The sequence below is a fragment of the Lygodium microphyllum genome, chromosome 3, assembly GCF_053477565.2.
Source record: "Lygodium microphyllum isolate KBCC chromosome 3, Lygodium_microphyllum_v1.1.10, whole genome shotgun sequence".
Lineage (NCBI taxonomy): Eukaryota > Viridiplantae > Streptophyta > Polypodiopsida > Schizaeales > Lygodiaceae > Lygodium > Lygodium microphyllum.
The window spans coordinates 183,435,302-183,507,390 of record NC_141137.1 but is presented as its reverse complement, the minus strand read 5'-3'; the positions used below and the strand labels follow the sequence as shown (position 1 = coordinate 183,507,390).

General features: G+C 42.3%; 1 protein-coding gene across 3 annotated transcripts; it reads right to left on the bottom strand.

Annotated features, from left to right (window-relative positions):
- Positions 1-34,057: 34,057 nt before the first annotated feature.
- Positions 34,058-47,275, bottom strand: LOC148039282 (uncharacterized). 3 transcript variants are annotated; one of them, XM_087675172.1, is made up of 7 exons: positions 46,629-47,274; positions 35,569-35,789; positions 35,321-35,479; positions 35,099-35,129; positions 34,854-34,989; positions 34,694-34,777; positions 34,058-34,544 (listed from the first exon to the last, which is right to left on the bottom strand). In XM_087675172.1, exons 1-7 carry the CDS (start codon positions 46,957-46,959, stop codon positions 34,478-34,480), a joined length of 1,029 nt encoding a protein of 342 aa, XP_087531298.1. In that variant the 5' UTR covers positions 46,960-47,274; the 3' UTR covers positions 34,058-34,477. The 3 variants fall into 3 exon arrangements, 2 of the variants coding, with proteins under 2 accessions (XP_087531298.1, XP_087531299.1); XR_015690401.1 differs by having other exon boundaries at positions 34,493-34,544; positions 34,854-35,021; positions 46,629-47,275; XM_087675173.1 differs by lacking the exons at positions 34,058-34,544; positions 34,694-34,777 and having other exon boundaries at positions 34,785-35,021; positions 46,629-47,275.
- Positions 47,276-72,089: the final 24,814 nt, after the last annotated feature.

Below are 72,089 nucleotides of genomic sequence, written 5' to 3'. Positions count from 1 at the left end.
TCAAATTCACATTGTGCTCTAATCATAAAGCCCACACAACTTTACTATAATCTAATTGATTGCAAACTTGAGCAAGAATACACAATTGTGTTGCATGCTTCTTAGTAGCCTTTGTAGTGCCTTATGACGTCCTCAAGCCAACCCATCATGTGCAAGAGCCTTCTTAAGTACCAATTGTAAAACCCTTGGAATCAAGAAAGTTTCAAAGACTTCTACTCTCTTCTCCTTAAAGACATGGATAGACAAACCTGCACATTGGATGTTGTAGTATTTTTGTGATAATATTGAAATGAATTACATATACTTGGTCCCATTTGAAATTAACAATGGATTGATTTCCTATGACCCAATTTTCTTGACAATATTCATAGCCTCAAGTAACTTGCCCAATTACCATATGCCACTAATCTAGCCAAGATGTCTCGATAGGGTAAATGAAAAATTAATTGCCAATTGTATTGGGGCTAGCACTTGCCATACTACTAGATTGAAGTTTTTAGCATTGAGCTTCGAACCATAACCACTATAGCCACCTCTGATACTTTGGAGACTAGAGATTGTTGTGAGTCAAGAACATCATCTTCCTATCAATCTTGGGTTGCTTCAATATCTTGGTGGGTTGCTTTGATTTTCTCTTCCATCTCATCCAATATCTTCTTCGATACTTTGACCCATGAAGTTGGATCTAAGAAATTGAGAGGGGACAAACAATCTTGCCTATAACATGCCTAAAAAAGGGGTTATACCAATCCTTTCTTGGTACGAAGCATTGTAGGAAAATTCTACCAAAGGTAAATATTCAATCCATCTCTTGGGCTCCCTATTGCAATAGGCTCTTCTTGAGGTAGCTGCAATGGAGCTTCTGTGTAGAGATGCAGGTTGAGAGAGAGAGAAGAGGTAGAGACACACGATTTTGTGGTACTGAAGAGTCTACCTCAATAATGATTTTAGATAGGTATATGTACTATGTACAACCTGGCCCTTACGAGTAGACACGAGCACTGCCCTTTATCCCAACAACCTCCCCCCTAAAGGTAATGTGCCCAAAGGTAGAGGAAAAGAATCAACTAAGTCTAAGTATGTACGAAGCTAAAGAGACTATACCTATCCAATACCCATCACCTATCGATAGCAATGGGCAAACCTCTCTATTGGAAGACCCTTCGTGAGAAGGTCTGCAGGGTTATCATCAGTGTGCACCTTGACCAGCTCAATGCTCTTGCTATCAAGTACCTCTCTGATGAAATGATACTTCACATGTATGTGTTTTGTCTTTGCATGAAAGACAGGGTTCCATGCTAACATGATAGCACTCTGACTATCACAGTGGAGGACAGGAACCTCAGTAATCCCAATCTCAGTAACCAAATGTGACAGCCATAAGGCCTCTTTGCATGCCTTCGTGGCAGCCACATACTCTGCCTCCATAGTAGACAGTGCAACACACTTCTACAGCCTGGATATCCCAAGAGACAGATCCCCATGTGAAGTTAAACACATACCCTGTACTAGACTTCCTGCAGTCCACAGGTCTAGCATAGTCTGCATTCATAAAGCCAACGACAAATGCCTTCTTCTTACCAAAGCAGATGCACAAATCCTTTGTGCCCTTAAGGTATCTCATTATACATTTTACTACTTCCCAATGCTTCTTGCCAAGGTTTGCCATGTACCTGCTAAACCACTCCCACTATAAAGGCAATATCAAGACATGTAGCAACCATAGCATACATCAAACTGCCAACAACGGCTGAAGCATATGGAATCTTGGCCATTTCATCCTTCTCATCATCAGATGTAGGGCTGTCCTCTTTTACACTGAGTTTCACATATGGAGGCAATGGAACTTTGATTGCTTTCCCCCCTCCATATTGAAATGCTGCAAAATCTTGGATACATACTCTAGCTGAGATAGATTGAGTAACCCCTTCGATCTATCTCTGAGTATTCACATCCCAAGAATGTGATTCGCATCACCAAGATCCTTTATGTCAAAGCTACCATGAAGACTTTGCTTCAATGAATCCAAGGCATGAGTATCCCTACCAGCAATCAACATGTCATCAACATACAGAACCAAGATAATCAAGCTGCCATCTGTTGCCTTCTTGGTATACAAGAGTGATCAACTTGACTTCTCTGAAAGCCCTAAGACTGCATGAAGATATCAAACTTATGACACCATTCTGTGGTACCTATTTCAGCCATACAAACTCTGTTTCACCTTAGAAACCATCATCGCTTTGCCTTTAGCAACAAAACCCTCAGGCTACTGTATATATATGTCCTCATGCAGATCACCATGTAAAAATGTAGTATGTACATCCATCTATATGAGCTCCATATCCTTAGCTGCAACAAAGCCCAAAATGGTTCTCAAGGTAGTCATCTTGACTACAGGAGAGAAAATCTCATCAAAGTCAATTCCATGTTCCTACTTGTATCTCTTTGCAACCAACCATGCTTTGTACTTTGGTGAAGAACCAGAAGTGACCTTCCTCTTGTAAACCCACTTGCATGGAAGAGTTTTCTATCCTTTAGGCAGCTGCACCAAGTCCCAAGTACCATTCTTATCAAGTGATTCCGTTTTTTATAGCATGGCCTTGAACCACTTCTTGATGTCCGGTCTAGTCATTGCTTCCTTGAAGCATGACGGCTCACCACAATCTATCAACATGACATAGTCTACAGCATATTGCGCACCAGGAACAAACCTATCAGGTGGTCTCAATAGTCGAGTCGACCTACAAAGTGAAGGCTCAGCATTTGCTAGCTGCTGGGCCTGCAAATTTGTATTTATAGGTTGTTGTCCTAAAATATGGGCCTGTAATTCTACATATACATGTTGCTGTCTTGAAATTCCAGTATGTTGTCCTGATAGTTCAGGCTATCCTAACTGCATGTTTTTAGGCTAAAATTGTGGTGTATCATGGGCAATTGCTGGTCATTTCCAGCACCATTTTCTGCATTTTAAGGAGTATTTACAGCAAGTATACGATGTTGTCCACTGGGCACAAACGACTGTCTAAATGGTACATCCTCCCTGAAAACAACCCTTCTAACTTCCTCAATCTTCTCAGGCTACTTATGCATGCAATCTTCATGGAAGATAATGTCATTGCTATATACTATCTTTCTTTTCTCGGAATCCCAAAGTCTATACCCCATCTCACCCTCGTCACTGTATCCTAAGAATATGCATTTACATGACTTTGGTTCCAATTTGCTCCATTCTTCTTTCTCTATGTGCACAAAAGCCTCACAGCCAAACACTCGCAAATGAGCATAAGAAGGTGGCTTGCCTAACCACTCTTCCTGAGGGACTCTCCCCCCCAAAGACCTATTCGGTGACCTATTAATTAAATGAATAGATGTCATAATAGCCTCTGCATCCCAAAAGCCATGGGGTAATGCAGCATGAGACAGCATTGTACGGACCTTATCCTGTATGGTTTGATTCATGCGCTCTGCAACTCCATTTTGGGTGGATTATGAGGGGTAGTGAGCTCCCTCTTTATCCCCTTGCTGTCACAAAATGTGTGAAAGGCTTTGGACACATACTCCCCACCATTGTTAGAGCGAAGACACTTAAGTGTCTTATCAGTTTGATTCTCAATGGAGCTTCTGTGTAGAGATGTAGGTTCAGAGAGAGAGAAGAGATAGAGACACATGATTTTGTGGTACTGAAGAGTGTACCTTAATAATGATTTTAGATAGGTATATGTACTATGTATAGCCTAGCCCTTACAGGTAGACACGAGCACTGCCCTTTATCCCAACAGCTCTTAGAATGTCTTCAAGCACTTGATTGACCCTTTCAGTTTTCCCATCAATTGTTTGAGGATAATAAGTAGAACTGAAACAAAGTTGTGTACCAATGGCTTGAAAGAGACAAGTCTAGACTATAGAGGTGAATAATGAATCTTTGTCTTGCTAACAATTCTTTTTTGGCAAGGAGCATTATTCTCAACCCAAAAGACATTACAATGAATTTGTACTTGGTGTTGAATATTATCTAAATTTGATCATATTCAAACCTAAAATAGATCTTAGAAAATATCATAGCCCCTTTTGCAATTGATCTAACAACTCATCCATCCATGGAATAGGATATTTATTTTTAATTTGTGACTTGATTTAATCTCCTATAATTGATGCATAGTTTGAGGTTCCCATCTTTCTTCTTTTAGAATAGAACAAGAGCACACTTGTTTCAAGAATAGACATTTTATAAGCACTTCTTATCACTTCCCCAGGGACCTATTTGTCTCATGATCTACATCCCTTTCAAGTGGTAACTCTATTAGCTCCTCATGAAAAACATCAAAGAACTTGCTTAACCATGAAGGCTCATCTCCATCCTTGTTGGTATCTTCAACCTTGTTGATTTTGAGTAGGTAAACAAGAATTCATTTCCCTAATCCCATCTAGACTTTACTAGACTTGGCTAATTGAATCTTAGGTTAACCTAACTTCCCTATTATTGGAACATTTTTTTAATAGAATTTTAATGTGACACAAGCTTCTCCATAGTGTATGTTTATTTGATTGGGTGCCAATGAGTCCATTTCTAACTGGAAATCATAAATACGTAAAGGCATGACTCAAAAATGTACTAGTCATATCTTCCCCTAGCTTAAACTAGGCATTATTAACATTCCCTAGGTTCCTACTTAAGGCCATAAAGGCTCTTTCTCAACTTGCACACTAGGTATTCCCTATTATCTTCCTCAAATCCCTCAGGTTGCTACATATAAATATCATCGTGCAAGTCCCCATGTAAGAAAGTTGTCTTGATATCCATCTAATAAAGGTCTAGATCTAGTTGCGCAATCAAAGCCAAAACCAAGCATAGGGTAGTCATCTTGACTATAAGAGAGAATACTTTATCAAAGTCGACACCATGCTCCTAATTAAAATCCTTAGTAAAACTAATCTGGCCTTGTAGGCTAGCTTGTGGTATCCAAGGGTACTCTTCAACTTGTACACCCACTTGCATGGCAAAGCATGCTTTTCATTAGGCAAAGGAACAAAATTCCACTGATGATTTTTGTGCAATGAGTCATACTCTGACTACATGGCCCTCTCCCGAGATCAACTATCACCTCTATATATGGCCTCATCATAGGTAAAAGGCTTATCAATATCTATCACCATAGCATAATCCATGGAGGGTGCAAATCGATGAGGCTAATGTTTATCTCTGGTAGACTACCTCAAAACACGCTATGGGGCCTATACATCCTATCTAAAATCATGGTCCTAGGCCACTAGAGTATCAATTGGTGTAGGCTTATACAGTAATTAGAGGCTTCTTCCAAAATATCACCTTGCATACCTCAACGACCTGCTCATGCTACTTATGTATTTTATCCTCATAAAAAACAACACGATGGCTCTACGAATGACGTTTCAAGCCTACAGATCTTAAAGGTGATAGCCTATCTCACTTGTATCCCCATAACCAAGAAGATGCATTTCACGAACTTAGGGTCCAGCTCATTGTGCTTGTCCTTGGGAACATGTCAAAAAGCCTAACAAAACCAAAGATACGTAAATGAGCATATGATGGAGATTTTTCAAACTATATCTTCTCATCAACTTGATAGTCAAGAGTAGTACACGGGTATCAATTAATCAAATATACAACAATAGTAAGTGCCTTAGTCTAAAAGTACTGCGATAAGCCTGCCTAGCTAAGAATACTACAAACTTTCCTCTAAATCATCCTATTCATGCACTCAGACATACCATTTTGGGATGGGATATACGAGGTAACCAATTGATACTTAATGCCCCTCTCATCACAAAACTACTCAATGACTTTAGATACATACTCACTCCCATGGTCAGATTGTAAGCATTTCAATCTATATCCAAACTAGTTCTCAACAGACGTAAGCCAAGGATAAAACATAGCCAAGACTTTCCCAACTATCCAAGCAAAAAGTAGGCTTTTAGTAAAGCTAAAACATGGTGTACATGCAAAGTAAATATACTGGTTAAAGCAAACTACACTTGGACATCTCCAATATTAACAATCTCCAATGCCAATTCATTACCCAATTTGACAGATCTTGTCACGCTACAATAGGAGTGTAACCACTCTCAATGAGAGGTAATATGAAATGAATCCCATGACTCAATCAACCAACATTGAATATATGTAGGTGAGGCATCAATCAACAATATACACATTAAGAGAAGAATATGTAAGTATATAATCATTATCAAAATCAATCTACATGACATTAATCTCTTCAATCTTGACACTAAACTTGCTAGGGACAATGTTGCAATCATTATTCTTTTCTTGCACTTTTCCCTTTCTCTTTTCCATGTGCTTATCATCAGATATTTTATGGCACTATGGCCAAATACGACCCTTCTTCCCATAATAATGACAAGTCAATGTAAACTTACATCCACGAAACTTGCTATAAGACTGTCCATGTGACTGAGCCTCTAACTGTCAAAGCATGAGAAGTACGGGAAGCATCAACATTCTCTCTATTGACCTCTTCAGTCAATAGTATACCCTCTACATCCGTGTTGCGCCATCTTCGAATTGCCCGTTCCTTTGTAAATCTTTCTCAATCTAAAACATCTTCTCACTTTCGTTCTCAAAACTCTCTCACTCTCTTTTCTTGCAATCGTGTTGTGTCGTGCTGTGACGTGTCGTGCCGTGCCGTGTCATGCTGTGACGTGACGTGTTATGTTGTGCCAAAGTCAACTTGGGGATATTTACCTTACGCACTCCTAGTGTTACCAAGTAGAATTCCAACCTATCAGAAAGTATATTTGCACACATAGCAATACAAAATGTATCCCATGATTCAGGGAAGTAACCAACAAGAACAAGGGAGGAAGATTGTCCTTAAAGTCAATCCCCTACAAAGGCAAGTGGCTGAAAAAACAATGAAACTCATTTAAGTAGGTGAACAAGGAAGTCCCCTCCATATAAATAAAATGAATCTCATTTAATCCAATACATTTGAGAAGCGGGCTTTGCTTGTCATAGATATTACAAATCTTGCACCATAACTCTTAATAGACAGTTTTCCCTTCAAAGACAGCATTATAGAAAACTTGCTTAGAGAGTGAAAAAATGACTGTAGATTTACATAGCTCATCCAATTCAGCCCAATCTTCTACAACAAAGCATTTATGCTTTACACCCTCATGTCTTAATGCCTGAATCTGTAATTTTTGTACCAAGACTTGCCATATCTATGCCTTCCAATAGCTGTAATTAGTACCATCCATTTTTTCAATGTTAAAGATAGCATTATTATTTGATCCACCAGTCACTATGCAATAAATGAAAGCATAGTCCAAGACAAACAAGTTATTGTAAACAATAGCAAAATCATAGCCAATACAGTGTCTGACAAAGGGAAAAAAAACTGCAAAGAGTAGGGTTGTCCACTAACTATCAAAGAGAGACAGCCAATTCAAAGCATCTAGCCTCATAAATGGTGCATAAACATGCAATTACAATGTACTAAAAATTATTATAGCAATAAAACTAAAGCCATGTGTAAGCAATCAACTTAGAATCCAATTTTCATACTACCTCCTCTAAGGAGCAAGATATGTAGTATGAACAACTAGTAGTCATTGAGTATGCAACCAATATCAAGAACTTTCAAACTCAATGTGTCAAATTGGGATATATACAATGGGTATAACTATCGTGCATATAGTAGGTCTCAAAGATAATGGAAGAGAATTGCCATATACACAAGTGATTGAGCAAGTGTAAAGAATGTCAATACATAGTCAACCAAGATGAATAAATCACTAACAACACAATAACACGGATAGGTGCTAGCTCAAAGCATGAATCAAATCAGCCCACTAAGCAATAATGTGTCACTCAAAAATCTCAAGCTGCTCTCAAAGTAAGCACGAGCGAAAGACAGCGGAAAGAGAAAGGGGGCAACCACACAGAATACAGAATACTATACGAAAACTCAAAGCACTTGGGAAAACTCAAGAGAGGAGATTGTATTGCAAGCTTGAGTTGAACCTCAAATGTACTTCTTATGGGACTAGAGTAAGAGTAGTCACATCTGCATTCATCACATCCAAAGTCAGCTTCAAATTTAGAGGCCTTCTTGTAGATAGACTGCGGAAATTTATGATTGAGCTGTGTCATTTTTTGCTGATGACATACCTCTTTAATAGTGTGTTCAAGAGTTTGGATAATCTGTCCAACACTATTAGTGAAATCCCTGTTTTCATTCTTCATTTTTTGTTTACAATAGAAAGGGATTGGTTCAAGAAAATAACATACCAAATTCTCTTTCATGGAGTTATCATGTGCTCCAAGACCTTCATACATAAAGTCTCTCATATATACAAGATATTCTTTATACAACCTAGAGTCACAAAGCTTGGATTTGAAAAAAGCTTCCCTGGCATCTAGTACATCATCTAGTTTATTTCCAACTAGTTCTCCAAGTAATAGTTCAAAGAAAATTTGGATAGGGTCTGGATGTTGTACAATGGCTAATTTGACTTGAGAATGAATGGAGATCCACCACTATTTAAGTCCTCCTACAAATCCATGGGTCATAGAGTTGAGGATATCTATTATATTTGTCTGAGGTTTATCTATCATTTTTTGACCTACATATACATGCATCATGTAGATAAGAAGTTTTATTTCTTCAGACGTTTTTCCATCAATAGACCAGATTGGAAAAGATCCAACATTTTCTGGAACACGTATTTTTTTGTAGAAACTATTGTAGGATGGTGTTGTTTTTTATGATGATCCAGAAGTAGCATTGACAGGATTTACAATAGGAGAATAGTTACTTACAAAAGAGTGAACATTCATCTGAGCATGTAGAACCAAAGTAGGAGATGTTTGCCAGTGTGGATTGATAGGGACAAAAGTCTCTTCAATTATACTGTCTCCATCTTCATCTGAAGAAGATGCAATGAATGCTACTTGGTTTCGAAGTGTGCTTGGTCATGGAAATACCATGCAGGTAGTTCTAAAGAAGATTGATTTGGAGGGTTTTGTTCTATGCTTTCTCCCATAATACGTAAGTCAAGCCTTTTGTGTATATGGCGAGTAAGCTCATCGTTATCTTTTTCAGAGGGATCAATGCACAAGGGCATCTGATCTAGAACATGATTTGCTCCCTTATGCCTGTGAATCCTTTCAATATCCAAATCATCGATGTCATCAATTTTTGTTATGTAATCATTGTCAGCCCATTCTAAAAACATGAAATCTAGATAGTCTGTTAGGTATGTAGCGTCTTTCCCTGATTTGAGAGGTTTCTGAAAGTAAGAAGGGACACTTTCACGAGGTTGAGATCTTTGATCATAGGGCAATAGATGCATTGCACTTCTTTAAGAAGAGTGCTTTCCAAATCATTTTCCAAATTACCTTCATCATCTAATCCATTTTCATAACAATACATATCCTTGTCTTCTATAACATAAAAATTTTCATGAGAAGATCCTTCACCAGTAGGAATTATCTCTTTTTCTTTATCTTTTGCAGAGAGAACATGATGAACTTTTAGAGTTCCTGTAGAGGGTGAGGAAAAATGAGATGTCCATCCTTTATGTAACCTTTTGTTAGAGAAAGTAGACCAATCAGCCTCACTGTTTGAGAGGAGGGTGCAAGTGTAGTGGTTGCAGTAGACCTTAGAGTAGTAGCTTTTGGGACAGTAGCCTTCTGTAGTTGTTGGCAAATATTGAGGAGTTGATTTGCAATTTGTTACAAAGCTTCCATTTTTTCAATTAATCCTGTAAGGGCCAAGTGAGTCCAATTTACTACCTAGATTTCTACTATCCATGATGAATTGTCTTGTGGTCGCAAATAAGGTGCGGCTTTGTATTGATTGCTTTCATACTCAAATTCTTGGATGTTGTTGAGGACACCTGAAGATGAACTAGCTTTTTCTATTAACTTATGACAATGTTGGCACACCTCTTGGATGATTTGATCATGGTTACATGACTAAGTATGGAACTTGAGAGTATTAGCTCTCTAGGATGGTGAGATTCTGAGTGGAGGTTGTTGTATGACTACTTTCTATGGAGATGGCTCTAGTGGAGGTAGAGAACCATTCTGTAATTGTTTTTGTGGAAGTGGCAGAGTTTTTCCTTTGATATTTTGTACCTTAATCACTTTTGGTGGCATGAGTTCCTTCTTTTTTATAGGTGAGATGTCTAGTTGCCATTCATGAGGTAATTCCAGTTCAGAGCAATTCATATAGTCTAGCAAGAATCTCTATGTAGTCTCATCTGACTTCATGATAATTTTTTGTCATTTATCCTGAGGGGAGTTGACTCCTTCTACTACCCTGGGTATGGCTAAGGACATGCACCTAAGTACCATACGGTATTGGATGGCTAGATGAGCTGATGAAGCTTTCATCTCTAACCCTAGAGTTCTAATGTGCAACATTAGGAGTTCAAGTAAGTAAGGATCATCCATAGATATAACATAATTAGGTCGAAGTTCAAAAAAGACAAGTCCGTTTGAAAGAGAGAGAGACTGTAGCTCCTACTATCATATCATGTAAATTGAGATGATGGGTGTGAAGGACAACCACCATACAAGAAGCATTTAGGCCTCACCTAAATGATGGAATTATGCCTATTGCTATATATCCTAAATGGATGTATGGATATTAATTCTTGTTTTATTGTTTTTGGATTTTAGGATAGACAAGAGAAAGAAAATTAATATGTTGATCCTGGAATAAAGAGTCTCCTACAGTAAGAATACCCTAATCTTCAATGTACATAGTAGATGCTATAAACTTAAAGATACCATTTTCACCATGGATATGAGAAGCACCAATTTCTAGCCTCAATGCCTTATATGAGTGATACCTCACAGTGTCACTTACTACCTTTCTTCTCTCAAATCACAAGTGAGAAACGGATCCTCTATGTAACATCTAAATGTCATGAAAGCTCCCATTGGAACAAAGAGTGAATTCCAAATGAGCAAAAGAAGGTCAATATAGCATGTCTATAGCATCCAAATATCCAAGATACATATGATATACATCTAGGAGCATAAGACCCAATATATTCTTCAAGCCTGTAAGTCAAATCACTGAAGCACCCAAAACAAAAGGCCAGTGCTCAAATACATGTAACCAATCTCAAACTCAATTTCCAAGGCAAACCATAAGCATATCTGGATATATCTCAATGTGAAACATCAATGTCATACATCAATGCATCCAATGGTATACTGCCCAATTGGCACCACAATATCAATAGGCATAAAGCACTTCTATAGAGGCGAGTTGTCCAATATTGTGTCCAACAATAAAAGGTTTGCTAAAATGGAGTCAATGCATCCCAAATCAGCCCAACAAGCACCTCATTACATGTGTCAAGCATATAATAATGATCCAACACTAGTTTAGCATCACATTAGCACGTAGCATAGCCAAATGACATCAATACATGACAGACATAAAGTTTTCCTTGTCAAAGCTTACTGTCCAAAAGCATGTACATCCATGAAAATGATTTCTAAATGGAGCTAATGCAAGCTCAAAATCCATCCAATAGCAACACAACACATTATCCAAGCATGTACCAAAGATTCAACATAAGTGAGCATCAATATGAGCAATATAGGAGCCACATATTTGAGAATACATTGTTCCAAGTTTGTAATAGTAGGTCTACTATTTATGAAAGCAAATGATAGAGGTGTAGGGGCTCAAATCAATGTCCAAATCCAAGGATCCAATTTTGGAAGTGTCCAGTATGAGTGCCAAGTTTTTTATCAAGTGTTAGAGACCACCAATGATGATGAGTTGTTGTCCTCTCAAACTAGGAAATAGACACAAACACACTAAGTTGAACTAATGGCCTAGTCTTCAAGCTGAAGTGAATGGAGCTGAAGAACCACTCTAAGGTGCTTAAACAAACCTTCTCAATGCCAAGAAGGAGCTTATGTAAGCCAGGGAGTGAGTGAAAAACAATGGTTACCTCTTCAAGCTAAAGCCATGGCTACCACATTGGTGAAGAGCTAAAGATTCCAAATCTAGGCTGAGACAATGTTGACTAAAGCTCCTTGATCTCAACTCTAATACCAATTGAAGGGAGAAACCCAAGTGAGAGCACAAGCAAGTGAAATCACTAGAGGTGTGAGCAATGGTAGATGGAGTAAGAGAGAGAGAGAGAGAGAGAGAGAGAGAGAGAGAGAGAGAGAGAGAGAGAGAGAGAGAGAGAGAGAGAGAGAGAGAGAGAGAGAGAGAGAGAGAGAGAGAGAGAGAGAGACTCAAGATCTGAAAACTCCAAAAGTCACAATGTGTGACCAACCTCCCTTATTCTATTAGTCACTGAAAGAATAAAGAATGAAGTGACAGAGATGGGCACCCACCATATGTAGTGTATAGGTGTGTAGGTACTTTTAGTGTAGTGAATACACGAGCTATATAAAGTAATTACCTCCATGTAGAAGGCTTTCTTACAAAGTTCATGTCCCAACTCTAAATACATGTAGCACCCAAAGAAAATGACAATTATTATCCATGTAAGAAAGCCATATACAATCATTATCTCCATGTAGAAGGCTTTCTTACAAAGTTCATGTCCCAACTCTAAATACATGGCACCCAAAGGTAATGACAAGTATTCTCCCCTACTTGATATTACTCTTTAGCAGTAGCTTGAATTTCTCAAACGCACAATTTAGCCAAACTCACACATCTTGCAGGAGCATAAGCAACAATACTCCTAATCCTCACAAGATAAAGATGACTACATTGTAGGCATCCTTCATGGTGTCTTCAATGCATAGTAAGCACAAAAGGAGAAAATAATTTATCATCTCATAATTCAATTTGTAAAGCTTGATGCAAGAAAAGATAAGAATATTACTTTATCATCACTAAGCCAATTTGCTAATTATTTTTCTAAAGAATCCTTCACACTAATGAGAAGGATAAGATTAAGTGTGCCACTAACTACCTCCCCAATAAAGCTTCTTTATAGTGGAGTGTTCTCTGCCATAGTGCCAATTGGCCTTGGAACTACTTTCAATTAAAGGTAAAAGAATCGTTCCTACCATATAATTCCATTTACAGGATAGGTGCAATTGGGCCAACTTCTCATGGCAAGATCGAGATACTATGTCTACATACATTGAAAGATTTTGGCAGCACCTACTTCTTTTGTACCACAAAGAAAATATGAAGATGGTTTGCAATGAGGAATTCAAGCAAAATTTAATATTATTTAGCCTTCTTCACTCTATGAATATTTTCTTTATGCTCATTACGCAAAGAAAGAATTCTAGACCATAGCCCAACTTTATGTAACAAACCAAGGGAAATTTTATCAGTTTGTTAAATCCACAACATCTAATGTACCACTTAAAAATGGAGTTGAAAGCAAACCACCTAAAGTCAAGGATAAGCAACAAAGCATAAATCTCAATGTGCAATGCAAGCGATGCCAAGTTATTTGGTACCTAATGCAAAAATCCAAGTCATGTGTGTGCTATCTCTTCTTTTAAGATGCCTACCAAGAAGACTACCACCACAAAGCTTCACAACACAAAGGAGGCACCAGCCTATACTCCCAACTTGATGGCAAATTCTCTACAACAAGAAATAGTGAATGAACATAAACCATCATCAAGTACATCCAGCTCCTCACATGCTTTACTTCACATGAAAGGTTTAATCAATGATGCCAATACTAACTTTCTACACAACGATGGTAGCTCACATATTTTCATATCTGAAAAGTTGATTAAAAGACTCCATTTAGAAACCACTCCTTTTTCTTTTCAAAGAATCAAACATAGTGGTAGATGCAAGATCAAACGCTTGGAAATAATTATGGATTTGTATAAATATTGCTCATACAAAGTCTAAATGTGCACGTAGAAAACAAAATAAAGCTTGATAATGATTTATGTGACTGAAGTTGAGGAACCCAAGTCTTTCACTCTTAGTCCTTTACAAAAGTGTTTCTTGGATACATATAGACACTACTTTGCTGAGGATTATCTACTACAATTACCACATTCTAGAGGAGACTTAAACCATAAAATCCTTAGTCAACAAGCATATTTCATACCATGTAAAAAGAAATTGACTGCAATCAAGCTACTAAGTTATTCGTAAACACCATGTTTCCTCATCACAGTTTTTCTAAGGTTATCTTTTAAAATTGAGATAGTCATTTTTGCTATCACTTTTGGGATTCTCTTTTTAAGAATCTAGATACCTAAATGGACATACACTTTCCACCCCCAAAAGCAATGGACAAACCAAGAATAGTACCATTTTCAATCTACTTAGGTCTCATACTATTGATCACTCTACAAATTGGGATTAGTATCTACCTATCCTAAATTTTTCTTACAATAATACACTTCATTCTACTATTGGTTGTATACCTTTTGAGGTCATATGGTAAGAAATTACCTTCTCTTATATCAACCATATTCACTATTGTAACAATTGTTGATTAAATATTATTTGGATATTAGAAAAAGAGAAGTTATTCATGAAAAGAGCAAAAAGTGTGGATGTATCATCCTATTGTTGGGCACAATATCAATAAAATCAATAAACACATGCATTGAGAAGAGCCTTCTCAATGTATGGGGGAAGATTGCACCCAATTAGTGATATGTGCTCTCTCTTCTTGCATTTATCTCTTTATTCCTTTCAGTACTCAATTTCAATTTGTGCATTTCTACAATAGAATGTGTGTAAAGTGAATCTTTAATCACAAACTATATAAACAAGGCAAATAAAAAAGACAATAATGCCCATAACATAGTGAATCAATAGCTTCTGTAGAGGATCAAGCTAGATATTGAGTGTATCTCCCTCTATACGAGAGTCATACTCAAGATGAAAAGATAAACACTCTTAAAAACAAGTTGGGAGAGGTTTTGAGATTGGAAGAAGGAGCAATATGTTTAAATGTCTTCAATCAGCTTACAAGAATCACAAAAAATCTATACCATTGATGCAAGGAGGAAAAGGCCAAAAGAGAGGCCACTTCTTCTTGTGTGGAGTTACTTAAGAACACACAAAAACCAATGGAGAAAACAAAATGATGGATAGTGTTGGGGGTAAAGGCGCATGTGCCTAGCCGCCTGTATATTAGTTACACTCATACAGTCACACATACCCGCACACATGTACACTACAAGTGGTGGGCATCCATCACTGTCACTTCATTATTTATTATTTCAATGACATTTGAATAAAGGGAAGGCCGTTCGCACATTGTGATTGTTGGAGTTCCCACATTGTGTCTGTCTCTCTCTCTTGCTCTTGCTCCCTTTCCACCATAGCTCTTACTTCCGCTTCATGCTTCTAATTCACGGCTTACTCCCTTCAATTGGTATCAAACCCATCTTCCCTAAGAGCTTGAGCTTGACCCAACATCACTTCAACTTGTGGAGAAAATCTTAAGCTCACAATTTCAATGGTAGCCATGGATTCTTCACTCCAAAGTAACCATTAAGCTCCCGCTTCTTCCCCCCTCTTGAGGCCTAATCTAGGGCCTTTGGAATCTTCCCTGACATCGATCTTATCATCTTACACGTCATTTGGAGCTCGCGAGGTCAACCATTGATTCAAAGTTTGTGGCATTTGTTGTCATACAATTCAAGATAGCACTTCACTCATTGTATGGAGATCACTTATGTTTCCCGGGATGTCTATTTGATGTCGGATCATCTAGGGATGTTATGCCAATGTATTGGAATGCTATGGGACTGATTTGAGTACTCTTTTTCTCATTTTGCAGCTATTTTTTGCTGCTGTAATAAGCAAGGATGAATGCTCTTTTATCAAGAAACTTCATGTCTATTGCTTGTTGATGCTTCTTGAGCACTTTGGATACTACATTGGGATATATCATTGAACTTACATACTTTGTTATGCTTCCAGATTGCTTTTGAGATGAGATTGGAGCTTTGAACCTTGACATTGGTTGTCATTCACTATTATGTGCTCTATTTGATGCTCCAGTAAATAAGAGCTTTGCAAGTTACTTGGGTCAGATACACTTGGATATCTACTACTTGGAACTTGGATGTATGTATGCCTTCTATATGATGATTTGAGCTTTGTTTGCTCATTTGGCATTCGACTTTTGTTAGTGGGAGCCACTACTTGACACTTGGATATTACATTGAGCATTTGGTTGTGCAATTGAGCTTGAGGGTCTTCAAGTGAGACCATGGGACTTGGTGACATGTATATGCTCTTGTCATGCTTTATGTATGCAAGTAATGCTCAGTGGGTTGAACTAGCATTCATGTTGTGTTGGCACCTATCTCTGGTCACGATGTCGTTAGTGTGTATGCATCTTGGTTGGTTATATATTGAGCTTCCATTACATTGCTCAATCCATTGTGCCTTTAGTTGGTCTCTTCTATTACCCATAAGACCCACTCTATGCATGATGGTTATGCCTACGGGATATATCTCAATTTGACACACTAATTCTTTGACAATTCTCGGTGTCAATCGCATATTCACTTACTGCTAGTAGTTGGAGTTATTGCCTTGGCAATTGCAGTTTGTCTTATATCAATGATTGACTATCTTTAGCGTTGATTTTTTATTGTTATAATTCATTTTTAGCATGATGTGATTGCAATTTATTGCACTATTTATGCCAATAGTCAACTCCATTTGACAATTTTTTGCATCGAGTTTGTGGCTAGTTCATTACTTAGTCCTCAGTACCCTTTGTTTTTAGCTTGATTTACCAGTGGCTTTAGGACTATTTGTAGTATTTACAATAGCTTGCTTTGACAGTTTGTGAACCTATTTGCCTTCATTATGGCTAGTACCTCGAGTGATAGTGCTATCTTTAATATTGACAAGATGGATGGCACAAACTATAGCTACTAAAAGGCCCAAATTTGGCAACTTTTAGTATAGAAAATGTAGTTTAGGCCTTTGAAACATAAGGGTGCCAAGCCCAAACCTATTGATACTATAGAGGATGGGGCTAAATTAGATGAGCTATGTAAGTCCACCATCATATTGCCCCTCTCTAAGCAGGTGTTCTATAATGTTATCTCTAATGGGCACTCCACATGTGGGACTTATGGCAAAAGATTTGCAATGTGTATGACCAACAAAGCCCCACTTCTCAAATGCATTAATCTGAAGCAACTCATGGACCTTCACATGAAGGAGTGCACTTCTATGTTAGCTCACTTAAATTCCATTATTAGTCATTTGCCTTCTCAAGGGATTGAACTCAAGGGTACTCTACTCCCCTTGTTCCTCTTAGTTACACTGCCTAAATCATAGGATACATTTTGTACTTCTATGTGTACCAACATGCATGTTGTTGATGGAGAGAGACTCAATAGTCTTGCTCTCCGTCATGTGGATAGTCTCACAGTAAATCCCATGATCGTCAGTCCTCATTGACTTCTCATTACTGTAAAAAAAAATAGGACATATTCGACTATAATGCCATAAAATGCGTGAAGAAAAGCATAAGGAAAAAGTCAAAGGTAAAGTACATGATAAAAATTATACTTGTAGCATTGTTTCTAGCAAGTCAAGCATTAATATTGAATAGATTAATGCTGTGCACACTGATTCTGATGATGATTTCATACTTGCAACTTCTTCTCTTGATACTTCACACAGCTAACTAATGCTTTCTAAAGGGTATACTCAGTGTTGGCTAATAGGTTCAGGGGCTTCATTCCATGTGACCCCTCACCCAGAGTGGTTTCACTCTTATCGCCATGTGACTAGATCTGTCCATTTGGGTAATGACTTGGCATTGGAGATAGTTGGTATTGGTGATGTCTACTGAGGCTACAATTTGTTGGCTCGAGTTGCATATTTACTCTTCATGATAATATACGTCATGTATTGGCTCTCATGAAGAGCCTTATCTCTATTGGCACTTTGGATGATGCAGGTTATGTAGTTTCATTTGGTGATTCCTTACGGAAGATTCGTGGGAATCTTATGATTGCACGTGGTGCTAAGTCCAATACTCTCTACCCCTTGCTTGTATCTAGGTCAGTTGATCATATTTTGGCATTGGATGAAGTTCCATATGTATCTCTTTGATATCATTGCCTTGGATACGTGTCCTTGAAAGGAATGAAAATGATTACCCATTTTCAGTATCTTCCACGCCTTGACAATAAATATTTTGAGTATTGTGATCATTATTTATATGGCAACTAGACACGCAATATGCATAAAAAGTTTGTTATGACACGCATGGAAGAGCCTTTGGCTCTTGTTCATTCGAATGTATGTAATTCCATGCCCTGCAAGTCATTAGGTGGCATAAAATATTTCATTACTTTCATTGATGACTATACACATAAGGTCTGGGCATATCCTATTTAAAAAAAATCAAAATTCTTGGCTACATTTTAGCATTGACTTACTTTGGTTGAGAACCAATCTAGGTATAGGCTGAAATGCCTAAGGTCAGATAATGGGGGTGAGTTTGTCTCTAAAGCCTTTAAGCAATTTTGTGATGAGAGGTATTACGCATTAATTGATCACCCCATACACCCCACCCTAAAATGGTATGGTTGAGGGCATAAATAGGATAATTCAAGAGCATTTTTGGACTAAGGCAATTACTACTACTGTACACTTGATAAATTGGTCCCCATATAATACTCTTGACTATTAGGTTGCAAAGGATGTATGGTTTACTCATTTACGTGTCTTTGGTTGTGAGGCTTTCTGCCATGTACCCAAGGACAAGCACAATAAGCTGGATCCTAAGTCTAGGAAATGTATCTTTCTTGGTTATAGAGATGCATGTGAGATGGGCTATCACCTATGGAATTCGTAGGCTCAGAAGGTTATCCACATCCATGATGTTGTTTTCCATAAGGAAAAAATGCATAGTAAGTATGTCATTGAGGTATGCAAGGTGATATTTCAAGAGGAGTCTCCTACTCCTGTACAGCCATCTAGATAGCCTATAGAGCACTGATACTCCCATGGCCCAAGTCCCTAATGCTCCATAGAATGTACATGCACCACAGCCAGCTTTGAGGTGGTCTACTAGAGATAGACAACATCCTACACGATTTGAGTTCTCTATAGATTATGTTATGGTAATAGATGTTGGTGAGCCTCTTACCTATGACGAGGCTATGCACAAAGGTGATAGTTACTCTTGGGAGAGGGCCATAGTCAAAGTATGACTCATTATGGAAAAATCATGCATGGGATTTGGTTCCTTTACCTAGTGGCAAGTGTGCTTTGCCATGCAAGTGGATGTGCAAGTTGAAAAGTACCTTGGACACCCCAAGCCAAGATACAAGGCCAAATTGGTAGCTAAGGGCTTCAAGCAGAAACATGTTGTGGACTTTGATGAAGTCTTTTCTCGTGTTGTGAAGATGATGACCCTATGCTTGGTACTGGCTTTGGTTGCTCAACTTGACTTGGATCTTTATCAAATGGATGTCAAAATGACTTTTCTTCATAGGAGCTTGCATGATGAGATTTACATGGAGCAGTCTAAGGGCTTTGCAGACCCTGGCAAGGAACACCCAATGCGTAAATTGTGAAAGAGACTTTATGGTCTTAAGTAGACACCTAAGGAATGGTACCTTGATTGCTAGGAGTGCTCATGTTGAGTTGGATGCCTTAAGCTCAAGAAGAGCTTTGAGATGAAGGATATGGGACAAGCCTCACATATTCTTGGGATGCGCATTACGTGTTGTTGAGATGACAAGCTCAACACATGCGGACATTGATGATGGACCGCCTGGTTAGATGGGTCCACACGTCTACACTTAGCACGTCGGTGGTCATTATGACTCTCACATGGCCACTGACTCATTACTTATTATATTTAGGTTGTTACACCTATTTACAGCTGGCATAGTTATAGCGCCAGTCGACTAGTGTAGTCGGTTATGCATTGTTTGACTTAGTAGGCCACTTTCCTTTTATGTTGTATCTTATCTATACTTTGTGTACATTGTAAAGAGTGTGGAAGAAGAAGAAGAAATCAGCAAGAAAACGTTTTGGCCTCCATCTCTCTTCTTGTCTCTTGAGTGAGCTTCTCCTTGTGCATTCTGTGTGTGTTCGGCGCAGCATCTTGAGCAACCCCCTCCACCACGCGATTCTTGACATGGTATCAGAGCCGCGCCATTGAGAGAGGCTGATTTCGAAGGCTGAAGTGAAGGAGAAGAAGCAAGGTTTGAGTAAGCAAGCTACGGGTAAGAATCTCTCCCATTCTTCCACTTCTTCTCTTGGATAGTGCCTGTGGAGGCACTGGAAGCAGGGTAGAGCAAAAATCTCAGATTGCAGTGAGATTTGGTGTGCGCGAAGAGCGCTGTATATTCTGTAGATAAGCCCTTTAGGGCTTGCCGCAGTTATTTTGGGCATTTGAGGCCGTTTCAGGGCCCGTTTTAGAGCCGCAAGGTTGCGGATAGTAGTTTCGGGGTACACTGTGACTTCGACTGTATTGACCGAACGTGGGTGCGCAGGTTACAGATTTCAGGTCTGTAAGTTCAAAGGTGTTTACCAGTGAGTAAACACAAGGTTTATCTGCAAACTGGTTGCAGATTGCATGTATTGTTGAGCAGACAGTGAAAAAGGCTGTCTGGTGTACTGCTGTGCACTGCAGGTCAAGGGTTGCAGAAGATTTGCTTGCTGTTTGGTATTATTTTTGTGATAATGGCAGAGAATAGTGGAAGCCCCATCATTGAGAAGCTCGACAAGAACAACTACCCATCATGAAAGTTTCGTGTCACGAACTTCCTTATTGGAAAAGGCCTCTACGAGTTCGTTTCAGGTGAAGAAAAGGAGCCGGAGGTGAGTGATCCTCCAACTGCAGAAGAGACAACGGCACGAAAGGAATGGAATGCAAAAGACAAGAAGGTCATGTATTGGTTGTCTGCAGTAATTGACAATAATATGCTGGGACACATTAGAAATGCAGAGAATTCATATGCAGCTTGGACCATACTTGAAAGTATATTTTCTGTAAATACAAAGGCACGAAAGATTCAACTCAAGCAAGAGTTGAATACATTAAAGAAAGGGAAGATGTCTATCAATGAGTATGCACTGAAGGTAAGAAGCATTGCAGATGCATTGGCAGCGATTGATGCAATGCCCGATGATGATGATTTGGTGTCGTCTACCTTGGGTGGACTTAACAATGAAAAGGCTTGGAAGTCTTTTGTAACTTCTGTATATGTCAAAAAGCCATTTCCAAATTTCGATGAGTTGGTCTCCCTTATGATCACTGAAGAGATCAACATGCAAAGTGAGACATCTGAAAGAAGTGGTGAACAGGTCCAAGCTTTCTACTCCAGTTCAGGAAGGAGATGTGGCAGGTTCTCTTCAAGAGGCCGTGGTACAGGACGTGGTAGTGACAACCAGCAAAACAGATTGAATCAGCAATTTGGCGATATGCAAGTTTCAGGAGGTCGTGGTAACTTTAGAGACAGGGGGAGCTTTAGAGGAAGAGGTGGATGGCAGAACAGAGGTTCTAACAACTCTGGTATTGTGTGCCACTACTATGGCAAAACAGGTCATATTGCAGCCCAATGTTATGCTAAGAAAGATGATATCCGCAGTGGTAAGTTGCAGCAAGGAAACTATGCATCGTCTCCACGACAGAATGAAGACAAAAATGAACATTTGTTCGTTATGCAGCATATGCTGAATGCTGTTACAGGAAAGGGAACACATGAAGATGTTTGGTATGTTGATTCAGGTGCATCCAATCATATGACCAACCATGCAGAATGGTTTGGAGAGATGTAGGATTTGCAGAATGCAGATTATGTGCAGACGGGTGATGACTCATGCCACCCAATTTCACACATTGGAAAAGTTCCCTTGTCCTTGCATGATGGTAAGACAAAGAGTCTTTCAGATGTATTGCATGTGCCATCTATTACAAAGAACTTGGTGTCAGTCGGTCAAATGGTAGAGCAAGGGCTGCAAGTCAGATTTAATGCAAAGGGCTGCTTTGTAGAAGACTTCAATGACAAGTGCAGGTTGGTAGCAAAGGGAAGTAGAGTTGGACGTATGTTCACTCTAGATGCTGGAATTCCTACTATGAATGCTGCTATGTATGCCAAAGGAAAAGGTGTTGTTACAGGCATTGAAATTTGGCACAAACGCATTGGACATGCAAATGTACAAAGGCTGAAATTAATGCAGTCCAAAGGGTTGGTTACAGGTTTGCCTACATTTAAAGTTGCAGAATTTCAGAAGGTATGTGAAGCATGTCAATTTGGTAAGCAGGCAAGACAACCCTTTTCACATGACAGAGATGTAAGCAGAAATGTCCTTGATGTTGTGCATACAGACATTTGGGGGCCTACACAAAATGTATCTCTTGGAGGTAGTTCATACTTCGTCACATTCATTTATGATTGTTCTAGAAAGCTGTGGGTATATTTTATGAAGGAAAAGAGTGAAGCTTTTGAGCACTTTAGAACTTTCAAGGCTGCAGTTGAAAGAGAAACAGGCTTGAAAGTAAAGTGCTTGAGGTCAGATGGAGGGGGAGAGTATCTCTCCAATGAGTTCAGTGATTTTCTGAGGTCTCATGGGATAAAGAGACAGTTCACATGCAGGTATACCCCACAGCAAAATGGGGTTGCAGAAAGGAAAAACAGGCATATTGCAGAAGTTGCACGCGCCTTGATGGCTGAAAAGAATATGCCTAAGCATTTTTTGTCTGAGGTTGTTCATACTGCTGTTTATATTATGAATAGAACTCCCACAGCTGCAGTTCATGGTATGACCCCCGAAGAATGTTTTACAGGTAAGAAGCCTGATGTTTCACACTTGAAAGTATTTGGCTGCATTGCGTATGTTCATGTGCCAGATGAATTGCGGAAGAAACTGGATCCAAAGGCTGAAAAGTGTGTCTTTATTGGATACCCTTTAGAGCAGAAAGGGTATCGCTGTTACAACCCTGTCACATGTAAGTTCAGAGTGAGCAGGGATGTCATCTTTGATGAAATGAGCAGTTGGTATGCATCTAGTGGTGATGCATTGGATGTTGATGATGATCATGACACTCATGTGCAGGCTGAAAGGCAAGAATCACGGACTCTTAGTGGACCAGAGACATCATCTGGTAGTCCTTGGTCTGGGAGACTAAGGAGTACCTCTACATCTTCGAGTGCATCTAGTAGCACTATAGGTAAAGACAAAGGAAAGAATAAAGTGTCAAAACGCGTTAATGCAAAGACTCCATTGAGTGATCCAGTGGTACGCAGGTCTAGCAGGGTGAGATACCCTATTAAAAGATTTGGTTTTGAAGGTTATGCAGCTCACCATTATGCTTATATGGTGAAACTAGTTGAGGATGTTGAGCCCACATGTTTTGAGGAGGCTGTTGGTCATGCTCATTGGGATGCAGCAATGGATGAGGAGATGGCTGCATTAGAGGCCAATAAGACTTGGGATCTAGTACCATTGCCAAAGGGAAAGAAAGCTATTGGATGTAAGTGGGTTTATAAGATTAAGCACAATGCAGATGGTTCTATTAGCAGGTACAAAGCTAGGCTGGTTGCAAAAGGCTATGCCCAGACATATGGCATAGATTATGATGAAACCTTCAGTCCAGTTGCTAGGATGGCAACTGTCAGATGTGTGATTGCTTTGGCAGCAGCCAAAGGTTGAAGGTTGCAGCAAATGGATGTAAAGAATGCCTTCTTGCATGGTGATTTGCAGGAAGAAGTGTATATGGATCAGCTAGCAGGTTATGAAGATTTAGAGCATCCCACGTATGTGTGCAGGTTGAAGAAGGCACTCTATGGGCTCAAGCAAGCACCTAGAGCATGGTCTGACAAGATCAGAGAGTATCTTGTTAATATTGGCTTTTATGTTTCTGATGCTGATCACTCACTTTATGTGAGAAAGGGAGATGCAGGTTTGGTCATCATAGTCATCTATGTGGATGACTTGATTATTACAGGTGATAGTGATAGTGGGATTGCTGAAGTCAAGGGCTGTTTGAAGATGAAGTTTGAGATGAAAGATTTAGGTAAACTAAGGTACTTCCTTGGCATTGAGGTGATCAGATGTGATGATGGTATATGGCTGTTCCAAAGACAGTATGGCTTGGATATGTTGTCCAAGTATGGTATGACTGCATGCAAACCACTTTCAGTCCCGTTGGAGCAGAATGTAAAGCTGAGTGCTGATGTTGGGGATGAGATAGAAGACCCTACTATGTTCAGGAGGATAGTGGGGAGTTTGATCTACATGACCATTACAAGGCTAGACTTGAGCTACGCTGTTGGTCTTGTGAGTCAGTTTATGCAAGTACCTAGAAAGCCACATTTGGATGCAGTTAGACGCATATTGAGATATGTAAAGTCCACATTAGATTATGGACTTTTCTATGAGGCAGGTACAGATGTACATGTGTTTGGATACACAGATGCAGATTGGGCTAGTAGTATGTCTGATAGAAGATCTACCAGCGGATACATGTTCTCTCTTGGTAGTGCAGCAGTTGCGTGGAGCAGCAAAAAGCAATCTACAGTTGCTTTGTCGAGTATAGAGGCTGAGTATAGAGGTGCTGCTGTTGCAGCATGTGAGGTAGTATGGCTGCAAAAGCTATTGGCTGATTTGGATGTACAGGTGGAAGGTCCAGTTGTCATTTATTGTGACAACATGAGCAGTATACAGTTGGCTAGGAACCCTGTGTTCCATGCCAGGACAAAACATATTGAGGTACACTACCACTTTGTGAGAGAGAAGGTACTAGCAGGTGAGATTGACTTGGTGTATGTCAGCACACAGGATCAGATAGCTGACATCTTCACGAAGGCATTGGGTACAGAGAAGCTTCAAAATTTTCGAAGCTTACTTGGAGTTGCAGAGATGCAGTTGAGCTTGAGGGGGAGTGTTGAGATGACAAGCTCAACACATGCGGACATTGATGATGGACCGCCTGGTTAGATGGGTCCACACGTCTACACTTAGCACGTCGGTGGTCATTATGACTCTCACATGGCCACTGACTCATTACTTATTATATTTAGGTTGTTACACCTATTTACAGCTGGCATAGTTATAGCGCCAGTCGACTAGTGTAGTCGGTTATGCATTGTTTGACTTAGTAGGCCACTTTCCTTTTATGTTGTATCTTATCTATACTTTGTGTACATTGTAAAGAGTGTGGAAGAAGAAGAAGAAATCAGCAAGAAAACGTTTTGGCCTCCATCTCTCTTCTTGTCTCTTGAGTGAGCTTCTCCTTGTGCATTCTGTGTGTGTTCGGCGCAGCATCTTGAGCAACCCCCTCCACCACGCGATTCTTGACACGTGTGATCACTCTAAGGGGCTCCTCTACTTGTCACAAAAGGGGTGCATCAAAAAGGTCCTTGAGCAATTTCATCTGCAGGATGTTAAGCCTATTGGCTATCCTTTACCTTCTCACGTGAAGATTAGTCAATTCAATTGTCCATAATTTGATGAGCAAAAGGCCGAGATGGCCAAGATCCCTTATGCATCCATAGTGGCAAGTAGTTAGAAGTATGACATGATAGCCACTCATCTTGGCATAGCATTTGTAGTGGGAGTTGTGGCATGTTGTATGGCTACCCCTGGCAAATGGCATTTGGATGCCATCAAGGGTATCATGAGGTACCTAAAAAAGGGCATTGCAGACAGTAAGAAATCCAACTCTAGCTATGTTTTCACTTTTTGCAAGAGGTGTTGTTTCTTGGATGTTCATGGTGCACAAATGCACGATCATATCTACTAGAGACAGAGTATGTTGCAGCCACTAAGGCTTGCAAGAACGCTCTCTAGTTAGGCCATCTAGTGTGGCAAACCTTGGCATTATTGATGTGGTCTCTACACTACATTTGGATTTTATGAGTGCTATTCAATTGGTCAAGAATCCGACCTTCCGTGTGAAGATGAAGCACACTTAGATGTGTCACCACTTTATTTGAGAGCTCATTCAGGACGAGTCCATTGAGCTTGTCAAGATTTCAACTGACCAAAATCATGTAGATTTGTTCACTAAAATCCTCTCAACTGAGTGTTTTCCCTTCCGTAGGAAGTTGATGGTGGGTGTTGGATGAGATGACATATTTCCTCATCATGTTGTACTTATGTACATTGTACTTTGTCATTTTTTCTTATTCTCTCCTCACTAGGAGCACATTCGCCTTTAAGTGGGAGGTCGTTGGGGATAAAGACACATGTACCTAGCCACATGTATATTAGTTACACTGACAGTACCCACACACCTATACACTACAAGTGGCGGGCACCCATCACATTGTCACTTCATTCTTTATTGTTTCAGTGGCATTTGAATAAAAGGAAGGCCAGTCATTTGGAGCTCGCGAGGTCAACCATTGATTCAAAGTTTGTGGCATTTGTTGTCATACAATTCAAGATAGCACTTCACTCATTGTATGGAGATCACTTATCATCTTACACGTCATTTGGAGCTCGCGAGGTCAACCATTGATTCAAAGTTTGTGGCATTTGTTGTCATACAATTCAAGATAGCACTTCACTCATTGTATGGAGATCACTTATGTTTCCCGGGATGTCTATTTGATGTCAGATCATCTAGGGATGTTATGCCAATGTATTGGAATGCTATGGGACTGATTTGAGTACTCTTTTTCTCATTTTGCAGCTATTTTTTGATGCTGTAATAAGCAAGGATGAATGCTATTTTATCAAGAAACTTCATGTCTATTGCTTGTTGATGCTTCTTGAGCACTTTGGATACTACATTGGGATATATCATTGAACTTACATACTTTGTTATGCTTCCAGATTGCTTTTGAGATGAGATTGGAGCTTTGAACCTTGACATTGGTTGTCATTCACTATTATATGTTCTATTTGATGCTCCAATAAATAAGAGCTTTGCAAGTTACTTGGGTCGGATATGCTTGGATATCTACTACTTGGAACTTGGATGTATGTATGCCTTCTATATGATGATTTGAGCTTTGTTTGCTCATTTGGCATTCGACTTTTGTTAGTGGGAGCCACTACTTGACACTTGGATATTACATTGAGCATTTGGTTATGCAATTGAGCTTGAGGGTCTTCAAGTGAGACCATGGGACTTGGTGACATGTATATGCTCTTGTCATGCTTTATGTATGCAAGTAATGCTCAGTGGGTTGAACTAGCATTCATGTTGCGTTGGCACCTATCTCTGGTCACGATGTCGTTAGTGTGTATGCATCTTGGTTGGTTATATATTGAGCTTCCATTACATTGCTCAATCCATTGTGCCTTTAGTTGGTCTCTTCTATTACCCATAAGACCCACTCTATGCATGATGGTTATGCCTACGGGATATATCTCAATTTGACACACTAATTCTTTGACAATTCTCGGTGTCAATCGCATATTCACTTACTGCTAGTAGTTGGAGTTATTGCCTTGGCAATTGCGATTTGTCTTATATCAATGATTGACTATCTTTAGCATTGATTTTTTATTGTTATAATTCATTTTTAGCATGATGTGATTGCAATTTATTGCACTATTTATGCCAATAGTCAACTCCATTTGACAATTTTTTGCATCGAGTTTGTGGCTAGTTCATTACTTGGTCCTCAGTGCCCTTTGTTTTTAGCTTGATTTACCAATGGCTTTAGGACTATTTGTAGTATTTACAATAGCTTGCTTTGACAGTTTGTGAACCTATTTGCCTTCATTATGGCTAGTACCTCGAGTGATAGTGCTATCTTTAATATTGACAAGATGGATGGCACAAACTATAGCTACTAAAAGGCCCAAATTTGGCAACTATTAGTATAGAAAATGTAGTTTAGGCCTTTGAAACATAAGGGTGCCAAGCCCAAACCTATTGATACTATAGAGGATAGGGCTAAATTAGATGAGCTATGTAAGTCCACCATCATATTGCCCCTCTCTAAGCAGGTGTTCTATAATGTTATCTCTAATGGGCACTCCACATGTGGGACTTATGGGAAAAGATTTGCAACAAGCACCCATCACATTGTCACTTCATTCTTTATTGTTTCAGTGGCATTTGAATAAAAGGAAGGCTAGTCACACATTTTGAATGTTAAAGTTCCCACATTATGTGCCTCTAACTCTCTTACTCTTGCTCCTTCCCACCACCATGGCTCTTGCTTCCACTCCATGCTTCCATTTTAGGGCTCACTCCCTTCATATAGTAGTGAAAAAGAAAATGACAACTCACAAATCATCACCATCATCGATAGTACTCTAGAACGAGAACGACAAAGGAAAACACGCATAGTACATGTGCAAGTGATTGGGCTAAAAGTCTATGAAAAGGTGGAGAATAACACCAAGTATCCAATAAGATGTGTCTCAAAGAATCCCTACATTTATCACCTTGGAGAGGAGGTTAAAGACTAGATAAACAAAATGGAATGGGTGAGAGCTCAAATGAACATGCATCTCCCCATAATGGAGGCAAAAGAGAGACTTCTTAGCACAACATAGGATATTAAAGACGTGTGTTTCTAGGAGAAAACCTTACTCTTACTCAATTAGCCCACATGAGGAATTCTATACACAAAATGAAGGCAACTAGTTATAAAGGTAAGTTGGCCTTTTATACACAGAAGATGGACTTGTGATTTTCAAGAAGTGCACCAAATAATAGTGCGAGCCTTGTGGGACAAGTCTAGAACTAATAGTAGGGAATTGCTATGGCTCACTACTACAACTTGACATCAATAGATGTAACTATATTCTATTGAGAGACACATCAAGGTTCAGATAGCATCCTCCCATGCACAATAGGATATAGGTGGGTGCCAATACACAGGATGGATACATGTACCATGCATGGTAACTATCCAAGTAGTATTTCAATATAACCATGCACTATGTATATGGATGAGGGTGCCACATGAGAAGTGCACCTTGTAGAATGCTCTATGTAACTTCTCTCCTGTGACATCTCAATATACCCCTCTTTGGATGAGGACATTGGGATTTTTCAATAGAGGGTGACATCATTTTGTTGGATGGCTATCATGCTAGGATTCTGTCCTTTTCTATACAACAAAGCTGATGTTATAGGAGCAAGATTTGGTAGAGTTTCAGAGCATGCCTCACATGATGTGGAGAAATGCATAAACGATGGGAGATACCTCATTGAGATGGGTACAACATATGAATTAGTTTTACTCGATGGCATAGCCAAATATCCCCTATCAAATGCATTCACATGATATCCTCGGTGACATGGTGCCAACACAGTAGATTATGTAGTAGCAACCCCCCACCCTGAAATGCTTTTACCCTGTATCTACAATATCACTATCTCTACACCCTATTAAATCTATGTAGTGATGCATGCATGTCTCTTATTTACAATAGATCTTCAATTCACATAGAGTAACATCCCCCACATAGTTTCTAGGCACACAAGGTCCTATTTCTCTAGAGAGACTATAGGTATTTCTCAAGAAAGACCTTCAAACTACTATATGATGTTTACTTGAGTTCACACACCGTTTTAATGAGGCCTTATTATAGGCAATGGCAAATATAGGTTTTCCTCACTCACAACCCACACAATAAACTCCCTCAAGCCTGATGCCCTAAAATAGCTAGTAATGGAAACAAGTGTTGTGATACAAGAGCTTGCTTGTAGAGAAGTGGCTTTGAGATCCATGACCCACTCACGATTTAAACTACTCTCTAAATGCCTCATACAATGGAGGAGAGCTTTCCTAGATCAATTGGAGAGAAACTTATACCACCTAATTTTGAGGCAAGATTTTAGGGAGGCTTGTAGACTTTTAAAAGAGCATTTGTCACTACCCCTACTGCATCTCCAAAAACATGGAGAAAATAGTAGACCCGCCTCTTCTCTCTCATTCATCACTCCTTTCCAATAGAAAATTACCTTATTCATAAAGAACATGATTTGAGAGGCCATTGGCAAACTTCTCATAGGTAAGGCATAAGATCATGATGGCTTGGTAACTGACCGCCTATACATGCTCAAGGATATGGTGGTAAAGCTTCTTGCATTCATGATAAAAGAGCCATGTTTGAAGGCTTTCCAAAGAGTTAGATCATTAACAATATTAAATTCATCCTCGCATCAAATGATCCTACCTTAATCTAGTGTTTATAAGACTATCATGGTTGGTGACACAATAGCCAAGTTATATGCCTTCATTCTAGAGTAGAAATTGAGTAGATAGGCAAAGAGTAGGCCTCATAAGACAAAGACAAGCCAAATTTAACAGAGGCTTTTTGGCATTAGATCATATCTTCGCACTAAGATGAGCCCATGGGAGACAGTTGTAGTACTACATTGTGGACTTTACAAAGCTTTTCATATAATTTTGAGCCAAATTGATACACTTATTCACTTGAAATGAAGCATCAATATCCTTTGACACTAATCCTTTTTTGTTCATACATTGATGAGATCTTCAACTATATCGCCTCCTTGATACAATCCCAAGAGCTGAATGGATGCACAAGTTATAATAAATAGGGTTACTTAGAGAGCCCATTTGGGGCATTATGGCATTGCATGGAATGGCATTTGGCAAAGTATGAACATGTAAGGGTTTTAAGTCCTTTTTCACTCCACCATTGCAAGGAAATAGGGATGTCCTCTCTCACCAACACTTTTTGGATTACATAATGAGATCTTCAACTACAATACATGCTAATGGCACTTTGTTGAAATCCTATGGCCAAGACAATGAGCTTTTGTTCCAACTTGATAAAACCAAGTTTATAGTATTTAATACCACACTACATTAGGTTAGAAGATCAACACTAGATTTAACTTATGGGCAAGAGAAGGTGGAGTATGTAGATATGCTCACATATACAACTCAAAGAGCCCCACACTAAGCTATGACTATGGTAATATCCACACTACCATATGGGATGTAAATATGGGGACTAGTCCTGACCAATGCAATAGATTGGATGGCACATATGATGAATGGAGATTAATGGAGAGGCCATCACTTTCTATGATCTCCAAGATATCAAATTTTAGGGAGGATGTGCTTGCATGTACAATCCAAAGAGCCCCACATTAATCTATGGATAGTTAATACATTGGTGATATCCACACTAATATATGGGGCACATATATGGAGACCTAGCCTTGACAAATGTAGTAGATCGAATGGCACATGTGATGGATGGAGATTGATGGAGAGGCCATTGGTTTCTATGATCTCCAAGATATCAAAAGTAGGGTTTCGATCCTACATAAGTCTATTAGAGCTAAGTTGGGGGATCCTCCAACTGTGGTGTATGCTCTTGCCCAAATACATATACAAAGTTGCCCCTCAAGTCCTCACAATAACTTCCCACTTAGGGTGATACTTCATATTGGTATGCTTGGATGCCATCATGGTTTGAGTTACATGGTTTAGATATGGGTAGCTACCAACCTTCCATTGCTATTTTGACCCATTGTCTCTCACTTTGGACCATTGAGAGATCAAAAAGGTCATCAAAAAGATTCTTATTCAACTTGAGAGCAATAGGACACATTTATACTTAACACATGAGTTGGCAACAAAGATGGCTTTCTATTGAAGCCATCTTTCTCCACACTACTAAGGATAGATTTATTGTTTATTCAAGAGACATGGACACTCACTTATCATGTGGGATTAGATGTGCTATTGATTGATTGTGCACCTCTTCACATCACGTAGAGATTGAGACTAGTAGATACAAAACTAAGAACCATTTATCAAGTCCATCTTTAGCTCTAGCTAGAGATTGAGGCTAGTATATACAAATCCGAGGAGCTTTTATCAAGTTTGTCAATGAGAGATAAAGACAAGAGGAGCACATCTATCGTTGCTCAGTCTATTATGAGATGTAAAGGCATTTCCATTGTCTATTAAGGGACAGTTTTGAGCGCCTATCAAGAGTCGTGGACTACACAAATTAAAGGGCACAGGTACGACAAATGAGAGACCATCCTCAAAAGTAGAGTGCCAATACATCGAGGGCCTACCGAGAAGTAGTTCATAGATCTCTGTCTAATGAGTACCGAAGGAGCCTCAGAGAAACTCTCGGTCTACATCAGGGAGGAGTGCCAAGGAGTGCCCCACATAGCCTCAACGTAGAGCTACTGGACGGATATTGGTTGATGTGTGCGTGTGTGTGTTTACCTAATCAGTAATAAGCGCCAAGTTGCGCATCAAATCCGAGTGTGCGCTGGATGAAGATCATAATGTTGCAACAAACAATAATGCAAGTCATTCATCTCGCGCGCGTTGCTCATTCATAGGCAGGAATCCCAGTCCCGAGGCTGGTATGATTATTGAAGGGTGGCATGTCTCAATGAGTTCCAAATGACAGACATTTTCAATCGGTTGCAGTTGCCTATCCCAAGCAGTTCAGTTGCAAACTTGAAGCGGCCTTCGTTCCAAATTAGTTATTTGGTTCTGAATTGACAAACAGGTGTTACATGTCAACTGATGACAACACGTTTTGGCTCTTATAGCAGTCATGCTACTTCCATAAATATCGATTGTCTTCTATTTGAGTGATCTTATTGCAATCGTGCTTATGCCTTAAATATTGATTTGTCTTCTATTTGGGTGATCTTATTGCAATCGTGCTAATGCCTTGAATATTGATTGCAAAATTATAATTTCAACGTTTGACAGCCTCTTTTAATGGATTGGGTATGCTCACCCAACCCTTTTTCATTAAACCATTTCAATTTGAAGTTGAAATCTTCTTCTTTGCCTGACCTTTGGCAATAGAACCTTCTGTTTCTGAAAACCTACCATCTGTCAAACGTACCTCCAACCTTGGCACTAGAACCTTGTGTATCTGACAACCTACCACCTGTCAAACTGCTAAAAGCATAACTCAAGGTTTCAAGGCCTTGCAAGCCATAATTAACTCCTGCAAGAATTTAAGGTTCTGTTTCTATCCTTCATATGTGCATCTATGTATGAGATACCAGTATAGTGTGAGATGAATCATTTGAGGCAACAACTTATTTGTATGTCCTATCTTCCTCTATTGGATTGTGAGTGCTATATGTTAATTTAGTTCATCTTTTAGACTGGTGAAGTGGGCTCGAGATAACTCGCCAGCGTAGAAAAGTAGTTTGATGTGTGTTGAGAGTCGATGAAAATGCCAGTCGGGAGTGTGGGTGTTTGGAATGGTGCATTTATGTGGGCTTGAGACAAAATTCACAATTACTCATCAGTAAGAGACAAGTACACCTGTTATGGAGTACTAATGTGAGCCACTTAACTTGCACCAATCATTGTATTGATTTGGTTAACTCTATTATTGAGGTGATATATGGGTTTATTACGAAAACCCTCCGCATCGGATGCCTTCATGAATTCTATAATAACAACCACCACAACCACCACATACATAGCTTATTATCTCTTGAGATCGGTGCGGTTTGCCAGAGGTTCATGTCTACATTTAAACGGGATTTTACAAACCTCTGTAATGAAAACTCTGGCCAAAAATTTTAATGTTTTGCCAATACAATTATGCAAAGAGACCTTACTTCATTCACACAAAACTTCAACTTAGAGAGGAATCGAGGCCGAAGTGTTCTCAGGAGCTGCTAAACCGAAAACTACAGCCAGTATTGCATCTGAAGCCATCAAACCTGCATCGACCCCTCTAGAACACAGGGAAGATGCGTTGAACACCTTGGGATGCCGTCCACAAGGAGTTCCAACTCATAGCAGGAGAGCTTGAGTGGGTGCATTAGTCTTTGGTAGGAAAAAGGATGACTAGCCGCACAAAGGACAGGACAGCCCAGTTCTGCTACTAACCCACCAGGATTGTATCAAGCAAGGTAAAATGAGTACCTTGACAAGCACTTTTACATTATCATCCTGATTTGCAATGGAGAATGCCTATCTAAGGGCTCCTAAATATGTTGAATTTTTAAGAGAATGGGCAGCCTTATGATAAGGCTTTTGCTTAGCACTTTATTTAGAAATAATCTCTTGATCAGGATTCTCCAACTCCCTGAGGATGATTGCTATGGCCTTCCCTCCCAAGGGAACACACGCCAAAAACACAATTTTGGTTGTAACCTTGTAGAGACATAAGAAAAAGTGTTGTTCCAATTTTAGAATACCTCTTCTCTTCAATGTGCGATGTTGTACCAAGAAGCTATTCTTGAACGGCATTTGGCTTGCTTACCAATGTATATTCCATTGGCTTGCTTACAAGCACAAAAGACGAAAAGAGACCGACAGAAAAAAGATTCCTGTTAATATTTATGAGCCTCCATTGAATGTGTAGGTGTTAGTTTGCGGTACTAGAACCTCGCCCACTCTGAAAACTTTCGTTTCCATAAGATTTGCTACCTGTGATATATATATATATACAATATTACAGATATTTAACACGGCAAAACCTCTGCAGCCATTTGTTCAGTTTGATTGACACATTGTCAAAAATAAAGTTGCTCCATGAATGCATGTCCACAGAGCAGCGAAAAAGAACCCCCTCTCCCACTAGATCTGCCAGTCAATAGGAAGTAAACCCTGCTTTTCCAGTATCTTGTTTGTTTGGGAGAAATGTCTGTCAGCACAGAAAATTGTCAAAAATTGTGCATGATGAAATGCATAAAACATGCACACGGACACACATACATGCTGCCAACACCTGCACAACGTGACACCATACCCATAGTACCGCCAACACCTGCACAATGGAAAACCATGTCTTACCTGCACTGGAAAAACCCTCTATGGGCTGAGAGACCAGATGGATGTGCAGCTTTTAGAACATGATGTTTGTTTGCATTGATAAGCCTGCACGTCAACATGAGAAAAACGTTGTGTGAAAGATAGCCAGCAATTAGCCACACAAGATAACCAAACCACCAACCTCATTTTATCTTGTGCTGAATTTCCCCACAGCAAAAATACAATGCCGGATCTCTGCTGTGCCACTGCCGCAATGGCAGCATCAGTGAACGTCTCCCATCCCTTCTTGGCATGAGAATTGGCTTGGCCACCACGGACTGCATGCTCATCATACTGCCCAGTTCATTTCCTAACAGCTGAATGTTGTAAAGAAAAAGACCTCCAAACTTCAATTGTTTTTAAGATTTTTCCAAAGTGGGCATTTACCTGTAAGAACAGTATTCAGCAGCAGCACCCCCTGTTTAAAAAAACAGTGGTTACGCTTTATGAGACTTGGATCATTTATGTACTATAAACTTATAATCCATCCATGAGCTTTGGTTCCAAAAAAACTCATGGTTCTAAAGCGAACATAGGATTATCTCATTTTCTAGATTACTTGCAGAAGCAGATTTGAAGACAATTTCACCAAAGTAAAGAAACCACTACCTGGTATGCCCATTTCTCCAGATTGCCATGTGAGGGAATGGAGCACTGCAGATCATCCTTTGTCTCCTTGAAAATATTTAAAAGACTTGAAGGGAACTTGATTCCCTTCTCTACAGAAAAGCAAAGACCCATGGCTTGCCCAGGTCCATGATATGGATCCTGCAAGACCCCACAAAAATAATGACAGAACCTTGAGAAAAAAGCTCATTAGAACTAACCATAAACAATTGCTAAGAATGAAATACCACCTGGCCAATAATCACCACTTTCACACTGTCAAAAGGACAGGAATTGAATGCATTGAAAATTTTTGCTGCAGGTGGATAAATAGGAGTGCCTCCTGCAGCTTCTTGACTGACATAATGATACAACTTCGCTACGTAGGATTTCTGTAGTTCCGGTTCCAAGACACCTAACCAACTTTTATCAACCAGCAGATCTTTTAAGTTTGGGAATGGCAAGCCCCTAGCTGCAAAACCAGCTAAAAGTGTCAGATATAAGAGTCACACAAGAATATTCAGTCTTCTGGAATTTCTTGCAGTGCCTTTATTCATTCAATGATCCCAAAAACCTCTCAGAAGTTTGAATTATAAGGTAAAAGCAGAGGCAAGAAAAGCAAAACCATAACTAGAACAAGCACAGCAGAAAATTCTTAGAAAATGACCGCTGGCCTTGTGCAAGAAACCAATGAAGCTACTCGATCCTTTTGACAAAGCTATGCACTGCCAAATACCAGACAGCCTTACATTTATATTAAAAAGGTTTTATGGTGCACCTCTTCTTGTAAGACTCTTAGAGTCAGCAGACATTTGGCCTAACAATATTCTTGTTGTAAAAGAAAACAATCGGCATACAATCCAAAACTCATGCTCCTGGAGATATGCTAGGGTTTGTAAAAGAAAACAATGTGTGACCACAACTGAGATATACAAAACTCAAACGCAAACACAAGAAAGCAAAAACACAAAATACAAAACACAACACAAACAAAGAAGAAAGAGAACTCTGAAGTGAATGAATCAATGCTGTAAATGAATGAGTGAATACAAAATGCTCAAGGGTAGAGCTGTCCAACAGCCAGTGGCTCTTGTGGGAGCAGGTTGAGGGAGTTGTCAGTATGATGTCCACTAGAGGCAGATCCTAAGTGTTGTGACCACCAAGCACAGCTGAAAGAATGCTGAATTTTCAAGGGCAGTAGGCTGTCACCAAAACGCAGCAATTTGGAGGCTAAAAATTTGTAAATGCAGTAGTGTACCACCAATCAGAGGCTGAAATCTGGTCACCAAGATTGTAGGCAGTAGGACACCGGCCCAAGGAAGGTGTGTTGGATGTCAAAAGCCTATGTTTACCCCAAGGTATTCCACCCCAAAGCAGCCAAGGCATCAAACAAAGGGTCCACGTCAGCCACCAAATGGCCTACCAAGACTACAAAGGCAATGGTTATCTTCTCAAGGGAGCCCAAGTGATCACCCCAAAGGGGCCAAGGCATCAAACAAAGGCTGCTCATCAGCTACCAAGTGGCATACCAGTACTTGCAAAGGCAGATGGAACCACATTGAACTTTTTTTCTGTAGGGAATTCAGATAGTTTGCGGCTTGTCAAGTAACTTTGCCCAATGGAGTGAATAACAAGGTATGGTTTAGATCCACCACATCACAAAATAGACAAGCTATCCCAACCACTCAAGGGTGTCAATGAAAAAGGTAAAGGTATGGAAGGTGTGGTGATAGGTGGTAGAAGAACCGCCATTGAAAACAACTTAGGTTCTGCTCAAGAGTGCTCCGCACAATGAGATGCAAAGAGTATGCTACATGATGAGAATGTGCATGCAACAAGTGCCACTTGGACAATGTTCTTCATGAGGAAATTGATCACTTGCCCAAGCACCCTTTTACAAAGATGATGATGATCATGCAATGCAAAGAAGAGGTACAACAAGAAGGGGAGAGTGATGTCAAGGACAAATGTTAAAACCTATAGAATATCAAGAAACGGAAGGAACCCCCTCTCAACCATGGATGTCGATGCCGACGAAGAGAGAGGAACCTAACATCAGTCTTTATGTGGTGTTGAGAATGATGACGAATCAGATGAAGAAGGTAGACTTGACATTCTTGGTCAGAATAGCCAAAGGAGAATCAACTATCTAGGTACACAGAATATGCTTGTACTTGATCTCAAGAGAGAGCTCTAATGCTAATCAAGTGGCATAAGCAAGCCCGAATCTCAACCTCAAGGAATGGCTCCATGCTAGTCGAAAAAACATCAAGATAGTAGTCCACCATACAAATAGATTGAATGGATGAAAAAGGGAGATTTGACCCTCCCTAACTGAAAGAGTGGAAAAAGAGCCAACCATCAAAGCAATCGCAATGTGTTTGTACTTGATATCAATGTTAGCCTACCTGTGTAGTCATGTCAATTTGCCATCTCTTGGTTGTGAGCACCTCTCAAAGTCTGACAGAGACATAGAATCTCTAGCAATTTAGGTGCATTTTCTTCAATTGTCAACTTCTTGTGTGCATTCCTAAGCCAGTTTCTACTTTCCACAATCTGTCTCTATCTACCAAACATTATCCTTATCATCTGGGATTTTTCCATGGCCCTCCCCTTATTCTTTGACATTTTCCTTAGAGTCACCAGCATTTAATGCTGGTCAGCCAGCTTTTTAGGCACCTACTAGTGTAAGTCGGCCAACTTTGGGCATTTATGGCTATTTATAGCCAACCTAATTTGGTGCCCTCACTAATGTTGGGAGCTGCATGCAAGGACTGATTAGTCAATGCAATATTATTCTTCTCCTTCTCTCACACACACATGGTATCATTGCCTTAGTGAGAACACAATCCGAAGATTTCTCGCATAGGAGTAGGTGATCTCCACGAAGGTGTCGAGTTCAGAGGGCGCTAACAGCAAAGAGAGTGAGAGTGAGAGTGTGAGAGTGAGAGAGAGCAGACTAGTGGAGAGAGTGAACACGATTTTTTTGCTTAGAATGACAAGTGTACCACTTTAGGTTTGTAGATAGATGTATGTATGTATGTATGTACACACACACACACACATATATATATTTTTTTTTAATTTATTTATTTATTTATTTATTAATTTATTTATATGAAAGTACAAGTGCTAAGGATGTGTTCACACCGAAGCACATTTAAAAGGTACCAGGGCCTTTATTCCCAACAACCTCCGACCTAAAGGCAATGTGCCTTAAGAGGAGAAAAGAATCAACTAAGTCTAGATATGTACAAAGCTAAAACATATATATCTATCCAACTCCCATCATCTGTCGACAATGAGCAAACCACTCTACTGGAAGACCCTTCGTGAGAAGGTTTGCAAGATTATCATCTATAAGCACTTTAACAAGCTCAATGCTCTTGCTGTCAAGTACATCTCTAATGAAGTGGTACTTCACCTGTATGTGCTTGGTCTTCGTATGAAAGACGGGATTCCGTGCTAGTATGATAGCACTCTGACTATCACAATGGAAAACAAGTAACTCTATAATGCCAAGCTCTCCCACCAAACGTGAAAGCCATAAAGCCTCCTTTCATGCATCCGTGGCAGCCACATACTCTGTCTCTGTAGCAGACAATGAGACACACTTTTATAGCCTGAAGATCCAAGAGATTGCTCCTCCTATGAAGGTAAACATATACCCAAAAGTAAACTTTCTGCAATCCGCATGACCAACATAGTTTGCATCCATAAAGCCAACAACAGATGCCTTCTGCTTTCCAAAGCAAATGCACAACTCCTTTGTGCCTTTGAGGTATCTCATAATACCTTTCACTGCTTCCCAATGCTTTTTACTAGGGTTTTCCATGTATCTACTAACCACTCCCACTACAAAGGCAATGTCAAGACGTGTAGCAACCATAGCATACATCAAACTACCAACAGCTGAAGCATATGGAATCTTGGCCATTTCAACCGTCTTATCATCAGATATAGGGCTGTCCTCTACACTGTGTTTCACATATGGAGACAATAGAACCCTGATTATTTTCCTCTCCTCCATATTGAAACGCTAGAAAACATTGGAGATATACTCATGCTGCGATAGATAAAGTATTCCTTTTGACCTATCTCTGAGTATTGGCATGCCAAGAATGTGATTTGCATCACCAAGATCCTTTATGTAAAAGTTGCCATGAAGACTTCGCTTCAGTGAGTCCAAGGCATGAGTATCCCTACCAACAATTAGCATATCATCAATATACAGAACCAAGATAATCAAGCTGCCATCTACTGCCTTCTTGATGTATAAGCAGTGATCCACTTGACTTCTATGGAAACAACCAATCTTGCCTTGTACTTTGGTGAGGAACCAAAAGTGACCTTCATCTTATAAACCCATTTGCATGGAAGTGTTTTTTGCCCTTTAGGCAACTGCACCAAGTCCCAACTGTCATTTTTCTCAAGAGATTCCATTTCTAACAACATGGCTTTATACCATTTCTTGTTGTATGTATGTCCATTGCTTCCCTGAAGCAAGACAGTTCACCACAGTTTATCAACATGACATAATCAACCACATTGTTTGCACCAGGAATGAATCTATCAGGATGTCTAGTAGCCCTAAATGATCTCCTAACCCAATGATCATTGTTTACTAGCTGTTGAGCATTTTCAACTTGCTATCCTAGCATTTCAACCTGCAAATCTTTGCTGTCTTGGCTATTCTTGCACATGTAATGGCTCATTATCATGGGCAATAGCTGGCTGATCATTTTCAGCATCATTTACTGCATTTACAAGTTCATTTACAGCAAGTATTTGCTGCTATACAACGGACACATTTTGTTGTCAAAAATGTATTTCTTCCTAGAATACAACCCTACAGACCTCTTCAATCTTTTCAAGCTGTTTACGCATGCGATCTTCCCGAAAGATAACATCATTACTATGTACTACTTTCCTTTTCTCGAGATCCCATAATCTATACCCCATTTCACCCTCGTACTATATCCTAAGAAAATGCATTTACACGACTTTGGCTCAAGTTTGCTATGTTTTTCTTTATGAATATGCACAAAAGCCTCACAGCCAAACACTTTCAGGTGAGCATATGAAGGTGTCTTACCCAACCACGCTTCTTGGGAAACTCCCCTTCCCAAAGACCTGTTTGGTGACCGATTAATCAAGTGTACGGCTATCATAACAACCTTTGCCCAAAAACCATGGGATAATCCAACATGAGACAGCATTGTACGGAGCTTGTCCTATATGGTTCGATTCATACGCTCTGCAACGCCATTTTGGGGTGGATTATGAGGGGCAGTGAGCTCCCTCTTTATCCCTTTGCTGTCACAAAATACCTAAAAGGCCTTGGACACATATCCCCCACCATTGTCAGAGCGAAGACACTTGAGTGTCTTATCAATCTGATTTTCAACCAATGCCAAGAATTTTTTAAACTTGTCAAGCACTTCATCCTTGCTACAAATAGGATAAACCTATACCTTCTGTATAGCATCATCAACAAAAATAACAAAAAATTTCTTTCTCCCTAAAGAAAATCCTAGGATCTGACATACATCGAAATGTAAACTCTAAAGAAGAAGATTTTAGTTAAAGAGACTTTTTATAAGACGTCTGTGCATGTTTACCATAATCACAATGATCACAATGCTCAAAATCAGTATAGCGAAAACAAGACAAGTAACCCAAATGAGAGAGCACTTTCATTCCAATTTGACTCATGTGTCCCAACTGGCCATGCCACAAAGAAACACTTGGCTACTCGATTATGGCAATAACATAATCACTCACACTAAATACATGGAGAGGATGCAAAGTATCACTTTTACAATCTCTAGCAATCACTCTAGATTCCTTACAAATCTCCCACTTTCCATCACCAAAGGTGGTATGAAATCCATCATCATCTAGCTATCTTGTGCTAATCAAGTTCTTCTTGAGCTAAGATACGTACACACTAAAGTGTGAAGACAAAACCATGCTGAAACTGCAACTGCACACTCCCAATACCTGCAATGTCACATGCATAGTTGTCTCTAAGATAAACAACACCATGTCGACCCCTGATTGATGTTGGAGCATTGGAGTCTTTCTCATTTTCTTTGGGATGAGGTGGTAACTATTGTGGTTCATATCTGCAACCAATCCCCAACTTTTGCATTATGAGACATGACCCCATACAAAGCTTTCTTTGGTCAAAAGCCTTCCATGTCTCACTTTCACATCTACGGGTGTGATGCATTTGTCCATATGGACGAGAAAAAAAAGGAAGACAAACACTTAGCACAAAAGACTATCGGCTCTACTATCTAACAATACAAAAGCTTAAGGTGAGCAAGGATGTGATCTTTGATGAGACTACAACCTCTAAGGATCCCATTGATGGTTCTATTTCAAATGATTCTTCATCATCAACTAACCCTCTCCCACCCTCAATTTCTCTTTTCCCTTACAGGTTGCCTCTTAGCATCCCTTCATCTTCAACTCCTAAACCCTCCTCCTTTTTCTTCCTCTACCTTGACTTTCCTACCATCTTTGACGAACTTCAAATGAGAATTTACTTTCCCTTGGTGAGGGATAGTCCCTTCCAGAAACATGTGCATTGCAAATACTGAAAGCTAGTCAATCTCCCTTGTAGCAAGATGAGCCTATATCGGTACCGATAGCTCATGCAAAATCCCAGTGTTTCTAACTTTCCTGCTTCTCCTACGGATCCACGCAGATAAGCTCGCTTACAAGCATAACAAAATAGTTCACTCTATGTGAGCTATGCTCTTATGTCACAAATTCTCCATGACAGCAAGCCTACTTCAATTGAGGAGGCTCAAGGAGACTCCTACACAAGATATTTGGTGTCAACCCATACAAGAGAAGCTCAATTCAATCAAGCAAAATCAAACTTAAGAGTTGGTTCTGTGTCCACTAAAGCACAAGGTAATAGGTGTGAAATGGGTCTGTAAGACCAACTACCTTGCAAATGGTTCCTTGGACAAGCACAAAGCTAGACTTGTTGCCAAGGGTTTTGCTCAGAGAGCAAGCTTAAACTATTTTGAGACTTTTGAACCTATGGCTTAAATGTCTACTATCTGGGCTATCTTGGATCTTGTAACCCACCATCATTAGCCTATTTATCAAATGGACATAAATTTTTTCTTCTTGGATGGTATCCTTGAGAAAAACTTGTTGCCAAGGGCTTTGCTCAAAGGATAGGCTTGGATTATTTATAGACTTTTGCACCTACGACCGGAATGTCTACTATCCAAGCTATCTTGACTCTTATAATTCACCACCGCTAGCCTATTTATCAGATGAACGTAAATTTTACCTTCTTGAATATTTTCCTTAAGAAGAAGATTTATATTTCACAACCTCCAGTTTTTTTCTGTAACTATCTTCCCATGTGAAGGTCAATCAAGCAAAAAATCCCCAATCAGATAAGTAAAAGACTCAAGATGGCCAAGATCCCTTATGCATCCGCAATGAGCAGTTTGATGCATGCCATGATCGCCACTCACCTTGACATAATATTTGCGATGGCAATTGAGTCAAACTACATGGCTACACCTGGCCGACGATATTGAGACGCCATGAAGGATATCATAAGCATTTACTATGGTGTCCAAGATACTATAGCCATGGATTACACTAACTCTGACTATGTAGAATATGCAAATAGTAAAATGTCAACGTCTAGATATGTCTTCACTTTCGCTTCACTTTTGCTAAAGGTGTTGTTTCTTGGATGTCTAGGGTGCAAAAATGCACAACCTTATCTACTACTAAGACAGAGTATATTACAACCACTAAGGCTTGCAAGGAGACGCTATGGTTAGGCCATCTAGTGGTAAAACTTTGAATTATTATTATTTTTATACTACATTTGGACTCTATGAGTGCTATTTAGTTGGTCAAATCTAATCTTCCATGCGAAGACAAAGCACATTGAGATGCGCTATCACTTCATCAAGAAGGTGGTAGAGAACTGTTAAGCTTATCAAGATCTCGATTAACAAGAATCCTACAAATCTACTCACTAAAAGTCTCTCAATGAAATGTTTTGCCTTTGTTAAAAAAATAATGGATATAGAATGAAATAATGTCTATTCCTCATCTTGTACTTTATATACATTTGTGTGTTATCACTTTTTCCTTCCCTCCTCACCCGAGATACATTTACCTTTAAGTGAGAGATTGTTGGGAATAAAAGTGTCTGTGCCTATGCCGCCTTGAATTTACTATACACATCGTGTCCGCACACCTATACACAACAGGTGGCAAGCGCCTATCACCATCACTTTATTCTTTATTCTTTCAATGACTATTAAATTAAAAAAGGCTAGTCACACATTGTGACTATTGGAGTTTCCACATATGGTGTTTCTACCTCTCTCTTACTCTCTTGCTCCATCCGCCATGGCTCTTACTTCAATTTGTGTGCTTCCACTTAGAATCTCCCTTTCAAACTGACATATCTCCAACACCCAACTAATAGGCAGATGTGTACCTTATGGGATTTGTGCCAAATAAATAGGACCCCCCAACACATACATATTGAGAGGAGATTAAAAGAAGAAAAATAGATCAAAGCAACAAAAGATGGAAGGATGAAAGAAGAGGGTGGAATGGAAGGGTTTCATATATGAGATGATACACCAAAAGTAAATTCATAAAAGAGACTTTTAGATCTCAAAGGGATATCCTTTTACCTTTATAATCTCCTCTTCTTAGATTCAAATTGGTATATGTCTAAGTCTCCCTAATAACTTATTATCATTGTGCCTGAATGTCAATGGGCGCAAGAAAGTAAGAAAAGACAAAATTAAAATCATGAACACCAGAACACCAAACAATAATTGTGGCAAAGATAAAGGCATATGATAAGTCAACATACACAAATCAAAATGTCCTCCTAATTGTACCCTCGACTTTTATACAAGTGTCCCAAAGATAGAAAAGTATTATTTTAAAAATTCCATGCAAAAGGATAGCTTTGCCTTGCTTTTTCTAATTGCCTCTATTCTCTCTGACTCAAGACTTTGTAGTTTTAGTCATGAGAAATGAAAGAAAATTTCTTTTATTCAAGTTTACCCTTTTAGCTTGGTTGGAGAGTCAATGTACCACTCCCTTAGGGTCTCTTAAGAGAAAAAATTTAGATATAAATAAATAGGCTTCAAAAGGGAGTGCTTTAGTGAGATTGGTTGAGAGATCTTTGCAAGCGTTTTTGAGTGTTCTTGAATACCAAACTTTTTGAATCAAAACTAAGGTGTCAATCAAGAGCATCTAGCTTTACACCTTGCAAGAAAATGCTAGACCAAACAAAAAGAGATGCAAAACGTACGACACACAATAACCATGATTAGATGAATGATCAATAAAGAAGATGATATATAGAAATGAACAATGACATGATGGAGCCTTGAACCTTCACATTTCAAGGATCCAAGCATAGGTGAGATAAGGGAGGCATCAAAGACATCAAGAACAGCTCTAAGGGTACTATACTTGAGATAGATGCCAAACACAATAGCAACAATCCACCATAAATAATGACGATTCTAGTAACCAAAAAGGAGCAAAATGCAATTCTCTAAGCAATAGCGTGCAAAGAAAGACTCCAAGCAACAAAAATACAGCAAACTAAAAATGCAATGGTGGATGATGGAGATGATGATGTAGCAATGATAATGTCACACAAAGGTAGGGAGTTAACTAGACGCAACAACTCCTCTTAAGGATGGCGACGAAGCAAATAACAACTCTCCACCACAAGTAGCAACTCCACTAGGCTAGACTAGAGCAAAAGACAGTCCTCCAACTATGAATGATGCTAAGATAACCTCTGGTCAGCCATGGATGAGCTGCACTAATCCATGTTGATGGTGTGGCAATAAGGAGAATGTTGATTGCTAATAGCAAGAGGTGAGATAATAATGATGTGGGATAGGAAGGAATACCCAACACATCCTTTTAGAGTAGATTTTAGTGTGCTACAATCAAATAAAATATCTTTTTCTTGTACAATAATTTGGAGCTATTTTATAGAGTTAGGATCTTTTTATTTTGCTAACTGAGACCTTTCATTTCAATTACTCAACAAGTGAAGCTATCTAGAATTTGAGTCCAAGAGCGGGCTAATGGTATCTATGTTTCTCTTGATGCTCTATGTTTTAGGAGATGAGGTTGACATCCATTTTCTATGTCTCTGTGCTTGCATGGCTTGTGCTACACCATGTGTGCAAGTTACAAATCTACTAGGACTGCCTATAAATACAAACCCACACTTTCTATGAGAAAATGAGTCCTCCCTATTTGGTGGAGTCACTATACAATAATTCTTGTACCATTGGCTAGTAAATCTTTCTACATGGCCTCAATTTATCCATCTCTACATGCAAAACTTGTTATACTCAAACTACCAAAAAGCCTTCTGGAAAAGTGCATTGAAACAGGCTTCTTTCTACAAACAATGTGTATGAACACCCCACGCTCCCTCTCTCATTTACACGCACCCTTTTTCAAGGGCATGCTGCAAAACAAAGGACCAAAAGCTTCATTAGAGGAGAAACAAGACTAGAATGAGCATCAAGACAATTGCACTTGCAATCAATAGTGGGACAATGGAAAGACTAGGGGCACTTTATTGGATTGGGCAACATTTTTCTAGAACAAACATTCCTTACAATAGTGCATAGAATTTGTGCAATGGAAGCAAGTAAAACCAAACACCTAGGCCATCCTTGACTGACTGCTTTGTGTGTGTGTGTGTGTGCGCGCGCACGCGCACTTGTAAAACCAAGACTACACATGCATGTGATTAAAATAGCACCCTCTAGAAGGACTATTCAGAAAATCAATGAGGGCTGATGCTTGAGAAATAAAGTTTGATGCCCATCTCACTACAAAAGGGTCATTTGGATGCAGTTGCAATCTGTGATAGTTTGTGTCTATTTAATACTTACCCTATATACATTAGCATTGTGCTCACATATATCCATCAGCTATGCAGACAAACCATACAACACAATGTGTAACCACATATATGTATGCCACGACACAATGGACATCCGCAATATGCATCCAGATGATCCACATAAGGTCTCAAATCCTCTGCTTAATTATAAGACACGGTGCAGTCATCACAGTTGTCCACTTGTGCCAAATGTGACCTGTTACTTCACTCTGTCCCTAAATTATAACGTGTCTTTCCAGAACTTTCTACTAGCTACTAACTTCGCTCCATTATGTGTTTGTCTTAGCAGTGCACAGAACAATACGGTTTGGAAGATGTCAAAACAAAAGGGAAGCAAAGAATCCAGACCTCGGGCTTGAGTCACATGTACTTCACAGAGCCTGAGATTGCGTGTGGCACGTGCAGAGGCCTTGTTCAGCTCCATTCTGATTTTTTGCTCCTGGCTTAGCTCCATCGTTGTGTCGGATTGCACCTGCACGTCCTCTTCCGTTCTTGAAGAGCCGTGCTTGGAAGCAAGGAGACTCTCGCTCGGTTCAAACGCCTGATTCTGGACGCGGGGCTTCTTCTCCTTGCGTACCTTTTCTTCCGCTTCTTCTTCTTGCTCATTTCCTTTCAAGGTTGCTGCCATCTCCGTAGCAAGCCTCTTATGATTTTCGAAGAGACCAGCAATAGTTTTCATCTTTACGGATTTACTCTCTCTCTCTCTCTCTCTCTCTCAGTGGCGGCCTCTACCGGAAGCTATTCCGCTGTTGCAACTGAACCATGAGAGCGGGAAAGTAATATATAGGGCAAAGGCAGAAGAGAGAGAGAGAGAGAGAGAATGCGTTGATCATGAGAGCGGGAAAGTAATATATAGGGCAAAGGCAGAAGCATAGACAGAGAGAGAGAGGGAGAGAGAATGCGTTGACCGCAAAGGAGAGAGCTCAGAGTGGGATTGCGGAAGCACGCTGCGTAGAGAGAGAGAGAGATGTGCGCTGCGCCGAGGGAGAGAGAAGTCTGCCAGAGCGCGAAATAAACGTCTATAATCAATAATCTTTTGTTACTGTAATTAATCTATTCTACCTCTTATTTTTGCATTTCTCGAGCCAAAAACGAAACCTAACATGACAGTACCATTCTTAAGTGCCATAAAAGTACGACGTCTGAACCTACTTAAAATTTCGAATTTCTGAAATAAATAAACTACAAACTGCCTATTTTACTTCTTAAATAAATCAGTTGGCCCAATTTAACCAAAACTTTCGAATAGGTTAGGAAAATCATTTCTATTTTTGACCCAACTCTTTAAGAAAAGCTGTGAAATATATATTTTAAAAATTCATACATATAAATACGTAAGATATTCTGCCTTGAACTACAAGCACGTCACATGTGTTCTAAGTTAAGGACCGCATGTGATCCGGTAGCGTAGAGACCTTATAAAGTGTTTAGTGCTTTTTTGGATTGATCTTGCTTCTCACAACCTAGCTGCTTTGACTTTGATCGAGTTGACTTTGATTGAGCTTGCTCTGATTGTTTTCTTCTAAGCTTGGCATACATGCTTAACTAGTCCATTGTCTGTGTGCAAGAAAATACCAAAGTGCGTGCAGGTTTCCGTCCACAAGGATCTACTTCATTTGCAAGTTGGCTTCTTTTACAAGGCCCTTCAAGCTTCCAAAAGGCTTGCATGATCAGGCCCCTCTAGCCTGATACAAGACTGCTTCCCAAACCTGCATGCACATTATAATACTTTGAGTAGCATTATTATGGGTTGGGTTCACCCTACACATTAACTACACACACATTCATCACAAATTCTTCAATGTTGATTATACATAGAATAATTTCTATGTACCCTCATACATTGAAGAGAAGGAAGATCAATCCCCCATCTCTGAAGAACTCTATCACCCAATGCTTTTGGGTATCGATGAGCCAGTCAGACGATATAGACCGATGGGTGCCCATCCAAAGCTCTGCGTAGGGCTTCTCTACTTCAAGCTAGGAGCTAGACTAGAGGGCATAGAGGCGTCTGATCATGTTGGATGGCATAGAGGCATCCAACTGTGTTGGATACTCAACTAGAGTGCATAGAGGAGTCCGATTGTGTTGGGTGCCCAGTTAGAGGGCGTAAAGGCATCCAACTATGCTAGAGGGTATAGCCCAACCATGCTATAATCATCGAGCCAGTCCCAAGAGTAGTTCTACACTACACAACAAAGCTTGATGAGGGACTGGTGCTTCTTCTACCCCATCTGGGCTAGCTCTAAAATCAACCAATCTTATTGAGCCTCCGATTCCATGGTGAAGCATATGGAAGGAGACTCTACCATTATTTGGGGGTTAGAGAGAGAGAGAGAGAGAGAGAGAGAGAGAGAGAGAGAGAGAGGTTAGGGTTGTCACGGATATGCCATGATCAAGTGTACAAATTAATTCTTACTCTTGCCATATGAATCTACACCCCATGTGAAGTTCACACTCTTAATAGGACATCCTCAAGCCAAACATGCAAACTTGGCCTTGACATGCCATCATAGAACCTTCTAGAAGATATGCCATGTCATCACCTACATCATCGATGATGTCATCATAGAACCTTCCAGAAGATACGTTGAGTCATTGCCCGCATCATCGATGATATCATCATGGAACATTTTAGAAGATCTTTAGCGACCCTCAAACACCTATAAAAGGAGGGGTTTACCATAGAGCTCCTCAGTCTTACCAATGTCAATCTTGGAATCTTAAGGAGTCGAGACCTCCAAGTAAGTAACTTCAAGCTCCAATTCTAGTTCTAATCTAGTTGTGATATCTAGTCTTGTCTTGTCTTCCATTATATTCTTGTTGTCTTGTCACCTTGTAATCTTGTAGCATAAGAACTTATCTAATATTGTCTTATATATTGTTTATCCCCGTCGAGGGAGATCTTGTAATTTCAATATCGTGTATCCATACCTACGGTCCCAAGTTGTGGAATCCTTCATATCCTATCCAGTCCTGTTGTCTATACCTACAGTCTCAAGTTGTGGGATTTTTCGTATCTTGTTAAGTTATCATTGTACCTTGAACCCCTACATGGGATAGAATTCTTATAACAAATCTTACATCTAGTCTAGTCTCTTGAGCACAGTCTAGTGCTCCCATAACAGTTTAGCAAGACCACTTTCTAGCCCTATGCACCATGGCGGTGAACCTTGAAAGAATCGTGGCCTTCCTAACACAAATTCAAGACTTGAATGAATGACAAGCATAAGTTCAAATAGAACACCCTATGCATCTAGGCCCTGCACTTCAAGAGATGCAAGACCAGATCCAAGACTTGCAGAACATTAGAGGAAATGATCAGATGATTCTGCATGTTTATCAACCCCCAACAAGAGAACCCAAGGTCAACATGCCAAAGAAGTTCAACAATGGGTGTTCAAAGTTCAAGGGATTCCTACAACAAGTAAAGCTCTATATACGCATGCAATTCCAGATGATGCTTCCAAGGTGGAATTCGTTGGGACTTTGCTTTGTGGTCAAGCTTTATCATGGTTTGCCCCAATATTGGATAAGAAAATGCCAGTATTTCATAACTATCAAAATGACGCTTCCAAGGTGAAATTCATGAAAGGGAAGTGGAACCCAGGAGGAAGAAGCTTGGCAGTAAGAGCTATGGCGGATGGAGAGCAAGAGGCAAGAGAGTGAGAGACTCAAAAGTGGAAACTCCAACAACCACAATGTGTAGCCGGGCCTTCCTTTATTCAAACAGTCACTAAAATAATAAAGAATAAGTGACTGTGACGGGTGTCCGTCACCTGCAGTGAGCAGTGGCGGGTACTGTCAGTGTAGTAATACACGGGCGGCTAGGCGGAGGCGCCTTTACCCCCAACAACCTCCCACTTAAAGGCAAATCTGCCCCAATGAGAGAGAAAAAAGAAAAGACAGTACAACATATACACATGTACAACAGGATAAGGAAAACGATGTCATCTCATCCAATGCCCATCGATCTCCTGAGGAAGGCAAAGCGCTCAGTAGTAAGGCTCTTCGTGAGCAAGTCTACAGGATTCTACTCAGTTGAAATCTTGACAAGGTCAACAGACCTACCCTCAACGACCTTGCGAAGTGATACCTCACCTCAATATGTTTCGTCTTCGCATGTAAGATCGGATTCTTGGCCAATAAAATGGCACTCATAGAATCTGAATGTAATGTAGGCATAGCATCTGTCATACCAAGGTCTACAATCAAACGGCCTAACCAGATAGCCTCCTTGCAAGCCTCTATGGCTGCAATATACTCGGCCTCTATAGTAGAAAGATCCATACACTTCTGCGCCCTGGACATCTAAGAGATAGCCCCTCCAGCATAAGTGAACACATAGCTAGAAGTGGACTTCCTACTATCTGCATGTCCTGCATAATCAAAGTCAGTGTACCCCACGACTTCTGTATCTTGGCTACCGTAGCAAAGGCACATATATGTTGTGCCCTTTAGGTACCTCATGATACCCTTCACGGCATACCGATGTTTCTTGCCATGTGTAGCCATATAACGTACCACAACCCCAACTACAAAATCAATATCTGGACGGGTGGCTATCATGGCATACATAAGACTGCTCACGGCTGATGAATAAGGAATCTTGGCCATCTCAACCCTCTGATCATTTGTCTGCGGACAATCTGCCCGTGAAACCTTCACATGAGAAGGTAATGGACAACCAATAAGCTTAATATCCTGCATGCGAAAGCACTCAAGGACTTTATGAATGTACTCCCTCTGTGACAGATAGAGTAGTCCCTGAGATCTATCATGTGTAATGCGCATACCAAGTATATGAGAGGAATGTCCCAGATCTTTAATCTCAAAGCTTTTCTTGAGCTGAACCTTAAGAGCATCTAGCTCCTCATGAGTTGTCCCTGCTAAAAGCATGTCATCCACATAGAGTACCAAAATCAATAATGAATGGTCACGGGTTTTCTTCATGTACAAGGACGGATCCATAGCACTGCGGCTGTAGCCGTATGACTGCATGAATGTATCAAACTTATGGTACAATTCCCTAGGTGCCTGCTTCAAGCCATATAGACTCTTCTTTAGCTTGCACACTAGGCGTTCCCTGCCAGGGTCTACAAAGCCCTTAGGCTGCTCCATGTAAATCTCATCATGTATGCCCCCATGTACAAAAGTCATCTTGACATCCAACTAGTACAAGTCCAAGTCAAGCTGTGCAACCAAGGCCAAGACTAAGCGTAGGGTGGTCATCTTGACCACAGGAGAAAAGACTTCATCAAAGTCAACACCATGCTCCTGCTTAAAACCCTTAGCAACTAATCGAGCCTTGTATGCTCGCTTGGGGTGTCCAGGGGTACTTTTCAGCTTGTACACCCACTTGCATGGCAAAGCCTTCTTACCCTGAGGCAATAGAACCAAATCCCAAGTTTGATTCTTATGCAATGAGTCAAGCTCAGACTGCATAGCCCTCTCCCAAGAGTGACAATCACCCCTGTGCATAGCCTCATCATAAGTGAGAGGCTCTCCTGCATCTGTAACTACTACATAATCCATTGAGGGTGCAAAATGGTCAAAAGGTTGTCTATGTCTAGTAGAATGCCTCAATCCAAGCTCTGCTGCTTGACCGACATCCTCTCTAACATTAGCATGTCAAACATCTGGGCCGTGAGCATCAGGTGATACTACACGTTGCCTAGCTAGTCGTGGAGCAGGCTGAATGGGAGCAGGTGGCTCCTCCTAAAAGATAACTCTGCGTACCTTAACCACTTTCTTAGACTGCATATGCATTTTGTCCTCATGAAAGATGACATCATGGCTACGGATCACTTTCCGCGCCTACGGATCCCATAGACGGTAACCCATCTCTCCTGCATCTCCATAGCCAATGAAAATGCATTTGACACTTTTAGGATCCAGCTTATTGCGTTTGTCCTTGGGCACATAGTAGAATGCCTCACATCCAAAGACACGCAAATGATCATAAGAGGGGGGCTTACCTGCCCATACCTCCTTTGCAACCTGAAAGGCAATGCCGCTGCTAGGCGACCTGTTAATGAGATGCATTGCAGTAGTAACTACTTCAGCCAAAAGGTATTGTGGTAAGCTAGCCTAGCTAAGCATGCTACGGATCCTTTCTTGAATAGTCATATTCATGCGTTTAGCCATACCATTCTAGGGAGGGGTGTAAGGGGCGGTAAATTGACGCTTAATATCTCGCTCATCACAAAACTCCTCAAAAGCACATGATACATACTCACCCCCATTATCTGACCTTAGGCATTTTAGCATTTTCCTAGACTGATTCTCTACCAATGCAAGCCAACGCTAAAATGTGCCTAAGACATCGGATTTTCTCTTTATGGGATAAGCCCAAACTTTACGTGAGTAATCATCTATGAAAGTAACAAAGTACTTTGCCCCACCAAGTGACTGACAGGGCATGGGCCCAAATACGTATGAGTGCACAAGGACCAAGGGCTCACCCATGCGCTTCTTACCAGACTTTTTATGTGTATTTCTAGTATGTCTGCCATACAAACTGAAAGGTGAGAAGGATCGAAGCTTGCACGTGAGCTATGGAGGGAGAGCAAGAGCAAGAAAGAGAGAGACAAGAAATGGGAACTCCAACAGTCACAATGTGTGACCGGGCCTTCCTTTATTTACTAGTCACTAAAATGAATGTAAAGAATAAAGTGACGCGACGGGCGCCCGCCACCTGCAGTGTGCAGTGGCGGGTACTGTAAGTGTAGTAATATATGGGGCGGCATGGCGGAGGCGTCTTTACCCCAACAACCTCCAACTTAAAGGCGAATCTGTCCCAATGAGAGAGAAAAGAAAAGAAAAATACAGTACAAATGTACATAGGTACAAGGGATGAGGAAAGGCAACATCTCATCCAACGCCCATCAATCTCCTGAGAAAGGCAAAGCGCTCAATAGTGAGGCTTTTCGTGAGCAGATCTGCAGGATTCTCGTCAGTGGAGATCTTGACAAGGTCAACAGACTTGTCCTCCACAACACCACGTATGAAGTGATACCTCACCTCAATGTGTTTCATCTTCGCATGGAAAACCGGATTCTTAGCCAACTGAATGGCACTCATAGAATCCGAATGCAGTGTAGGTATAGCATCAATCCCAAGAACAGCAACTAGACGGCCTAGCCATATGGCCTCCTTGCAAGCCTCAGTGGCTGCAACATACTCGGCCTCAGTGGTAGACAAAGCCGTACACTTCTAAACCCTGGACATCCAAGAGACAGCACCTCCACAATAGGTGAATACATAGCCAGAAGTGGACTTCCTACTATCTACATGTCCTGCATAATCGGAGTTAGTGTACCCCATGACCCCTGTATCATGGCTGCCATAGCAAATACACATATCTGTTGTGCCCTTCAGGTACCTCATGATACCCTTCACGGCATCCCAATGTTTCCTGCCAGGTGTAGCCATATAGCGTGCCACAACACCAACTGCAAAGGCAATATCTAGACGAGTGGCTATCATGGCATACATCAAACTGCCCACGGCTGAAGCATAAGGGATCTGGGCCATCTCGGCCCTCTGCTCATCTGTCAGCGGACAATCGGCCTGTGATACCTTCACATAAGAAGGCAATGGATAGCCAATAGGCTTTACGTCCTGCATGCGGAAGCGCTCAAGGACTTTATGAATATACTCCCTCTGTGACAAGTAGAGGAGTCCCTGATGCCTGTTGCATCTAATGCGCATACCAAGTATGTGAGGCCTGTCCCAAATCCTTCATCTCAAAGCTCTTCTTCAGCTGAGATTTAAGAGCATCTAGCTCATCATGAGCTTTCCTTGCTATCAGCATATCATCCACATAGAGTACCAAAATAAGCAATGAACCATCACGGGCTTTTTTCGTGTAAAGACACGGATCCATAGCACTCCTGCTGTAGCCCTGTGATTGCATAAAGGCATCAAACTTATGATACCATTCCCTAGGTGCCTGCTTCAAGCCATAAAGACTTTTCTTCAACTTGCACACTAGGTGCTCCCTGCCAGGTTCTACAAAGCCCTTAGGCTGCTCCATATAGATCTCATCATGCAAGTCCCCATGTAAAAATGCCGTCTTGACATCCATCTGATATAGATCTAAGTCAAGCTGAACAATCAAAGCCAAGACCAAGCGCAGGGTGGTCATCTTAACCACATGAGAAAAGATCTCATCAAAGTCTACACCATACTCCTGATTAAAACCCTTTGCTACCAATCTAGCCTTGTATGCCGGCTTGGGGTGTCCAGGGGTACTTTTCAGCTTGTACACCCACTTGTATGGCAAAGCCTTCTTACCCTTAGACAAGGCAACCAAATCCCAAGTCTCATTTTTATGCAAGGAATAGATCTCAAACTGCATAGCCCTCTCCCAGGAGTGACTGTCACCCCTGCACATAGCCTCATCATAAGTGAAAGGCTCTCCTGCATCTGTAACCAAAACATAATGCATAGAGGGCTGAAATCTATCAAGTGGACGTCTGTCTCTAGCAGGCCATCTCACTGCAAGCTCTGCTGCCTGCCCAGCTGCCTGTCCAACACCCTAACCGTGAGCATCTGCTGTAGCTGTAGGCTGTCCAACTGGTTGTGCAGGAGCTTTAGGCTCCTCTTGAAAGATCACTCTGCGGATCTCAACCACCTTCTCAGGCTGCCTGTGCATCTTGTCTTCATGGAAGACTACATCATGGCTGCGTACTATTTTCTGTGCCTACGGATCCCATAGGCAATAGCCCATCTCTCCTGAATCACCATAACCAAGAAATATGCATTTAATGCTCTTTGGATCCAACTTACTCCTCTTGTCCATGGCAGAATGCCTCACATCTAAAGACATGGAGATGCGCATAAGAGGGTGGCTTACCAGCCCAAACTTCCTCTGCAACCTGGAAATCCAATCCACTAGAAGGCGATCGGTTTATGACATGCACTATTGTACTAACTGCCTTAGCCCAAAAGCTCTGTGGTAGGCCTGCATGGCTAAGCATAGAGCGGACACGCTCCTGAATAGTCCTGTTCATGCGCTCAGCCAAACCATTCTGGGCGGGGATGTAAGGGGCGGTCAACTAATGCTTAATACCCCTGTCATCACAAAACTTCTCAAAAGCACGTGATACATATTCTCCCCCATTGTTAGTCCTAAGGCATTTCAGCCTATACCTAGTCTGGTTCTCAACAAGAGCAAGCCAATGCTGAAAGGCTGCCAAGACATCGGACTTTTGCTTTATGGAATAAGCCCACACTTTCCTAGAAAAATCATCAATGAAGGTAACAAAGTACTTCGCACCACCCGTAGACATACACGGCATGGGCCCACAAACATCTGAATGCACCAAAGCCAAGGGCTCACTCATGCATGGCCTACCCGATTTCTTATGCGTAGACCTATTTTGCTTACCATAAAGACAATGATCACACGAGTCAAAACGTGCATAGTCCAAAGGCGGAAGATACTGCAAACCAGATAACATTTTCATTCCCTTCAAAGACATATGCCCCAAACGGGCATGCCAAAGTGATACATGTGGGATAGAGCCCACTGCCAAAACATGGTCTACAGAAGACCCATATACAACAAGAGGATAGAGGCTGCCAGCCGTGGTGCCTCTAGCAAGCACAAGTCTGCCTCTGGTAATCTTTCAGGCAGAATCCCCAAAACAGACATGAAACCCTGCATCATCCAACTGTCTTGTAGACATAAGACTGTGCGTAAACGCAGGTACATGACGTACATCCCTGAGCAAAAAGGAACTGCCAGTGAAAAACTGCAACTGAATATCTCCACAGGCCACAATATCAAGAGACATGTCATCTCCAAGTCTGACTGATCCAGATACAGTACGGTAAGAGTGAAACCACTCACGGTAAGCCATCACATGGAAGGACGCACTTGAATCCAATAACCAGCACTGTGCATACATACTAGGTGTCTCAGTCAAGTGTGAGGCATCAGAAGAATTAGCTGCAAGTATGAACTCATCACTACCATCGGAATCCTCGGTCTCTGTGACATTAATTTCTTCAATCTTGACGCTGGACTTCGCAGGTACTATGCTGCGATCAGAGGACTTCTCTTGCACTTTCTCTTTCCCCTATCTTCACACTGGACTTTGCAAGTACAATATTGCACTCAGAAGACTTTTCCTGCACTTTTTCTTTTCCCTTTTCCTTGCACTTATCATCGTGCATTTTATGGCACTGCGACCTAATATGTCCTACTTTTCCATAATAATGACACGTAAGATCAGGCTTCCGTCCACGAGACTTACTGCAACCATGTGACTTAGACCTGGACTTCTAAGAGTCCCTGCACTTATGATCATTATCATGCCTGCCATGTCTGGCACCTCTAACGGTCAATGCATGTGAAGAGCCGGAAGCATCATTGTTTTTCCTATTGATTTCCTTAGTTAATAAAGCACTCTCAACATCTTTGATTTTTAGCCCATCAAGCTTGTTCATGCATATGGCAGTACAGAAGACATCCCATGATTCAGACAAGGTGCCAAGCAAAAACAACGGGTGCAAGTTGTCTTTGAACTCAATACCCCCTAGCAACAGACTCTTCATGATAGCATAAAACTGACTGAAATGAGATGATAGTGAGGTCTCTGATCCGAGAAAATCACCAAAAAAAAAAATGTCTAACACTTTGTTGATTTTTTGTACTTTTGAAGCTTTGAAATAAAGAAGAGGGTGGGAACAACCTCTTGGGAAATCCAAGAAATCACTGGATGGAAATATTTCATGGACTGGTTTACCGAGGGGGGTGGAAGAGTAAAGATCAATGGAGGAAGGTGAAGGGAAAATGTATAATGTGAAAAGAAAAGATATGAAATGGATTTGGAGCCATCCAAAGGGCATGTGAGGCTCATAATGTCATGACTTTGGAGCCTTATGATAATTCAACCAAATGGGACCATTCTTGGAAGCATTAGTGGAAGAAAAATCAGGCACATGATTTTGTAAGATTTTTAAAAAATACTTCCACTCCGATCCAAAAAACTTTTCAACATGAAAGTTGTATCTCGTGAGCGAAGTTTCGGCTGGTATTTTTTTATAATTTTTTGGAGCTACGAGTTGGGAGATATGGCCAAAATGGTAGATGCCAACTTTTTCCAACTGCGGTGAAGACCACCTCCCAATTTTATACACACCCATACTTTCTTCCCCACACTTAACACTTCCATAAAACATCATTCATTAGACTCCCAACCCTTTCCCCTCTCTTCTTCTCTCTCTCAAGCTAATAAACCATTAGAATTCCCCTCCTAAATCACCCTCAAATCATCCTTAATTGTAATAGTAATGTATGAATTCTCATTATTCTCTCTCCATTATTGCTAGATATGATCTTATTTTATGAAGATTCTCTATATTTTTTTATAGGAGAGCTCTTAGACTCGAGCTATGGGGGGGGGAGAATGGAGACAACTCACCTATGATGGAGACAACTCATTCACTTTGTGGCAGAAGGGAGTTTGGCATAGTATAGAGACTGCCATATCGAATTTCCTTCGTCATAAATTTGTGCCCCCGCTGAGGACATTCTCATCCATGCGAGACGATACAACACATGGTGGTGCATCCTCTACAACAAGTGCTCCAAGTGGCTCTTCTTCAATGCCTTCACCAACTCTTTTTGAAGCTGGTCGAAGTCCACGACTCCCACAATGGTCTCCTAAGGAAGCCCAAGAAAGGAAGTATGCCTATCGGATGACGGCACGTATGCGAGTAAAAGGTGTTCACCTTAGAAATTCCATTATCTCACAACGGAAAAAATCATGTTGCCATCAATTGCTAGGTTCTTATAACTGTGGTGAGTGTTTTGCAAACAAATTAAAGACCCTTCCGGGAGGTCCTCATCTCCAAATCATCAAATCCCTCTCTCTCTCTGGCCTAATCCACATCAAAGGAGGACAACTATGCATGAACGGTGTGGAGTTTTGTAGAAGTGCAAAGTATGAAGACTACCTTCAATTATTGTTAGCTCGAAGGTTGGGTGTGGTTGAAAAGGTGGCCATCACACCTTATGAAATATATGTCACCGAGGATGGACACACTAAGGCAAGAACAATCACTGGTGAGCAAATTCTCTGTGTAGCAAAGTTGGTGGGTTCCAGAAAGAAACACTCTGGGAAAAATCCTTCATAATTCAAGAAAGTGCATTCCCTCTACTCCCTTAAGTAGTTTCCACTCATGAATAATAATAATGGCCCAGATTTCTACACCTTTCACTCTGTACAAAACATCCAAGTTAATGTATGCATCAGTAGGAAGATTTTTTTCAGCAGTGTCTTATCATGTACTTTGGGGTTGAAAGATTAAGGGAGATTCTTATATCACCAGAACCTATAATCTTCCCAATGCTAGACTACAATGCATCCTTCAATGTACATGTCTTTATCTTATTATAATAGTTTCTCATGAATCACCACGAGTTGTATGGACCTATCCGTCCACTTGTATGCAAATTGTGCATATTGTAGCCAACACAAAGCTTAGATTCCAAGGCATTATTAGAAGCATACTGGGGCCTAGACGTCTTGCTAAAATCAATGCATCTGTGAATCCATTCATCCTTCCCCTCATAAAATACAACTTAAGTCTAGACGTGTTCATCTTTGTACTCTACTAAGGCAACATGGCATTTCCAAGCTTCTTTTGGCGCAATGGGAAAAATGCAGTGGATTTTTTGGACAACCTTGAGATGGCCGGTTCGTACTAAACTAGCGCTGATCGCTAGGCCATTGTACAAACTGCTAGTTGCCTTCGAGTGGACCGAGGCCTGCCAGCGAGCCTACTAGGAACTGAAAAAAGCCCTAACGACAGCACCTATCCTACGACCCCCAGACTGGACCATGCCATTCCACGTACACATGACGCTTCTAAGTTTGCCGTGGGGGCGGTGCTGTGCCAACCAGGTGAGCATAACTTAGATTACCCAGTAAGTTTTGCAAGTAGGCAGCTCACTGAAACAGAGATGAACTATTCAACAATAGAAAGGGAAGGATTAGCTATGGTGTTCGCCGTGAAGAAGTTTCGGCATTACCTGCTTGCCAACCCCTTTACCTTCTTTGTCAACCATCAAGCCCTGCTCTACCTAGTCAACAAACCTTGCGCTACCGGGCGTATAGCACGATGGCTTCTTCTGCTCCTAGAGTTCGACTTCTCAGTGGTAGTACGGAAGGGAAAACAACACTATATGGCTGACCATCTGTCCCGAATACCCACAGGAGAAGCTGCTGGACAAGGCATAGTGGACGATTTACCAGACAGCCACTTATTCCACATGTCCAGCGAAAAAGACCTATTCAGGGCCGACCTGACACCATATTGGGCGGACGACATAGTCCAAGTACTCAAGCATGGGCTGCCCGAACGACCAATGGAACGGGCACGACTTAGGCGATTAATCCTGAAAATCCAGCCTTATCAGTTGATTGCAGGCCAGCTCTATAGGCTGGGGCAAGACGGTCTGCTACGTAGATGCGTATGTGAGCATGAGATGCACGATGTGCTCTCAGAGGCGCACAGCGGCATTGCAGGAGGACACTTTAGTGAGGATACGACAGCTCGGAAGGTGTTGCAGTCCCAGCTATGGTGGCCCACGCTCTTTCGGGATGCCTCACAATTCGTCAAACACTGCGATGCGTGCCAACGAACGAGGGTCCCAATCCGTAAAGATCAGATGGAGTTAACCCCGGTCATCGCTCGCCAACCTTTCGAAAAGTGGGGTATTGACTTCATAGGACCCATCAGCCCTGCGGCACAATATTCACAGGCTAGATATATAGTGGTAGCCACCGACTACCTCACCAAATGGGCGGAGGCGAGAGCCACGCGGAAAAACGACGCTAGGACAAGTGTCAGGTTTTTATGGGAACAAGTGATCTCGCGTTTTGGGTGCCCTATCGAATTGGTCAGCGACCAAGGAACGCACTTCATCAACGAAGTGATAGCCCATCTCCTATCCACATTCGTCATCATCCATCGCAAATCCTCACCATAATACCCTCAGGCTAACGGCCAGGCTAAGTCAACCAACAAAATTCTCATCACCGTCCTGACCAAAGTTGTCTCAACCTCACGAAGTGATTGGGATAACAAGTTGATGGCGGCCCTGTGGGCCTACCGAACAGCTTATAAGACGGTCGTCGGACAAACGCCTTTCAGGCTAACCTATGGGACCGAAGCTATTCTCCCCCTAGAATTCTTTGTCCCCAGCCTGCGGATAGCACTACAAGAACGATGGGAGGGGAGGGAGGCATGGACGCAATGCTTAGTCGAGCTAGAACGCCTGTCGGAGGTACGTCTGCTAGCCACCCATGCGCTTATTTGTGAAAAAGCTAAACGCAAAACTTGGTTTGACAAGCACGTCAAGCAATGAGATTTTGAGCAGGGCGACCTAGTACTCCTCTATTCAGTTAAAGGACACAAACAGAAGATGAAATTCAGAGGTCTTGGGCCCTTTAAGGTCCGCGCAATCAGCCGTACTGGTAATGTCGAGCTGGAAACCTTGGATGGAGAGGGCATCGGCTTCTTTAATGGCAATCGAATCAAAAAGTATTATCCACCCACGCACCCACTGCATGAACAACCAATGGTGGAACCGCTCTTTAAAATACGAGTAGCCACACTTACAGAAATCGAAGAAGATGAGGACGAGCTTGTCGAACCCGCCTACCTCCGCCTCACGATCACGGCCAAGCAAACGTGCTCCTTCAAGGCCCTGATCGACGAGGGGGCGGATTTTAACATCTTAACCCACAAGCATTGGACTCAACTGGGCGCTCCAACACTTCACCCCACAGCAGCCAGATTGAACCCATATGGGGCCCAATCCTACCCGCTCCTTGGCACGTGCAGGGTTGCAGTTTCTATCGAGACTGAAACTATCCCCATGTTGTTCTATGTCCTACCCGATGCCAGGGAGGCAGGCGCAGAGTCACTACTCGGGTGAACTTTTAAAAAGCAGACCCGCTGCAATGTTGATTATGAGTTACAATGCATCCACCTAACAATCAAAAATGTGGCAATTACCACGACTTTTAACCAGCGCCTCGTAACCCCAGCCTTGCTCAACGATCCACCATTAGAAATAGTTGCACAAAGGACCAAGAAAGAAGGCCGTACATATCTACTATCCCCAAATCCCCATGCACCGCAACCCGCCAAACCTAAGGCAAAACCCCAACAGACTCGCTTGCACTGGGTGCCGAAAAAGCCGCGGGATCAGTCTACAACTAGACGTGCGGATCCGTGAAACACATACAAACCTAAACCTAGAAGACCAAAATGCCATCATCACAAGCGCCGCGTGGTTAAGAAAATATGGGTCCCTAAAACCCTGCTGCGTGCACAAGGCTACTACGAAGGGAATGCCTTGCTGTGGATCCCCAAGGTCCCAACTGACACAGGTTCTGCTCCTACATTAATCGCAAAGTCCAATCCTCGGACACTTCAAGACCACGAACCGTGCGATCCATCCCAGTCATCCGACTCCCTTGAGAGTCATTCCACAGGCGTCATACACGCCCAACGGCCCAAGCACCGGCCACTACTGCCGGCGGTCTCACCCAACCACCCTGGCCCGCAACCCAGCAGCCCTGCCGACCGCCCTAGCACGGTCCCTCAGACCAACCTCAACCCATCCCTTCAACCGTTGGCCGAGCCGCTGACTGAAACAGGCCCCCACCGGCAGCTCTGTGCCGACCGAACCTCTAGCCCCAACAAACCTCAACCACCCGACGGCCTTAAGCCTTCCTATGAACGGAAGTCATTCCTAACGCTAGCCGCGGACCTCGCCGAGGACACAGGGATTGACGTTGTGGACTGCATCAAACAACTCGACGCCACTTTTGTGGCACTGGCCCTTAGCTATGACCGCCTAGTTAGCAGAACCCCTTGCAATGGACGTACGCACTATGCCTTGCTCTTGGGAAACTTTCGAATTCGCCTTCGCACAAGCTTCACGCTCTGCCCGCTGAGCTACTCGCTCGCGAGGTCTCCGAAGAGCAGGCCATTAGGCAACGCCTCATCCCATCGTTTGACCCGCGCACGGTGTCCAGCCTCACCAACCAAGAAACAGCAAGGTTGTCCCACCTCGCGGACACCGAATCTCCCTTCTTGAAGCAATGGTACACTCTTCGATTAAAGTGGGCAATAGAAGGATGCCGCACAATGACCAACGCCGAACAACGCCGAGCCATCAAGACGGCCGAGTATGATCCCACATACGTCACGCCCACCTCATATTGAGTGTTAACCACTCTTCGAGGTCGAACCATGGACGATCATATCTTAGGACACCCCTATCTCGATCGTATCCTGGCAGAAGAAGAGCTCCACATCGCAAGTCGGATCAATTCCGGAGATTTCCTTACCGATGTCCTCACATACATCACCCACGTAGGCATCCGACCCTGTGACCTGGATCCCGCTGCACACCTCGAATATAACCCCAACTTCTACGATTGGCTCCTCCTCAAAACAACCTGACCACCTGCAACCCACACCCCAATCCTGGGACGGATTTTTCTTTTCCTCCAGGGAAAGGGTAGGAAATAGTGGGGCAGTAAATCAGTAAATCTAAAAAGCAAACCAAGCATGAAAGTTAAAACTAAAAGTGAACCACGCATGAAAAAGCTCCAAATTAAAATGCCATGCAGGAACATGTGATAGAAGTTGAATAATAATAATAATAATAATTAATATTTTAAAAAAATCATGATTATAAATTATGAAATCTGTTATGGTTGTCCCACAAATTGGTTGCCAAAAATACTAAGGAGCGAGTTGACTGGATGTACATGTAGCGACCATGGCAGGCCAAGACAAAGTGGGCAAACTCCCTTTTTCGGAGGAGAAATAGGCGCGGTACGGCCTCACGGTGGAAACCAGAGCATTCAATCAGCTGAAGTTCCGCCATATATTCAATTTGGAGGATGTAGTTATTGAGGAGCCAGCAGTGCGACGGATCATGGAGCAATGCCACTTGCAACAGTACCTAGAAGCAGTAGGCCGGAGAATAGACTATGCCCTGTGTGCGGAGTTCCTACGCACTTTCAACAAAAACAGAGGCACCATCACAGTACGGGATGCAGGAGCCACCAAACAGGTGCAGGTTGAGCTAACCCCGGAACTGGTAGAACGAGCTCTGGAACTTCCGAACAAGGTGGAGAAGAAGCCAAAAAGGGATGTCTACGCCATGTTGGGAATGGACAAGGTGAAAGTCCACACCAATGACGGAGTCAACTTGGCAGACATCCCTGATCCAGAGATCCAGCTGCAGGCAAAAATGATGCATGCCCTATTTTCGAGTCAACGGTACAATAGCATCATGTCCAAGATAAATGTACCTTTACTTGAAAGCATCGCGGCTCAGGCACTAGATGAGGTAAACCTCAATGGCTTCGTGAGAAGGACGATCGAGGCCTCAGCAAAGGCCCTGGCAACAGGAGGAAGGGCCGGAGCAGGAGAATCCCTCTCGCCTCGATCGACCCGCAAGGCCTCGTCCTCCAAGGCCTCCACCGTAGGGTTTGGAGGTGTCCTCACTGCAATCCTCCACGAGGCAATAGGGCAGGGACGTGCTGAAGAGGACAAACAGGGAGGCGGCGGAAAAGGAGGCGAATCGCCATCGCAGTCCCAGCCCCGGCTGGACGAACAGTCGGATGAAACAGAGACGGACACCGACAAGGAGGAAGAGCGCCAGGCGGCACCAAAAAGGGAAGCGGAGCAACGAACCAAAGCCCTGCATGGAAAGAGAGAGGAGGAGCGAAGGAGGAAAGAGCAGGAGAAGTTCGAATGGGCCCGAAGAGAGTCGGTGAGAGAAGGAGAGGAAAGAAGAAAAAGAGCTGAGGAAGAGCTGAGGAGGAGAGAAGAAGAAGAATTGGAGCTGGCAACGCGTCGCTCCATCGAGGAACAGCGTAGGAAAGAAATAGAGGGAGCGGGCAGGGCATACCAATCCGAATCTGAAGCGCCCGGCCCCAGCACTGGTGCACCGGAACCCGTGCCGCTGCCTCCTACAGAAGGGAAGGGAAAAGAACCGATCAGACCCGCCTCCCCTTCCCCCGCACCAGCCGCACAAGCCACTCCCCTCAAGGTGACGCCCCCTGACATGGCCGCCCTGGTGCACAGCGCAAAGGTAGATGAAAGCAATATAGTTACCTGGCTACAATTCTTAGTGGAACGAGAATTGGCAAGGGAAGCAGCCAAGGCCACCCCAGTCTCAGGGGCCAAAAGGGCAGCGACGACCGAGCTAGAGCAGGGGCCAGACGAGAAAAGACAAAAGGTGGAGGAGACTGCCACTACTACGATCAGGCCCCACTCTCCACCCCCAGCAGGCCACTATGATGACTATGTAAAGGAGCTGCTCGCGCAGTTGCAAACAGCCAAGCAGGAAAGGCGGGTGGCGGTGGAAGAGCTGGCAACGGAGCGCGAATCGCAAGCTGTCCGCCAACTAGACAGAGTAAGACAAATAACAGAATATCAAAAAGAAATTGTTGCGCTTAAGGAGGAAGCCAGCACCAAGGAGGTGGAGGAGCTGAAAACCCTGAAGGAGCGCGATGCTACTTGGGAAGGATGAAGGAAAATTCTGATGGAGCGTCTCACCAGGGAAAGGGAGACAAATGACCACCTTCAGCACAAAAATAACTAGCTATCTACAACTAACTTGTAAGCACAGAGCCAACTCGAAAAAATCAAAGAAAACGTTGCAGAGCTGGATCAATTGCGGGCAGAACAGGTGCGCCGGTTACAGGTGATGCGGGACCAACTCAACGAGCAGATTGCAGAACAGCACCGAGAGCAGTCCCATTTGCACCGGGAGCTCGAAGCCCAACAACAGCAGCTCAAGGCAATGACCCTCCGACAAGGAGAGAGCCTGGAGGACATGGAGAAGCGGGCAAAGGAGTGGGCAATTCACAACGAGCAGAGAGTGGGAGACCTAGCGCGCCGGCTGGCCAAGGCTGAGGGCGACAAAGTGATGGCTGAAAACCAAGCAGAGGCAGCTCAACTTGCTATGATGGCTCAGCAGCACACTTTCATCAACACGCTACTCCACACCACCCACTCAGAAACAGGAGAGACCAATGATCAGTTGCAGAGAAAGCTAACCACTGCGCGCAAGGCCCTTACGGCAAGCCTGCACATACCACTGCAACTGGGAGGCCCTCCGCAGAGCCTGGAGGAACAAAGGAAATGTCTGGCACAAGCATGACTCACAACACAGGAAATGGATGATTTGGGGTTCACTAAAGAAAAAACGCAGGAGGAGGAGCAAGCGGAAGGGGGTGAGCACGAGCTTGAATTAGGGCCTCAGAACGAGGAATATGCCCCGCCACCCCCTCAACCCCAACAAACCGAAGTGCCACCCCATGACGCACCCGCCGAACGAAGAGCGGCCCACACCACTCGAAGGAAGGAACTAGTGGAGAAGGCAAGAAGAAAACTCAAGGCCAGACCCGCCCTGAAGCAGCCCGTCCCGTTCCCGCTGCGCACCCAAGACTCACCCGCTGAGTACCATGCTGAGATGATCATCTGGGAGCAGCAGGAGTATAGCCGGGTCCCCTTCGACCTACGCTTCGAGTTGCCCACCGCTTTGAATAGGGTGCTGCCCATTCAGTTGGTGGAGGATGTCATCGCCATGGGGGCCCGGCTCAAGGCTAGATGATTAGAAGAGCGTGAGGCCCACCCAACTGCTTGGGGGACCGAGGACCGCGAATTTTGGCAGGACAAAGTCCTCCAGGTACCCTGCACCGTGGAAGGATATAGTTCCCAACCTACCTGGAGGCAGTGCATTTTTTACGTCAACCTGGAGGCGTGGATGGCGTTTTGCAACACCCTCCCTTCGGAAAGGAACGACCCCACCTTTATGCTGTTTCCTCGAAGGGTAGGAGTGGATTTTAACCCATCCATCCACGGCAGGTTTGACTTTCCCATTATTTACAATGTCAACTCCACTTCCCATAGGAGCGCCCTTCTCTTCACCCTACCCGATTTGTATAGCTCCATAAATAAATTCCTTACTGAATTCTCTTCTTGTCCTGACCCAGCCTTCATCACCACCTGTAACTACCTCAGATTAATTAGAATACTAGTACACCAGGAACCTGCACCCCAAGAGCGCCATCTTCTGCCCCTTTATTTTGATCCCAACGCCATAGATAGCACCACCATGACTCGTTTCATGATGCGCGCTGCCCTTTTTCCATCCTTTTGTGTTGCACTGCTGGAGGACATGAATGATAGCAAGTTCACATAGTGCAATCACCCCTTTCTCTCCACCACCACCCTTAAAACCCGCCTCCATACTAAAGGCTACTTGCTAAGCCGAAAGTTCCTCAACAAGGCCCCCCGGCCTCCACCCACACTCCCCCATAATTCGGATGATGAGGGGTAGAACTCCCATTATCCCTTGTATTGCTGCTCCCATGTAACCATGGCAAAAAAAAAAAACAAAACAAAACAAAAAAAAAAAAACTGAGGTATACTTTATCTCCCCATTACCACCCTCCTGCTCCATGCGGCCCCCGTCGCCCAGTCTCTTAACTACGTAATAATTAAGTATGCACACACACGACACTCATATAATACCTACACAGAACTAATTCACAGTTTGGGTCCTCAAGTGCAGGACAACACTCTCAGCTTGCTCAGAGTTCGACCTGTCTCCCAACCTAAGTCTTGCGCACAATACAGAGACTAGCACCCCCCCTAGGGAGAGACCACCTGACAGGTTTTTCAATTGCAGGTATCGACAACCACAACCCAAGTGGCATGCATTCTTCATCAACCTCCCATGCTAATTGCCCACCCGGCATCCAGCGAGCTGGCAAACTCAACCAACGTGACATCCCCAACCAACCCCCGCATACCTAGTCGCCACTGCAAACCCCAAGTCCCGGTCCCCCCGAAGTCCTCAACGCCTACCACCACTTGCTCCCTCCGCCATTAAGTGCCATGGGACTGGCACTCGTCTAGGAGGGGGGCAATGTTAACCTTAAACACGACAAGAGCAAAAGAAGGCAGAGAAGACGCAGGGCAAAGGCGAAAAGAAGGTAGCCCGACGGAAGGAAAAGAAGGAGAAAAGCCCAAAAAGCGCAAGGACAACCGTCAAAGACCAAGGCAACCATAAAAAGGGAAAGGCGCATAAAAAGCGCACTCTAAAATCTTGTAAAAGAGTGCTGGGTTCTCACCCGTGCTATTTGTAAAGATAGAAGGGTAGTGAAAAGAAAGCAAGGAAGAGAAAAGAACAATGGGAAACAGGGCATGGGCTATGACCGGCCATGTAAAAAAGGGAAAAAGGGAATGACCGCCCAAAAGGGAAGTAGGGTTTTGTATAAAAAGTTGAAAAGTGAATGAAGAGCTCATTCTTTGGTGTGGCAAACTAGTCTTCTTCTTCCTCTCTTCTTCTCTCCTTCTTCTTGCTTGTGTGTGCTCTTGAGAGAGGGAGTGTGAGAGTGTGAGGGAGTGAGCACGTGAGAGAGTGAGGAATCAAGAGGGTGAAGCTCTCCACCATCTCCTCTTCTCCTTCCATCTCTTCTCTTGCACGCGCGGCTATGGAGGATGAGGCTTGGAGAAGGAGGAGGCTCGAGGATGCTTGAGCTAGCATCAAGAATCGTGGAGCTACCTAAGTGTGAGAGAGAGGAGGGCACTCGATCGAGCATCAAGGTAAGTTCACTGCATTCATAGGATCGATGGCGTGTCGGCTAGGTGAGAGATAGCCATGAGAGCTCGCTTGAAACGCTTGAACAATAAGCGGTCCATGGGTCTTGGCGGTTGAGCGAAAGCTCCCACAGAGGGTGATGACTCTTGTGACGGAGCCTGTGGTTTGGGCTGGTAGACTTGTGGGACTCCCTTGGGTCTAAGTGTGGATGGGGCAGATGGTTGCGGTTCAGGAGAGCACTACAGCTTGCAGTTTTGAGGGTTGATGGAACGCGGTTTGAGCAAGCTTGAGGGCGGTGTATGAGTGGTGCCTTTGGGTGTGTGGGCCTTAGGGATCCACAGCTAGGTATTTCCCTCGTAGTAGCCTTGCGCACGTAAGAGGGCTTTAGGGACCCATCTTTGCTTGATCATGCAGCACTTTCTGTTACTACGTCCTGGCCTCCTAGGGCTAGAGTTTTTGGTCCTATGAGGATAGGAGTGTCGACTTCTAGGCGGCGGTTGCGGCTGCTTGGGCTTCCATTGAAATCTAGGCTGTTGAGCCTGATGTTTTACTACTATGGGTTGTGATTCCTGAATTCTGGAAGGTGGCAGCCATGCATGACCGCCCTCCGTAGATTTGGTCATGGAGAATTCTATCGGTGGCTTTACAGACGGTGGTGAAGTCGCGCAGCCCTTGCTGAAAGCTGTGACAATGCGAACATTGCCTATTGCGAGGTGGATGCACTGCAACTCATTATCGACATTGCAGTGAGTCTGCTTTTTGAAAGTTCGCCCCAGCAGTGGCTCCGTACCTGCGTCTTTAACATTTGGCAATACGTAAAAAACCATTGCAACAGTCTCAGACTTGATAGAAATGGCTACTTTGCACTTGCCGAGGAGTGCATAGGAATGGGCCCCATATGGGCTCAATTTAGCATTCGTGGGCTGAAGTGGTGGGCTGCCAAGTTTGGTCCAATGATCGTGAGTTAGAACATTGCAGTCTGCTCCCTCATCGATCAGAGCGTTGAAAGCGCAGGTTTGTTTTGCAGTGACTGTTATGTGGACGTATCCGGGCTCTATAGCTTCCTCATCCTCATCATTAATCTCCATGATTGTGACCACTCATACTTTGATAGGCGGTTCCAACATCGGGGGCTCGTGCAAAGGATGGGTGGGAGGGTAGTACTTCTTGACATAACTGCCATTGAAAAAGCCTATCCCCTCACCATCTAAGGTTTCGAGTTCGACATTGCCCGTGCGGCTGATCGCACGAACCTTGAAGGGTCCGAGACTTCTGAATTTCATTTTTTGCTTATGCCCCTTAACTAAGTAAAGGATCACTAAGTCACCCTGTTCAAACTCGGGCTGCTTGACATGCTTGTTAAACCAACTCTTGTGTCGAGCTTTCTCACAGATAAGCACGTGGGTGGCTAGAAGACAAGTTTCTGATAGGTGTTCAAGCTCGACTAGGCATTGCGTCCATGCCTCCTTCCCTTCCCATTGTACATGAAGGGCTATTCTCAGGCTAGGAACAAAGAATTCTAAGGGTAGGATTGCTTCTGTTCCATAGGTCAGCCTGAACGGGGTTTGGCCGACAGCCGTTTTATAAGCTGTACGGTAAGCCCACAAAGCTGCCATAAGCTTATTGTCCCAGTCGCTTCATGAGGCTGAGACTACTTTGGTTAGGACATTGACGAGAATCTTATTCGTGTATTCTGCCTGACCGTTTGCCTGAGGGTAGTATGGCGATGATTTGCGTTGGATAATGAGAAAGGTGAACAGGAGATGCGTTATCACTTCGTTGATGAAGTGTGTGCCTTGGTCACTAACCAGCTCGATGGGACAGCTGAATCGCGAGATCACTTGCTCCCATAAGAACTTGGCAGTCATCCTAGCGTCGTTATTATGTGTGGCTCTTGCCTCTGCCCATTTCGTGAGGTAATCCATGGCCACAATGATATACTTGGCTTGTGAGTACTGCGCCGCAGGACTGATGGGTCCTATGAAGTCGATTCTCCATTTTTCGAAGGGTTGTCGAGCAATAATTGGGGTCAACTCCATTTGATCCTTGCAAATCGAGACTTTTGTCCATTGGCACTCGTCACAATGCTTGACGAATCGCGTGGCATCATGGAAAAGCGTGGGCCACCATAGTTGAGATTGCAGCACCTTCCGTGCTGTCGTGTCTCCATTAAAGTGTCCTCCCGCAAAACCAATGTGCCTCCAAGAGCACATCGTGTATCTCATGCTCACATACGCATCTACGCCACAATTCGTCTTGTCCCAGTCTATAGAGTTGGCCTGCAATCAGCTAATAGGGCTGGACCTTAAGGATTAAGCGCCTAAGTCGGGCTTTTTCTATTGGTAGTTCAGGTAGTCCATGCTCAAGCACTTGGACTATGTCGTCTGCCCAATATGGCGTTAGATCAGCCTTAAATAAATCTCTCTCGCTGGACAGGTGGAATTGGTGGGTGTCGGGTAACTCATCAACGATGCCTTGTCCAGCGGCTTCTCCCGTGGGGATGTGTGACATGTGATCAGCCATGTAATGTTGTTTTCCCTTTCATACTACCATGGAGAAATTGAACTCTAGAAGAAGGAGGAGCCATTGAGCTATGCATCCTGTAGCACGAGGTTTGTTTACTAAATAGAGCAGGGCTTGATGGTCCACGAAAAAGATGAAGGGTGTGACCAATAGATAATGCCAAAATTTCTTCACAGCGAACACCATGGCTAATCCCTTTCTTTCTATTGTCGAGCAGTTCATCTCCATCTCAGTGAGTTGTCTACTAGCAAAGCTCACTGGATAATCTAAGTTGTGCTCACCAGGTTGGCACAACACTGCCCCCATGGCAAACTTAGAAGCATCAATGTGCACGTGGAAGGTAATGGTCCAATCTAGGGCTCGTAGAATTGGTACTGTTGTTAGAGCCTTTTTCAATTCCTCGTACACTCGTTGGCATGCCTCGGTCCACTTGAAGACAATCTACAACTTGTACAATGGTCTGGCGATCAGCGCATAGTTCAGTACAAACTGCCGATAGTATCCTGTATGGCCTAAGAAGCATTGAACTCCCTTGTAATTAATTGGGGGTGGAAGGTCAACAATAATTCTAACTTTTGAGAAGTCAGTGGCAATGCCGTTCTTCGACACCACGTGTCCTAATATGCATCCGTGCTTTACCCAAAACTGGCACTTCAAGGGGTTCAAGGAGAAACGATATAAGCGACAATGTTCAAAGACTGAGCTAAGTGTTCGATCCAGGTTGAATGGACACACAGGTCATTGACAAAGACTTCTAACTCCTTGCGAAGCATGTCCTTAAAGATGGTGCACATGAGACGTTGGAAAGTGGCAGGGGCATTGGTCAACCCAAAGGGCATGACTATGTATGCAAAGACGCCCCACTCAGTGGCAAAGGCGGTCTTGTGCCTATCTGCAGAATGCATTTGCACCTGGTTGTACCCTAAGAAGCCATCTAGAAAATTGTAGGCTTCCTTGCCCCACTCAGTGGCAAAGGCGGTCTGCAGAATGCATTTGCACCTGATTGTACCCTAAGAAGCCATCTAGAAAATTGTAGGCTTCCTTGCCTGCCACCCTCTCAAGCATACGCTCGGTGTACGGCAATGGATAGTTGTCCCTCTTCGTAGCAGCGTTCACCTTCTTGTAATTGATACACACTCGGATTTTTCCATTATTTTTCATCACAATGACTATGGGTGATACCCAATCTGTGTGCTCAATTTCGTAAATGAATCCAGCTCTCATCAGCTTGTCAATTTTCTCTTTGACAGCATGAGCATGTTTTGGATTCATAGGGTATGGTCGCTGCTTGACCGGCGTTGCGTCTGGCGTCATGGGTATGTTGTGAGTCACGACACTCGGATCTACCCCCTTAAGTTCCTCTAAGGACCAGGAAAACACGTCTATATACTCTCGCAAGAGAGCAATAAGACTCGTTTCTTCTTCATTGGTCAAGTCATCAGCAATGAATATTGGCCAAGGTGTTTCCCCTTCCTGGGCTAAGTCTACCTCCTTTACTTTGGATGGTCCCTCAATTGGTTCGCTCGTCTGCCCTTGACGTTTGGCTCCTAACAGAACTACTACCCTATCCCCTTTTTTGAATTTCGTGAAGTGTTTAGGGAGATCCTGTGGCTTTCGCTATT

Coding starts and splice junctions, on each gene's coding strand:
- LOC148039282 (XM_087675172.1), bottom strand. CDS start 46,959: ATGAAAACTATTGCTGGTCTCTTCGAAAATCATAAGAGGCTTGCTACG. Junction 34,778..34,853: donor TCAGCACAAGATAAAATGAG/GTTGGTGGTTTG, acceptor GTTGACGTGCAG/GCTTATCAATGCAAACAAAC. Junction 34,545..34,693: donor AGAGGGTTTTTCCAGTGCAG/GTAAGACATGGT, acceptor CTGTGCTGACAG/ACATTTCTCCCAAACAAACA.